The following is a 72,089-nucleotide window of genomic DNA, read 5'->3' as shown; positions in this document are numbered from 1 at the left end:
CAGCACCATTTCCATTTGATAGTAATTAGGCTAGCATATTATACAGATGAACTTTGTCTTGGTAAAACAAGTTCATTTGTTCAATGAAAATATATGCAAGGATTAGGTAATTAATAGACATTAATAGACCTTTTTACCTTCGCCTCCTCTGTGAACCACTTTTCAGATCAGCTTGGCTCCGCATCCTTTAGCCTGATGTCCCACTTAGCCTGTTTATCAAGTTACTGTACCATTGTGCAGCATTTAACACTCACCTCTTGCACTAGGGAAGAAAGCTGACAGAGGGTACAGAGCCACCACTGCCACCATATAAGTATGAAAAAAGAGGTATTTGTAAGTAAAACACTGTTTATTTCACTGAAAGGAAGACATCAGCAAGGAGATCATTGTTGGCTTCACTGACTGAAAAAAAATCAGTATTTGGGAATTGTGGTTAATTATGAAAAACATAATTATTCAGGCATTAATAAGGAAAAATAATGAATGTAAATTATGGATTTGTATGTCCCACAATAGAAGTGGGTGCTTTTTGGAGAGTTTTTTTTTCAGGATGAGGTGATCAAAGTGATCAGGCTCCTGTCCAGGTGTAACCTTGACAAGGCCAATAATTTCCATGCAAGGGCAGCAGACACATTTTGGAGAGATGAAATCAATAATCTTAGTAATATAGCTTCTGTGCTATGACTTTACACATTTACAAGGTTGGACTTTCACTCAGTTGCATATTTAGTAAATGTAAAATTTCAGCACAGTGGTCCATAGCTTTTAAGACAAGGCTTGAGCACTTCTGGTGTTAAATTTGGGACACTTATTAGAACCCTTCCTGAGGTTGCAATGGAAAATGTTTGGGAGATTGTACCATGTTTAGAATGTTGAATCAGACTTAGGCCTGCATTTTACCATATTTTGCATAAAGCAAGTCAAGAGTCTAGACACTTTTTTAGAAGCAGCACAAACAACGCAGCAGGGGCTTGACAGCAGCACCACCCTCTCCTAGTATTATGGTTATGTAATTATTATATTTAACTTTTTTTCTTTTTTTTGATAAACATGTGTTGTGTTAGCAATTGTTTGATATACACAAGAGCAGAGCATTTTTGTATTTTTTTAAGGAAAAATCAAAGGGTTAAACAATAAATAAAATTTTTACAGCCTTCTTTGCTCATATTTACCAAGGGTGCCAATATTAGTGTGGGGGGTGGGGCACTGTAGGTTTCCCTTGTTAAAGTGTAAGCTGTGTGTAGGATTGTCACCTAAGTGTAACTATAGCAAAACTGAAAATGTATCCACCCCTGGCATACAAATAAAAAGCAAAGTACCTGGAGTAGAGCCCTGTAGTATTTTAGCTGCCCCACCAGAGTTAAGGGCCAGCATTATATTACAGTCCCTAACAGCAATGGCAACTTCTCAATCAGTAGACTTGGCTCAGTACCCAATGTCAGATAGTTTATTACACAATTTTACATTTTCTTAATAAAATTCTGCTGTGCATGCTATCTTGCTATTCCATGTGAATACAAATGTTATTCAAAGATAAAACACTGCATAGAACTAAAAATGACCCTTTTGGTCTTTTTTGCCACTTAAGATGGGAAGTTTTGAAAAAACATAAGTAACCTGCATGAAGCATTAAATGGGTTAAAAATATTTATTCTTCTTGTAGTCATTGATGCCCATGGATGGACAGAAATGTTGAAATTTGATTGTGTTGGTAACCTAAAATGAGGCATGGTGCACTAAAAACCTATAGACCTGTGTTAACAGGGAAGAGCTACTTTGAACTCAGACAAGGCACTTCTTGTGTTGGAAAGAGGATCATATGGGAAGAGTGAGAGAACATCATATACGGACAATATGCGAGGCACGGCACTTACCACCCAATTCTACATTCCAAAAGTAACAAAACAATATGGAGAACTTCACAGCCTATACATAATTAGCAAACTAGTTTACTATATACAATGAGACCTCAAAATATGCAGAGAAATTAAACAGGCTGAAATGCATATGATTAATGTAAGTTACAAATGCATGGGGGATTCAGAAAAATACACTATTTGCTTTTGCCCTTTTGCTCAACCCCATCTATTTCCTGTGCAGTAGATGTATTTGGCCAAACACAACCCCTGGCATGTGATATTCGAACCACCGGTCAGCTCCAACGCTAGTGCAGAAAACCCTCCCAATGCTTTCGATGGGAGCCCATTCCGCCCATTCCGGAGGCAGAGAGTTGCAGTTTCTACGAAAGGTGTTTATTTTTTAATACCGCATATCTGCTTACATTTTCTTTGTTTGGCGATGCTGCCCTTTTAAAAAGAAGTGGAGCTATGTGCAAAAAAATCAATAGAACAGTCATTTAAAAATGCAGTGATTGTTCTCTTAAGTTTATTTTTACAATAGAAACAAAATATACTTTTACTGAATGCAACACTGCCTTCCTGTTTACTATAGTGTATTCACTGCTCAAAGAAAAATATTCTCTTTAATGTAAACTCTTTAAATTTGCTTTGTCTTTAAATATAAAATATAGAACCAAAAGCATTAAAATGCAATTGTTTATACACTTGCTGCTAGCTTTCATGTGTAAGGAGTATGGGTGATAAGGAGAATTAGTTAAATGTACCGTAAAATAGCACATGCAGAAAATAAAGCCTAAGCTGTATGGTGTCTGCTCTATTGTCTAATTACGGTTTCATTATTATCTTTTTTTTATAGGTCCTTGGTTGTGAAGGTGACATTCTGCCTTATCATATCCCCTCCAAATGTCCTGGCTCCTTCCCACTCTGCTGAGGTGTAACTTCCCTTGAAACAGCAATGCCCTCCCCTATTATTAAATGTCACTAACATAAAATTTCTTCTCCTGGCATAGAGAACAAGGAACGACGCATTTATTGCCAAGTAAGCAGTAACTCATTTCTCACATTTCACTCCTATAAAACAACAAATCAAATTAAACAAATTAAATTGTGATTTAACTCAATACAAACAGCCATTATAGTATTTGCTACAGTATCAGGTCACAATCCCAAAACAGACAATGTACCGTATTGGCTGGAAAACTGGTTACCCTTGATCATGCCTGCACAGTTACATTTTGCATTTGGAAAGAAAAAAAATATTTAAAGCAAGTTACTTATACAATTCTAGGTATGGGATCCACATTTTTTAATTTAACTGAGTAAGGCATTGAGAAGAAAAATGTATTTTTATACACACATTTACTTGTGGTGACTTTTAAGTCTTTAGAACAGTGACAAAATGTCCATGGGGCAGGCATTTGAGCAAAGCCCCTATGATTTCTTGTGCTACTGGAAACGGTTCTGACATCAACTCAGGGCACAAGCTCTGACATTGCCCCAGGCACCAAGATCCCAAATTATGCATCTGCTGTAGTAATATGTAATACAATCCCACCCAGCACACATTGTGAGCACCTTAAAAAGAGGACCAAGGAGACAAGATTACAGTCGAGAAAGGGAGTCTTGGAAGGCATGTTTAATGCTTTTGGGCAACCTGCACTTACATCAGTATCAGCAGCAGAATGGGACGTAAAATGGGCCTTGAAACTTATGGGGCCAGCAGCCCATAGGTCACACACTCAAGGTAGCATGGACCATCAGCCTAGCTAGTTATTGGGTACCGGTGCACTGGGCCTGATCATTGCGCATTAAATTGTGTCTCCTGCTGTCCAAACATGATGTCTGTACAACGAGCCATCAGATGGTCCACCATTATTGAAGAGAGGGGCAAGGAAGGAGTATGCCTGTGAGTGGTTGGGAGGTTTTGGCAGTATAGCAGTCATATTTGAGAGTATTTTTATGTGCTGAATATGAAATACGGTTGTCACGATATTTATGCTAAAACCAATAAGATCTCTATTCATAGCAAAAGAACTGTTAGCCCAAAGGTACAATTATCAGATAACAGTTGCTTTTGACTACTGCATTTATGCTGCAATGGTTGAAATGTCTTTGTCAGAGTTTTTTTTTGCTGCAGGTCATACTGTTGTAATCTGATTGTTCTAGGGGATGTTTGTCTCTTGGAACACAGAAGACTAAAATTGGCAGCAAAAAAAATAAATGAAAATTCATGTACACAAACCACAAATCTGGAACAAAGTATACTTTTTGGTGCAATAAACTATTTTCAGTGAACACCTGGCATACATACTTAGCATAGGTATACCTGGCATACATGATCTGCTTGCTTATGCAAACATAATGCAAGCAATTTCCCTGAAATAATATAAAAACCTTTTTTGGTCATGATTTAAAATTAAAGTAGATCGATATATATGCCTGGCACAGGGCAGTCCCCCCAGCTGCACCCCAAGTCATACATTTAATAAAGACTCGCTCCTTGTGTCCTCTGTTTTGAGAACAAGGACGTGACATTATAACCCAGCACTATACTTCTGAAAGACTTGCCGTGCAGAGGAAGAGTGCTATGGAGGCTGAGATCTCTGTTTTCCTGTATTGAGTAAGGAGAGTACCAGGAACCCAATCACCGAATAGGACCATCTGCCCCTGGAACTGCCGTAGAGGGGCTGCAGCACTTTGGAGCTGCCACCATAGGCCATATGCATTAAATGAATACAACCAATAATATTACTATGATACAAGGTCGCTCATCATCTGACAGGACATTACCAGCTAGAGGTCTGTCTGCTGCAACATGACTCTATGTAGATAACGAAGGCAGAAAAGAACCAGTTACCCATACCGTCTGCTCTTTTTGATTTACTTTGTACATATTGATAACTTAGGATGGATACCAAAAGCATTTTTCAATTCCTTTACTGTGTTTGCCTGTACCATTTCTGTTTGATATCTATTCCAGGTATCTACTATCTTTTCTGTGAAGCTGAATTCTCCCATGTTACCCCCTCAGTCTTCTGCTCTATAACTTTAATTCATCCTCCCACGTTCTTGTATTCCACTTTTATATGTGAATGTTTCTGACATGCCTCCTCTTTCTTTTCATTCTTCTAGGGTGTACATGTCAAGGTTTTTAAATATTTCCTGTGAAACATTTTGGTGGTATGAATTCACTCTAAATGAATTGTCTTTTTGGAGGCATAGTCTCCAAAACTAAACACAGTATTCAGAAATGAGGTCTCACCCATCTATGAAGGTCTGGTTAATACATCATTTTTTCCTTCTAACTATTCCCTTACCTGGGAACTCTCCAGGTTTGGCCCGGACAACTCCGGGAGAAGCACCGCCTCTGACACGCCTCCTTCCCTGCCCATTTTCCCTTTAAATGGGGGTGTTTCCCGCAGCTGGAACGCCCACTGACACATCCTGCAATGGAAGGCTCCAGGTAGCTGAAGCCCAAAAGTTCCCCGCTATGCCTATCCTACACAACCTGGCATCTTACTGGTTTTCCCTGCTGCTTCACTACACTGCCCGCTTAGCTTTACTGCATTTGAAATATCTACCAAGCCCCCCTCATCTGATGCAGTTGTCAGCAAACTACAATTAAGTCTAATATGATGATTTCTTTTGTCCCAAATGTTATTTTACACTAAGCCGCATTAGAATGTAATCCATTCCTCTAGTTCCTTTTGTCATTTGATTTAAACCTCCTGGGGTATCAACAAATCTTTGTGTCTTGCAGATTTACATTATGCAGAATTTTTTATTTTTGCTAACCATGCACTGTAGGTTCATCTAAGATCGCAGCTAAACCTTCATTTATGATACAGCTAGCAATGAATGCAGGTTCCTTAATTTGCAAAATACTACTTTGACTTTAAATAAATCCATGGGCTAAAAGGTCATTATTCTTAGGGATAAAACACAAGTTGAAGTGATTCTCAGCTTCATCCCACACAGATTTTTTTTTACACATTGAATGACCTCTGGCTCACAAAGGCTCTATGGCGCTGAGACTTTCTGAATCCTGTAAAGCTAGAATTGATGACATCACTGGAGGGTGTAAAGAGGGGGCATTTTTCTATCTAAACATAATACAATGTAAACACTTTCAGCATGTTTAAATACGCCATTCATTATCTGAAAATGTTAGGACTTAGAACAAAGCTACATTTTAGGGAGATAAATTATACCTCTCAGGCTACGATTGGGTAGGGTTCACTTTCTAACATAGCCTCAGAAATCAGCTTGTGTTACTGAATTATGCCGGGGAATGTGATTTCAGAAGAGCAAGAAGACTGATAGTGGCAAAGCAGATAAATGAAGCCGGTACTTAATATCAATTTTGTTTTCCTGATTTTGTGCTAAAGCACGGCAAAGTAAGCTCTCTGTTTGAGCCTTGTGTCTTATGCAGGACAGGGTATGCTTTGAGAGCTGCTCTTTCTTGTGTTCTCTGTGATCTAGATAAATGGTTCATCCTGGAGGTTATGGTTACAGCGTTCTCAAAGGGACCATGGGACTCAATGAGAGCATTGTCCCAACAGAAAGTCAGAGAGACCTGCAACGGGGATTGTGCTGCTAAGGTCGTTCAAATGTCACCTGTATTTTAGGAAAGGCTTATGTACCAATGATGGTATTTGTATTAGTGCATCTAAAATTAACACATGGGGCCCTAGGATACACAAGTGCTAACCTAGTTACATTTTTATTAAATATAAATAATGGTGACTAGTAGTAAAGCATGTGTGTTGTTTTGGAAGTCACTGCAAAAACGTAATGTTGTTCAATTGAGATAAAATAAAAAGATTTAATAAAAGTTAGACTGTGGCAATCATAGACGAATAACCTGCACAAATTTAGCTCAAAAAGAGGGGCCCATTGGATGCATGTTAGGTCAAATGGGACGAGTGGGGAGCCTAACTGTAAAAATGCTGAACATCTAATATTTTATGTTTAGAAATCCAGTCACTGTTAAACAAACTAATGCTCAAGATTATTCCCTGTTAGAAGAAGAAACAACAGGTCTGGGTGGAGCAGGGACATAGCCAAAGACTAGCAATGATGGTAAATGGAGCATGGGCAGAATCGAGTATGTGGCAGTTGCTGCAGGGGGAGTTTTGCACCTTCGCCTGTTCAGGTTTGCCCTCCTCAGCCCTAGAACAGGCGTTCTCCCACATCAGCAGGCCTAGTCTTATACGCCACTTCTATTACTGATACATTTCGTGGCATGCAATTCAAGTATCTTCCTTTTCTCCTTCAGTGTTCAGGAATTCACACTGTTCACAAACGAGATGAGTGTCACAGAGAATCCAGACCCCCCTCTGCTGCTAACCCTCCTCTTTGCAGCTCATCAACACTGATAAAAAGCCATTGATCCAGAACACCAATCAAAGCTGTGAGGGCTCCTCCTTAATTTGTTCACTTAATTGCGTTTCCAAGTGATCTTCATTAAACATTACAGGGTCTGCTAAGACCTATTGATTAACACAGAAAGGGGATAATTCAGTTTGCATTATACCACACTAGAAATCTCTAGTTTTATCCATCAACTCCTGGCAGAGAAAGGGGTGATGAAGGCAGAGCACATAGTAAAGAATGTATAAATATGCATAGGTAATTCTTATGTACAGTTAGTTAATATAAAAAGAATATAATGAGATCATTTAAAAATGGAAAATGTTGATAGGGAATATATTGTAGAGAATATGGATTTCTAGGCATATGATTTTCAGATAAACAAAAGTTTTCAGTACATGGAATCTAAAATGTCGATAGGGTGGTGTGGGGGGCAAAGGTCCAATTCATGCAAGAGGTGCTGTGACCCTTTTGTATGTGTTTTTTTAAAATATATATATATATAGCAACCTACACAGCTAGCACAAGGGCTCACTCACTCCACAATATTATGGGTTTTTTTCAGAGAATGCTCTATGGCTATGGGTTTTCCTATATTTCTACTTATTATTATTATGTATTGATTTACATAGAACCAGCATATTCTATAGTGTTGTACGATGGGTAAACAGGACACAACAAGTAGCACATAGCAAAAGATGTTAGCACGTAAAGAACGGCATGCTCAAACAAGCTTGCAATCTACCTGTTTTACTACCTTTTTGTATTTTACATTTTTATTTATAATACATTTTCATTTGTATTGTGTATATATATATATATATATATATATTTATATAGTTTATTTAATAGTTTATTTAATATTATTAAATGAATGATCAGTATTGGCACCTGCATTGCTAATCGGTCTGATTAATCAGTTCTCCAGCTACTACCAAGCACTGGTTCCCGTGATTCTCAGCTAGATTCTGTACAGGTAAGAGATAGATAATGATCATGGGAGTTGTAGTAACAGCCCCCGATGCTATCCTTTGAGTGGTCTTGAGTATTCTTTGCCTGTCTCTGTGAAATGTTTCTCAGATTCTGTTAGTTCTTTGATGGGAAATTGGTTTGCAATTATAGTATTAGGTATCTTGAGTGGCCACTCCTAGTTTAAGATAAGTTTTCTTTCCAAGTGATGGATAAAATATTTTCAGTCCTGCAGCCAAGGAAAAATCAAAGTATTTCATTCCCTGTACTGTATTAATATGAAAACAGAACTATATCATATAAAAATATACATACTAGCTGATGTGCCCGTTATTAAAACTTTCATCCCATTTTTAATTTCAGTTCTTCCCCTGCTCTGCTGTGTCAGAGAGCCTCCCCTCACAAAGCTGCAACATCTTTTATATATATATATATATATATATATATATATATATGAACCCTGTATAAAGTGGGTATAGAGGCAAAAGGTGATCAATGTTGACCTTATTTGCATGCACCTACCCAGAATCCTTTGTGGTTGTGGCAGCACCATGAGATTTCTGAGCGAAAAAACAAGCCTTCTGGCTTGTCTGGTGTCTGTAGATGAGTGCTTAAAAATGATTCTACTATATATATATATATATATATATATATATATATATATATATATATACACACATAATACACGCAAAGCAAAAATTAATGTAGTGGTACAATCATTGGTGGATGGCTGAATCAGTTTCCCAAAGGAACTTTCATCAATATAATACATAGCTTGTCTGTGAATAAAATAGGTAGGTGTATGTGTGTGCGTGTGTGCGTGCACAGACACACATGCATACACATACACCCACACACACTTTGGTTATTTATCGCATTGTTAAACCTTATGGTTATTTTTGCTGTACACAGCGTTACGTGTTAGCATTTCTTTGTCATATATATAAAGATATCATAAAGTACAGCATAACCTGTCCATCATGTGTATCAACACCTACACAACTATGCCGCTTTTAGCCTTTGAAGGATTGTAGATAATAAGAAAGGTTTAGAGCAGGTCACAGGTCCAACTGCCCAAGGCTTCTTACATTCCTAAACCAAGAGGAAGTATGGAACTTTTACACTGCCTCCAGGACAGACGTGGTTAACAAAAGAAGGCTGAGTGAGCATTAGGCCTGCATAACCCAAGTAGGGTCGCCATGGAGACGCCTCACACCTGACTGAAGCAGGTGGTAGAGTTGCAATGACAGATACCCCCAAGGGGAAAAAAAACGAACAAAACATTTATTTGCAAGAAAATAAATATATATTGTGCTAGAGCTCTGTGTAAAACTGGTACCCTCCAGGTTATATTAATGTTACCAGCGTGAAAGGACATGAACCTCATCTCTCTCCGGGCTTCAGATTCACGGCTCCCCTGTCTATTTCACTGTGTCACGACGACAGTTAACAAAGTGCATAAGTTAGCGTAACAAGCATCTAAATTTAAAAATCTATTACATGAATCAGGTTGTAAAAAAAAACATTTGGTGAGAGCATTACATGGCTGAGTGCTTTCATTTTATTATAGGCTGTCGACATAATGCTAAGCAGGATGAAGAGTTTATTTGCCGTGCTTCCCTGCATACATTTGGTAAATGAGTCATCCGTGCATAGCTTTGGTAAATCAATGAGATTTTTCTCACTGGGATAGAAATAACAAACAGCGCTTTACTACGTGTTCATAAAAAATAATTCAATTAAAACATTTTGAAAGATTCCCTGATGACCCATCTGCCATAAGGCTGAGAATATATTATATATAAACCTGATAAGTTAATATCGTACGAGCAACACAAGACGCAAAATCAGTTGAACTACTCAATTTTGGTGGCGCGTATTTATTCCTAAAGTTATATGTGAAGGTAAAGCAGGCCTACGAAAACAAAGGACATTTTACCTGAAAATACGGGTTGAATTTTCAGATATTTCGGACGAGTTACATTGTACAAGATGTTCCTTTGAAATAAGTGAGACAGGCCTATAAAAATGGCCACAGTTTTTTTGAAAATGAGAAATATAAAGTGTGACTTCATTTAAAATAATGTATAACCAACACTTGTTGTTCTGTATTTTACAACCAAATGTATAAACCGACCGTTGTTTTTAATAAGTGGAAACGTATGTTGTGTCATTGTATCTACGGTAGATAAGAACAAAAAACTAAACCTGTGTTTAAAAACGACATCAAAAATGTGCTTCCATCTGCACGTGTTTTTTACCCTTTCACTCCCACTGAATGGCAGAAATGTGCATTCCCCTGGGGAGGGTTGGCAAGCAGGCAGGGGAAGGAGGCTATTGCCCCCAAGGCTGCTCTGTTTTAAAGATTTTGGTCCATTGCCTAAACCTTTTCCTTCTGTATTTGCTATCCCACATATTACCACCAGGGAGTCCAGCTCGTGACTGGATCTTTTCTACACTTCCACTTTTGGTTAATGTTTGTAGAATAATGCCCACTAAGCATATTATCTGTTGTTTTTGGCACTATATTGCGGAATGGGGCAATATACTACTGGGTGGGACACTTTAATAGCTACCACTCAGCTGCACTTGCCCCAGCAGCGAATGACGCCATTTGTCTTGGACTTACTCTTGTAGCTTACATTAGAGTACCTTATGAGGCTAGAAGGAACATATTCCCTCCGCTGTAATGAGGATTAGCCATTTTCTTTGGTTTGGGGTATATCGGAGGGGGCATAAAAATAAAGAGAAAGTGCTTCCATTGCCCCACTTTCAAACCCTCTGCTGACAAATTATCCCCCTTTAATTTTAACCTAATTGATTTAAATCAGTTTATACGATGACTGATTTTCCAAGCCTGAAATTCTCATCCTGTTCTCGTTTACTCTGCTCACAATTTTTTACATTGTAGATGTGTTACTAATCTAAAATTCCAATTCTTTGCTCTGTTCAGTATGTTCCAGAATACAATTGCGCACATTTTAGCCTGTACATCGCGAATTGCTCTTTGCCCTGAGAATCTATATCGCAATGCAGTTCACTGCGCCTGTTTCTTTGCAATGTTCGGCATTCTAATTAGATCACTCTGCGGAGTGCATCACAAGCACGAAATTACACTATTTGCCCCATGATCTTACTGTATTTAACTCTCAATAGTTTTCACCCCCCCACGGATGACTTCATGCTTATTACATCTTGATTGGGGATGTCTCGGAACTGTAAATTCAGGCTGCTTTACTCTTTAACCTCCTGACTGATGTTTCACCCTCTCTTTTTTGCTAGCAATGCCTAAAATCCCTTCTTAACAATACAACTCCTTAATGTACTTAGACAGTTTTATGGGACAGGAACACTCTTTTCTAATGTATGCATACCTATCGTACCTTGATCATAATGCCTTTATGATGGCTATACTTCTACAAATTCACAATTCATAAGTACATCTGTTAGAGCTATATACACATATGATACATAAATGTGCGCCACCCCACTACACACCACCTCATCGTATTGTTCCATCACATTCCAAACATTAACATTTTTTCTACCCCAAACAAGGCAAAGATAACAAAAAAAACACGTTGTAAATAGGCACGTGCTAGTGTTTGGGCTGAAACAATCTGGATTTGCAGTTGTTGTTTCTGAATTTACTACAAAGTATTCCAGAATCCTGGCCATACCTGGGAATGTTCTAAATGCGCTGACCCTGAGACAATTAAAGCAATCGTGCCACTATTTCCAAATTTATTTTACAGTAAAATAAAAAAAACACCCTTGTAGACTATGATGGTGCTATATTAATCAATAAATGATAATAGTAATTGTTTAAAATAGGCTATTTATATGTCTTAGAAAAACAACTATGTGTATATCATAGAAGCAATGATCTTAACGTTCTTTTCTCAAGATCAGCATGTTTATTCCTTTCCACTAAGTTACCTCTCCCCTATCGTTAAGTCGATAATTGGTGTTCAAGCTACTTTTTCAAGCATATGGTTAAGGAGATAACTTCAGAACGGTAAATTGCCTACATATGGTAATATTACTGGAGCTCACAGCTTCCCAAGGGTAAAGTAGCCCCTTACTGGCAAACTGCAAATGCTCAGGAGAGTCAATCATGTCATGATGAGGAAGAGTTCATAATTCGTCTTTCTGTGCAAATAACAACCAAGAGAAATATGGCACTTGATCCCAGACCGAGCCAAAGCCAGCTTGCAAAGCTAGTGTTTCAATACAAGACCTTCCGAGACCTACAGAGAAAACCCTAGAGACACAGGGCCAAACCTAAAATATGAAAACTTCATATTAAATATCAGATGAAATATCCAGAGCTGGTTCTGGGCAGCATACAACCCTAGGTAAGAGGAGGTACCCCAATTCCAGTAAAAAAAACCATTACGATGTCAGAGTCTTGAGCAACACTGCAAACAAACATTACTCATGTTAAAATAAATAAGTAGAAAACATGAACTATGGCAAATAATACATAAACTACATTGGCAGTCCTTGCATGTTATGTATGTGTTTGTGATGTGCGAGCACAGACTTGCACTGACGCTGTCTAATCTGAGGATAAATGCCGGATTAGGCAGGGCTGTGTGGGACAGGGAGAAGCATGCGGTACTCCTTTTTGTGGTTGAAGAATAGTGAAATATATTAAAAAGTAATAAACCTATCATAGTACAGGGAGGATGTAGAACAGCAACAGAAATATCATTTCAGCTGTATATTTACAACCGCCAATATAAATACTCAGGGAGAGATTTTCGGGTTATGATAAGGAATGAGAACATTTACATCAATTTATGTTTAGCGATGGCTTAGAATCTAGAAGAAAAAAAGAAGTCAGAAAAGAAGTGCTTGTGTTGGTCGGTTGTGGTTTAGAGCGTCTTGAAGATTCAACGGTCTGTTCAAATGCATTCAGAGTATTCAAAATGGGCCGAGTGTGCGCAGGGTTTACTGGTTTATATATAGTAGGCTCGATTATTTTGCTGGTACGACCTTAACCAGATGTGCCTCCTTAAACAGATAGACCTTGATACTGAAGGAGAGCAGAGTCTGATCCTGCAAATTAAGAAAGACCACTGACCACAGCAGGATCTTGTGTAAGGTTACTCAAGAGCTGGAGGGCAGGGAAACATGGACAGCTGAAACCTAAAATTAAAAAATATATGAAGGGATAGAGATTTGCAAGGATGCACTGCAGTAATTTGAAGTATTATATTAAATGATGGTGACCTTTAGGTCCACCACTCCTCTCTTCAGAAATAAAATTGGACAAGTAACTGGTGGATGCCGCATCATAAGCCCAAAAGGGCCCTATAGCTATTCTTCAATATCTGGAACATATACAGGGACTATCCGAGGCTGGGAATGTTCAGAGTAGAAAAACAATATTACCTACTGTGTTTTAGCCAGAAGGGTGGGTTAGTAGATATATATACGTTACATCGTCTGTATTGAGATTCTTAGTTCTTCATTGGTTTGATATGCCTTCTTGGAAACAAAGTTACAGTCGTGGCAAGATACGTGATATGCACTGGTTACTACGTCCAACAAAATTTGGAGGGTTTAGTATAAAGATTGAACAGTGGATACATGATTTACAGCCGTTGAGTTTAAGGCTGTAACTGTATAATAGAGTCTATTTTTAGTTTCGAAGGTGGATATACACTGGATTTAATTGTGGGGGGGGCAATTACACATTATGTAGCAGCTGTTAAATGTACAACGCAGGCATCTAGTTCTTGTTCTACTAAACACAGTCAACATATTTCTTCTAACTGTTCTATGCTCCGTTTGCTCTGGATACAGAGTGCTGACACTGCAGTCCGCAAATGTTAGAGATATTTGCAGTGTGTAGAGTGAATACAATAATATTACCCGTTATAATGTATATACTGTTTACCGAATGCAATGTTATTTTCAGATATAGTGCAGTAGATTCAGTATTCAGTAGTGGTTGGTGTATACTGTCAACCGGGTCCGGGTGTACTGAACATAAACAAAGCATGTACAGTTGTATTGCTGTAAGTCCATCAAGATGTATTGTGCAGATGATACATTGTGCAGGAAATAGTTTAGTAATGGGTGCAGTATGCAGATTGTGGTTGAAGGGTGTGCTGTGTTTGTGTAGTGGTTGGCACTGCATCCCGAGGAAATTGAATCTCTGTCGGTTGTTTCCATGTTTGTGTTTTCTGCTGCCGAGCTGTAAGAAGCTTTCTGCGAACATGAGATGATTGTGTGCAATTTAATCCTGAGCTTCCCGACACAATTAACCACTTCGCTACTATTTATTGCCATAAAACTCATTAGAAAAACAGGTGCTTTTTAATGAGATTAATCTCCCAATCCCTGTTAATTTACCCCAAGCAATAGAATGCTATTTACACGTTCTGTACTGTTTTTCATCCTGGGACATTGAATGATGCATTGTATGTGAACATTCCGAGAAGAAAACAAACAGAACAATATATTTGTTTGATCTAAGCATTTGTTTAGAGGGTCGGAAGCTTAGATGTTTTGTAAGGAGGCTTTACTTAACTGAGAGGGTAGTGAATAAGTGGAGCAGCTTCCTAGCAGAAGTGGTAGAGGTGAATACAGCGAGGGAATTTAAACATGCATAGGATAGGCATAAAGCTATCCTCAATCTAAAACGGACAGATTAGAGTGAAAGATGGGCCAAAGATGGTTCTTATCTGCCGTAAATTGCTGGGGAAAATACACTGATCATTCATGTTTTTTTCAAAAGTTTAATTAACACAAACACACTATCTATCTTTCTATCTATCTATCTATCTATCTATCTAACTAACTATCTATCTAACTATCTATCTATATTATCTGGGAACTGGCTAAACCACATTAGTGGGACGTACCTGAGAGCTTTTAACTTTTCCTGTATTGAATAGATTTTATGTAAAACATATACATTTGTATTATCCCAGTGTTTTCAGAAATAAAATCCCTCCTGGAGAGTGTGGATTCCACTTGTACATTTATCGTAGTTTCTTTCTTTCTTTCTTTCTTTCTTTCTTTTAAATAAAAAGCATCTACAACCCAGGCAGAGTAAACACGTAACATCTGTTTTCTCTTTTGTGCATTGTGATAAAATGTGTATCTTTTGCAGCCTTAATCCTAATGAGATTTGCTGTACAACAATCAATGTTTTCTGGCTCAAGCAAAATGAGACTGTTGCCAGCAGCATGGTGTTTTGGGTATTGCTGTCAAATGTGATGTGTATGGGGCAGCAGCAAGATGGAAAATAGTATCATCCCAACATATTTTTTGTAACAGGCAAACAGAGGGAGGATGATTGGATTACAGGAATCTCACCTATATTGCTTCTGGGATTCCAAAACGGGCCCAGGATCCTTGCTGATCTGGGGTGAGAATCGGAATCTGTTGTAAAGTCACCTAGGTTTGAAACCTTTAGAGACAAAGGAATTAATTTACTTTTAGGTGAGTTGAAACATAACTCACCAACATCACTGTGTATGATGGAGGGATCATCCCTTGAGCTTCTCCTACCTGAGAAACGGAGATGGCCTGCCACAGTAAGCCCCAGCCAAGGATCCTACTCTTTTGGTGGATCGATCAATCTATCCGTCTCATTTAAATTTAGGTGTTCATGACTGATTCAATACTCATTAGTAAGGTGTGGAAATAAAACCAGGTTGTGTGTGTGTGTAAGTGAAAGTTTGTGAATTTTGAAACTCGCATTTTCAGCTTTGGGAATCACAAAATAGCTTTCATATGCACTGCTTACAATATACTAAATTTGTCAAGACAATTGCAAACAGAACTTAGCAATTTCTTCCCCAGTACAAATTCCTCTTGTCTCATCAGCCTGAAGAAACACAGAGCAGAGGCGGACAAAAAGAGCGACGGAATGGTACAGAGCGTCACACACCTGTCTGTTTATCCTTATTATTTTCTTCCAGAGCAATCAGAGGAGGTGAGAAATGTTGGACAAAGAGCCAAGAGTGACAGAGTGTGGGAGAGGCAGCCAGAGCAATTCTGCTTCCAATTCTCTCCTCAAACATTAATGTTTTCTGATACATTTCATCTTTTTAAAAGCAGCCAAGAACCGGCTCCCCTCATCTCCTCCGGTCTCATCACTCCCTAGAGTGGAATTTGGGGGGCTGTTGCTGAGTGAGTACGTGGGGAAATGTTTCTGTGATGAGTGAACACAGTATGCCTGAATGTCACGCACAAAACTGCTAACCTGGGACTGGCAGAAGGTAAATCAATCCCCATCTGTATACTTATGTCATTACATCAGGCTTTGAGATAGTTGGTAGTTCTGGCAAAGAAAAATGAACATGAATGAACTGATGTCCATTTAAATTTCTATGGTTGTCCCAGAAGAAACACGAGCGTAATCAGGACAATGTACACTGCTTTTTTAATATTTTTTATATATAAACTGCTAGAATTTAATGGAAATGCATGTGCCTTTATACAGCAATGAAGTGCATGCTCTGCGGTCATAAACGTTAAGTTGAACTAACAATGTAACTCTTATACTATAGAAAGGTGGCATATTCCTATGCCACCCTATGCTGGGTAGGTGTAGGATGGAAAGTCCAGGGGGCGGTAGGTGATAACAGGTATCACCCTATTGGAGGATCACGATCTCTCTAGTACCACCGTTGGTTAGAAGGGAGAGATCACTGATCTCCCCAGCTGATCCACTAACACTAAGGAGGACTTGCCAAGTGCGTAAAAAGGACATTATATCCTGGGTCTCATTAACATGGCATTACTAATATAACTACTGTTCCAATCTGTTGTAACCTTACAGATACAGCTAGTTCACAATGGGGTTTATCCACTAAAGCGAGAGTTGCCAGGAGAGTTTTCAGGAGAGTTGTGGTTTACCTCTCTCATTTTACTATTCCTTCTAAAGGGCCAGCATTAGCAAGAGGAGAGTTTGAAAGATCTCAGTGATTTAACTATACAGTATACAGGGTCAGACAGGCTCTTCCTGCCTCAGGAGCTCACTGGAGAGGAACCTTCAAAATGTAAAGTGAAGTCAAGTTGCTTTCCTGCAAACTCTTTAGTGAATAGACCACAATGTGTAAGTATATGGGAAACCACACTCGCTAATAACAGTGGTCAAAACAAAAATCCAGGAATTCAGTTTAACCCTGTATCTGACCACCCATTCCAACGTGTGTTATGGTGTAGTGGCAGTGTAGAGGTTGTAGTCCAGCACAGTAAAAGTGAACATAGTGCTATTCAATACACAACCACTAGAATGAATACATCATTGCACTGCTCGTATCATTACATGATAAGGCCTCTCTTATACCACAGAGCTGTCAGGGTTAATTCACTACCCGTACCCTGGGCTTTGGCACTGCAGGGGTTACACTGTCTGCTGTTATTTTAGTCTTTGACAGGCGGTGGGATTCAGTGCGGTTCTGGCCCCAATCTGATTTCACATTGCATCTGCCAGCAGCTGGAAATGATTAAACTCTGGAATTAAACTGCAGAATTCAGTACGGGGCAAGACAGCACATGCAGCCTTAAATAAAACACGGATTACTCCAGACGAACATGGTAAATGTCAGGTGTGTGACATAATGTCCACTCAATGGCCAGTTGGGGTATATTTCTTAACAACCAAATGGAGAAATCATCACTTCCTTTGGTTCGGCACTTATGGCCCCCTTGCTCTAATGCGCTATCGTACATAAGAATGGAGAACTGGACACTGAACTGATGATCCCTCTATGAAGTTTATTTCTATGACAGCATGCAAGCGCGTGCAAAAGAGGGATGCCGGAGACTACATTTGCCAAGGGGTTGTAGAAACCCAATGGCAAGCCAGGTTTCCATCAAGGGTATCTGTTATACATCAGCAATTTCTATAGACATCCTCATTTAGAATGCATCACTCCTTAGCAAATAAAAGCAAATATTAACTTTACATCTTGCTTTATTAAGGTATAATAAACAATAATTGCAGCTAGGATATTCTATTAGAAATATCTGATATGTAATTAACAGAAGGTCATGAATACAGTCAAAATTGATATTACAGTTTGGGCCATCTCTCTAGTAGTGGTTCATAAGCTCCAACACAAGTAACTGCTCTACTTCGATAAAAATTAAAATTATGTCACGGGGGAGCAGGGTTTACCGTGGATTGATAAATTGGGAGAATCTTTGGTCTGAAACCTGTTGAGCCTGCCTCATTCTGACAAGAATCCACAGAACAACCAATTCTGAAGGACCATTTTTGGGGCCCATTTTTACTTAGTCCTTAAAGTGTTGAGGTCATTAAGATATGGGCTGTTTTATGGCCTCTCTAGCTTATATATGAGGATCTCCCATTAAGTCACCCAGTCTGGAGGAAATATATTCCTTTAGAATTGGAGTTTGTCTTGCACTTGGCTCCAAGACTGTAGCTGTGGTTAAAATTAAACCCTAAAAAGCATATGTATATTCAAGAGAGCAATCCTGTCGCTAATTCTTAAGTCAGGCCTCGCTGGGATGGCAACTGTAGTGACAGCACCTCCAATCCTATAAGTTTATGATCTCCACTATATTAGTTATTACCTTCCTCACTTTTCTGGGGCCCTGGTGTATTTCTTGGCCAGATCCAACGTCTTCTCATAAAATCCACTTCTTAAAATTGTATATTAATTTGGAGTTTTAAAGCTTTTCACTTTTGTCATTTCTGTGACCCATTTCCCTGTAGACTTTGAACAGCATATGCCATACATACCGCACTGTGCCTAGTGAGGACACGCAAAGCCCAGCTTCATATATGGAAACTTGAGCACCAGACTTGAGATTGCTAATGGAGCATTATAAAGGAATGCATACAGTATATACATTTTATAAATGTTTTTGTGCGGTAATATAAATCTTGTAAAGGATCAGAACATTCGCCAGATTTAAACAAAGATGGGGGGGGCAATTTTTGGTGACCACTTTGGTTTTCCTTGGAAAGCATTTTCATTATAATTACATTGTTGTGTTATTTCCCATAAATGCTTTGATCTGCTACCATTTATTTAGAGTCCCTGCCCTTTCCCTAGTAACTAACCTAGCAATGGACACCTTTGGCTAGTGACACAATGCAGACGTAAATACAATGGAATTACAGGTACAGATTAGTAATTCTATGAACATAACCTACAGAGGAAGATAGTTCTGCTCCAAAGCATTTAGAATCTAATGGGATAAGAGCCAAGTGTTAGATATAATAGGTGTAAAGTTAAATGTTGTGAAGGAGTATACCATAGTATTCGTGTTTAAATACATGGTCCCAATAGATTAGCCGTGATTCTCTGTATGCGAGGGAGTTTTGACGTTTGCTCACATTTCTCCCAGTGTTTCAAATCCCTGCCAACATCTTTTATCTTATTTATATCCCTTTGGACATTAAGTACAATATCTTAGCATTTCTGAAGCATCAATCGTAGACGATAATCCTATTTTGTTTGTTTTTGGCTTCGAGTCAAACTACAAACCTAGACATTTTGGCAGCAGCATTTTTATGTGAAAAACACCAAACTGGATACAAACTAAATTTGAATCAAAGAAAACACTTGTCAAGTATAGGACTGGAGGATTTAACTCTGCAAGATATAGGAAACCTGCACACTCCATAGGCAGAAGATACTCATAGCGCTATCACATCATTAATTGAGTAGATCCAACTGGCTCTGGTGTTGGAGCCAATGTGCGCTAAAGGACATAGGTCAGAGCTTTGCTTTTTTTAAATGGATCCCAATACTCTTTTATTACTGGAATTAGCAGATATTCAGTGGATAGATCCTGAACAGCAATTATGAATAATACAGTGTACATGACATCTTCTCTGATGTGAATCTGTAATACTGTATGTACTGCCCTGCTGTATATAGAATGTATAACATGGAAGGGAATCAGTTACTTAGCTATACATCTCACACGCCGCAAGGCAGCATTTATTTGCTTATGTTAATTATGTCAGCAATATGTTAAACGTATATGTGTATTACACATTCCCTAGCAAAGGAACCAGGGCATCATCTATGGCCAATTGGATTGTAATGTTGCCAAAAATATTGTACAGACTATCCTGCTGCAACACATTAGCTGACAAAATATCATGCCTTTCCCCAATCTTCACCTTTAAGTGAACAATATGGTCCCCAAAATTGGATTTTTATTGATTTTTTAAATCATATTTGAGTCCAGTTTGCATGGATTACAATGCATTTCGTGAGTGCAAATTAATGCATGAATTCTTTAGTTACTGGAGTTACAAAATGGAAATACGACTGGTGTGGATCATTAGACAGCTCTGCATGGATAATTTATTACATTTAATCATTTACCTTTAATAATGAGCAGGGGGTAGACACCTCCCAGAATCCTCTGCTGCTAAACACTATGGCCCCCATGTAGATATGTGTTATAAGGCTATTTTCTATATATTTTCACTGTATATGTTTAGAATTGCTATTTTATAAATTTTTCACTCTGGATTCCAAATGCATGTTTATTGTCCCCCTACATGTGTCTAAGCAGAAGTTAGCACGGGTGTAATAAGTTTCTCTGTGTTTGCCAGCGCTGTCGCAGTATTTTCCATACTTCCAGCAGGAAGAACTGTTTAGTTAAGCTGATTGCCTATATAAAGTCCACCCCATGCCCCCACCCATCCACGTAGGCTGCAAATGCTAGTAATTGACCTAGAAAACGTGGTAAGGGGATTTGGGTTCTGGCTGTACTGTGGGAGGAAGCATCTTGTGGTTTGCTTTTAATTACAGTGATCGCCCAGCTTCCTCACATACAACTTGATAGCTAGGAAATTAGAGAACACAGGTCAAAAATATAAAATGTGTCCTTACTGAAATACATAATTGCTGGATGTATTAGTAGTGTAATAAAAATATTATGTTCCCTAGCCATATAATAAATGAATATGGAATATGTACTTAGAAACTTGTTACGTCTCCTTCTTTGGACACATAGGGTTATAGGGGAACTATCATTTTACCAAAACGTGTTTGTAATGTTGTGTTCAGATCCAAATAAACAACATGCATGCATTAGAAACAAACTTTATGTATACAGCACTAGGAGCAGCATCCTTCATTTTCTGTTCTTGGGATTTGCATGATTAGTACTCCTCTTTTGTGCTATCTGAATGGTTCTGGCAGTCTTAGAAGGTGAAATGGCTTATGATCATTCAGGGCAAGGAAATGCAGGTTTGACGTTAAGCTCATCTTTTTTACTTAATTTTTTTCTGGACTTTTAACTACATATTTCAAATAATGCCACTGATTGAAAAAGAAAAGCACAAGCTATAGGTAGTTTTAATAAACCAAGTAAACGATTCCATACTGTAGTATATTGCAGGCCAAATGTCCATATATTTATAACAGATATAACCAGGGTTTCAGTTGTAAGACGATTCTGACCTACGGCATATTGTATGTAGACAGTGAAACAGAAGACGGGAGTGGGACTGTCAAATATAGAATTGGATGATACAGGTACTGCAGTAGTTTAGCTGTCATTACTCACTCTTTTGTATGGTCCTGTCCACCATGAATTGTTGCTTCAGAACTGAAGCAGTTTTGAAGGGCCTTTTTTTGCTGGGTAAGATTAAACTTCATGTCCACAGGCAGATGGAGGACAAAGCAGCAGCTGAAAAAAGAAAGTAGGTCAATTGTGGACACGGTGTGAAAATGTCTTTTAGAGATGACCATCTGCATTACCTTGTGAACCTTCATCCCTTAGAATCTACCAAACCACACTCACAGCCTGAGCACTCTAACTCTTCTGTACTGTCTGGTGACTTTTACCATTATCGCCTATGTCCAGCCTACCTATTATCTAGTGGCCTATCTAACCATGCATGTTTTCCTCCTTACAACACAGATTTTGTCTTCTACCCTATCTGGAAATTCTACTTTCAATTTTCCTCAAACTGTAGGACAGGAACTTTGTCATCTTACGTATGTCATACTATGTCCTGTACATTGTTTTCTCAATTAATCAATGCCACATATTCACAGTCCCCTAATCTCATAAAAGTGATATTCTGTTTTGTAATCGTCCAAGATATTTTGGAATTATGCATAAACTTACACTGCCCAAAAGCAGAAATCTAATATAATGAAATAATTGAGCACCGACTAAGGTCTAAATCCTTTACCTTAGCTAGTGAATGTTCTCCAAATTGCTCACATTCCTCTATTCCCCTCAATATCCCATTCTAACCTCTTCTTTCATGTTAACTGTGAACCCCCCCCCCCCCGTGTCAGCCATCTCTGTTTCCTGGGGATATGAGGAACAGAGATTAGGCCACCTCCTCCTATCCCAGCTGGGTCTTTTATCTGTCTTAATAAAGAGAATGTATCTTATTGCCCCCTCCCCTGTTCTTTTCACATCTGGAACTGCTCTATTATATTATTGGGAAATGAATTCTACGGGTGTTGTTGTCTGTTTGAATGCTAGAATTATCTTGTCTGCTCAGATCGAGTAGTTACAGCCGATCAGTTAGTATTGGATTACATTAAAAACATTTTATTCAGGATTTGAATGCAATTAGATTTACAATTCTAAATTCTGATGCAGTTATCAAACAGTTATCAAAAAATAGTTTTTATTGTTTAGCTTTTTGATCTTTTCTTCAAAAAATACACAAAGATACTCTGCTCTCGTGTATATCAAACAATAGCACACACACATTGTGAAATATATGTGTAGCACAATTATTGGCACCCTTGTAGTCAATGTAACGTTATTGTAAGAGAGGGTCCCAAAGAGCAGAGTAGACCAATCGACTAGAGGGCTAGGGACTAGGATCGCAAAAGCAGAGGCATAGTCAGCAAGCCAGGTCAGTACCAGGAAAACAAAACAACTAGCCAAACCAGGGACCACAAAACTAGGTCAAACGAGCCGGGTCGGGACTAGAAGTGCATAAAAGACAGCCAAATCAGGATCCAAGGTGCGAGGTCAAGCAAGCCAGGTCACCAACCAAGCAAACAATAAAGGACTTGCGTTAAAATGGGCTGTGGATGCTGAAACAAGGCAATTCCAATCAGCTGGTATCATCTGAGGTCATAAAAACACATCAAAGGACATGACCGCATGCTTTATTCAGACTGCAGAGCGGGATTGCCGAAACGGAGTGTCTACGGAATGGGTTGCAGGATGGCGGGACAGGAGTGTTGCGGGACACAGTGTTGCGGTGCCAATTCCTTTTGCCAAGAATACAGCTATGAGTCTTCTCCTATAATGCCTGATGAGGTTGGAGAATACATGGCAAGGGATCTGAGACCATTACTCAATTTTTCTCATGAATTCATGTGCCGTACGTATATTTAAAATGTTTTTCTTTTTTGGGGATAAACCTGTGTTGTGTTTGCATTTGTTTGATATCCCCCTTTGCAGCTTTAACAGCTTCCACTCTTCTGGGTAGGCTTTCCACAAGATTTTGTAATGTTTCTGTGTTTCTGGAATTTTTGCCCATTCATCCAATGGAGCATTTGTGGGGTCAGGCAGTGATGTTGGACGAGAAGGCCTGGCTCACAATCTAATTTCCAGTTCATCCCAGAGGTATTTGATGGGGTTGAGGTCAGGGTTCTGTGCGAGTCAATCAAGTTCCATGTCTGTATGGACCAGTCATGCTGGAATAGAAAAGGGTCTTCCCCAAACACCTCCCACACTCTAAGATGATGTGCGGGAGGTGGGCAATCACCATAGTACCCAAAACATTCTTCTATATTCAGCAACTTTAAATGTTTATTTATAAATATGACATATTTTTTAATTGTATTTCAAACATTCACTAGGCCACAGACCTCCCACTTATACTCCTTCCTTCTACTGGACACAGGCTCTTCTCTCTTCTTCATTCTCCTCTAGTCTTCCAGGATACAGAGCTACACACATGCACGCACAGACACACACACACACACACACACACACAATCCCATTTCCGTTAGCAGACTGTCACCTAGAGCCAGGATAATAACATGACCCATGGAGGTGCAGCCAGTCAGGAAGCACAAAACCTTTGGAATGTGCTACAAACATATAGCTGTTTCTGAAATAATCTTAATAGGCTGCTTTCACATGCCTCTGCTGCCCCAACCTATTCCTTAACCTTTTATATACTCTTCTCGGTACTCACAAAGTCACAAAGTTAAGTGAAACACTTGGTTATATTATATTGTTTTATAAGTATTATTATTATTATCAAATAATACTATTATTGTAACTCATAGGAGACATAGGTCCTAGAACTATGGCACCTTGTTGCGGAAAATAGGTCCGCTCCCTGTAATATCAAATTCTATTTGTAAAGTCCAGGTAGAGCAAATACAGAAGTCTGTTCATGCAACAACCTTTAGTACATAGACATTAATATATAGTTGGTCCCCCCCTTTTTAGCTATAACAGCTTTCACTCTTCTGGCAAAGCTTTCCACAAGATTTTGGAGTGTTTGGGGGGGAATTTTGTGAGGTCAGACACTGACAGGAAGGCCTGGATCTCAATCTCTGTTTCTGTTAATTTTAAAGGTGTTTGATGGGGTTGAGGTCAGGGCTCTCTGTGGGCCAGTCAAGTTCTTCCACACCAAACTCATCCAACCATGACTTTATGGACCTTGCTTTGTGTACTGGCACAGTAATGCTGGAATAGAAAAGAGCCTTCCCCAAACTGTTCCCACAAAGTTGGAAGTATAGCATTGTCCAAAATGTCTTGGTATGCTAAACCATTAAGATTTCCCTTCACTGTAAGCCCAACCTCTGATAAACAGCCCCATACCATTAACCTCGCTCAGTGACTTTACGTGATCTTCCTCTTCGTTGCTGAGTTGCTGCTGTTCCTACTTCCTCTTTCCAATAAAACCACTTACAGTTTACCGTGGAGTATCTAGAACTGAACCGACTTGTCACTAAGGTGGCATCCTATCACAGTACCATGCTTGAATTCACTGAGCTCTTCAGAATGACCCCTTTTTTGTCACAAATGTTTGTAAATGCAGACTGCACGGCTAGGTGCTTCATTTTATACACCCGTGACAATGAGTCTGATCAAAATTCAATAAGTAAGAGGTGTGTCCCATTACCTTTGTCCATACAATGTATATTGTGTACCCATAATTGTTTATTTTGTTTGACAAGAGCCATTTCAAATGTTGTGAAGAACTAGAAGTTCCATCAACTTTCACTTTTAAAAGGAAAAATGGAATTGTTATATTTAACTGATGGTGCCGAATTCATTGGAAATAGTATGCATAAAATGGTTCTTTACAAATAGAGTCATAAACTTAAATAACACACTGTCATCTCCCATACATCTCATATTGCTTTGTTGTCATTCAGTAATTTCTGCTATTGACTACAATTAATGCAGCTCACTTAACAGTAACCATTTTTATTAGACTGTTATAATGGATTCCGGTCCTCTTGTTATCCAACCCCACCCAGAATGTCTGGCTCCTGAAAAGAAAGCAACCTTCTCCAAATATAGCTTGCTGAGGCTTCTTTTTGATAGTTCTCAGACAAAAGACTTAATAAGGTGCCTCCCGTCCAGACACACACATATTAAAGGTGGCGTCCCACCTCTTCTTCTCAGGACAACACATTGCTTAGTAAACAAATCACTGAAAACATAGAGGCTACACTACCTGTAAATAAATGTGTGTGTCAAATATTTCCTGCTCATATTTTGTCGGGGTACAATTAATTTTAACCTGTAGTCGAGTGACACAAAAATGAGGTACAGGTAGGTTGAAAGACCTTTCTGCCATTGCAGCAGAAAATGCTTTTATTGAAGAAAGGATATACCGGTAATTAAAGGCAGATCTACTTATTTGTTTGGTTCACATGCTCCACCACTCAGCTAAAATTTAGGTATACTTAGTGATGTATTTTGGTTGGGGGCTTCCCCAGGCCTGACCCAGGTCAGCTTTACACCCGGCCACCACAACCATCGTGGCATCATATTTTGAATTCAGTAGCATGGCTGGTAGGGATACTTATGCTGGCTAAGTACAGACCTCTATTGCGTAACTGGCCGGCTACAAGGTTGATCTGTTATATCCCCAACAAACCCATTGAGCATCGCACACCTTATTCCCCAAACAGGGATATCTGTGGAACAGGACTGATCCTTGCGACTAGACACCTTTACAAAACATCCTTACATCAGTGTTTGTGTCTCCTTCCTAACTGGCACTATAAACAGAAATTAATGGCTACTATTAAATTGTGGCACGCTACCACATACCATATGTGTTTCATGCTATGATTGCCCAGAATGAAGTATAGCCACATGTCACTTAAACCTGGATTCCACTTCTGAGACCAACCCATTCCTTTCAACTGCTTTATTGCACACTTTAATCCCCTTTCACTTTTAGAATCAGACAGTCTCCTCCTTATGAACCCTATTCTTTCTAGTAGAGGGTTAATGAGCATGCACCTCCCTCCTTCCCTGCTAACCCTTAATCCCCTAATGCATCTTCCAGACGCTCCTCACTTTCAGATGTAGTCTGTAACAAGCAGCTCGTAAAATGTGTGGTAATTGAGGTGCCCCTTGCTGCGTTCTGGGGCTGAGATTTCTTTTTTAGGCCCCTCACGGGAGCAAAGAGATCATCAGCTAAATCTCACAGACCGCATTTTACAGAAGGGATCCTCACTCTGCGCATGTAACCTCTTCCATGCCAGACTAGTCGATGGGACACAAAAACTTAAAAACAGTACAAAAGAGTTAATTTCTAAATGCAATTATAATTTAGGGCTATGAGAAGATATGCCCGACGCTTGTAAGTTTGGGAGCGAGGGTCTCTCTTTACATTAAATATCAGGTTGTGTCTGTTCTACCCCTAAAAATTTGTCTTTGTGGAAATTGTTGACACTGCATAAAATAAGTAATAATATCAGTCAAAACACACAAAAAGTTTAGATATGCTTCCCAATGGAGAGTTTTTTTAACATCTTTTTTAGGTGCTATATCAGTGAATTATTTATCTTCTATTTGTTTAACGGTTGAACCATTTAGTATGATGCTTAGATGACACCAGTTAGTTTTACACCCATTCTCCATATCATAAAAATAAATATATGAAGGTAACTGTGTGTTCTAATGTTTGAAATCAGGCATGAGAAATATTTGTGACCGTTAGACAGAAACCAGGGGGAACTGCGATACCATAAAGAGAGAATAGCCTCACACTGTGAAAGGGATGGGATTCAGGGGGAGCCGTGTCTTTTGCAGTACATTCCCGTGTGGGTGGCGTGTTCCACCTCAGCATGTCCTTCTGCAGTTGCTGGCACGCTATCAGATACTGCGTCGGGGCTGCATGCCACACAATCTCCGCTTATCATACAAAGAATCGCATGACCCGCTCCATCAGCACCCTGCTCTGGCAGCACACACGGGGCTTTGTACACAGAGCTTCCACACACTTGTTCTAAGACTTGATCATTTAAACAAAAATATGCGTGGGAGCAGGTGATTGACAGCAATAACCACTTATTAAATAAAAAAATAAGAATGAAGCCACTAAAATATACAAATCTATATCATAACTAAATAATATCCAGTTTACATCAAAAGCTAGCCCTACCCTAGGAATACAGTGGGTGGTAGGGCTGCCATACCAGCTATAAGACAAATGGCTAGGCACCTAAAGTCACAGCTCAATGGCGCGTAAGGTACATTTTATTAATAAAGTACTGGCCAGGTTATTGCTTGTATAAAATTATTAGCTCTAAGTAAAATTTTTACAAGTCTGTCTGTAAAATACAGGCAAGCTGGAAAGTCTATCATCGCTTTGGGCCTTACAGAAGCCTTAGGACTTGATAGTTACACCCTAAAGCAAAATCATTCAGGCTAACTGTGTAGCGGATGACTAGCCATGAGCAGAAAGCTAAATACAGGGACTGTGCAAATAAGTTTACAGTTTGTTGGTGAAGGTAATCTCATTTTGCCCCTACTAGGGAAATAAAGCCTGCGCTGAGACCTGGTCATCAGCTGCCCCGGCAGGTGCTAGACCTTCAGCAGATCAGAAGAATTCTAACAGATTGGGACCTGAATAGGCCCAAGCCTTCAAAGCACATTTCTTCACAGGTTAAAAACCTACTGTATAGCGATGAAAAATAGGCCCAGAACCAGTGGTTTACCTGAAACAGGACTTCCCCAGGCAAGCAAATGGCCACTTTAAACCAAAAACATTTGCAAAAACCACATCATACATGGCAAGAGTTACTTAGATAAAGGTCTGCAAGTATATGTTTTTGTTCAACAGAGGCCCCCTTTAAGTCTGTTAAGATCACTCAAACAGTTAAAATAATTTTTTTCCCATCAGGTTGTCGGGTTGGTGTTGCCGGGTTCAACCAAAAGTAAATGCCAGCATGTGAAACGAGAGCTGTATTAGGCTAGGTTTCCATAATAACGCCAATTCAGCCACATGGCGTTTTTTTTGTGAAAAAACGCTGCGGCCAGATGTTACCTGTTCTTCAATAGGAAATCGCACAATGCCATATCCACTTGGCGTTTTTCTGTTTGGCGTTTTTTTCAGTCCTCTTTGGCGTTTTTCTGCTTTTTTGGGCTCTGTGGCAGTTTTTCCAAATCGCAGCATGTTGACACTCTGGCGTTTTTTGCAAGGAAATCTTGGCGTTTTTCTCCAATAGAAGTCTATGGGAGAGAAAAAACGCCATGAAAAAGCCATGTGGGTTTTGCCTTGGCGTTTTTTATGGCGTTTTTTTTCCACAGTTACAATGCAGAGGATGGACCCAGTATCTGTGTGTCCTACGAGAAATAGGCTGGAAACAAACAGCTTCACACAAAACAAAGTTCATATTGAATTTTACACCATTTGGAACAAACATGCCATTACAAACAAACATACGCGACACATCAACTGGACCCTGCGTGCCAAAAGCAACAGCAAACAATTTGCAACATCGTTTGGGGCCAATCTTCCTAGAGGAGCAGACATTCGGAATAAAGCATGCCTTACAAACCACAGAAAAGAGACAAAAGGGTCCGCCGGGGCGTCTTTAAGTAGAACTCTACCAAGAAATGACACCAGGAGGGGGCAAATACTTGCCATTTATCCTAATCCCTTTTAGCTGGGTGAAAATTCTAACGTGTAAAGCCTGGAAAAACTGCCTAAGGTCAAAAAAGCAATTTCCACAGAAAGGCTAAAACGCCAGAAAAAACTCCCGAAAAAACGCCAAAACGCAGGTAAATGCAGTGGCAGTTTTCTTGGCGTTTTTTCCTGGCGTTTTTCATCAAGAAAATAACGCAGGACAAAAAAGTGGAAACCTAGCCTTAAGCTGTTAATAATTAGGGTACCCCCAATAACTGCACAGACATGCTGGAAAAAAGCATATGCAATGACTTGGTTTCCAAGCACCCACATTTTCCTATGGAAGAAAAAAATGTAGTTTGTTGTATAATATTTTGTTCTGAAGCCCCACCAAAATGATTGAACCAAAAATCTAAGTCAACCTAGGTATAAAAAAAACACTCCAATCACTATAAACTAAATAGTGTGATAGGGTTAACTATTGTTCACTCTGAGAATACAATCCAAGAAGAGCTATAGTATTGGAAACATATTTCACCCATTCCCATGATTATCCCATTCATCTCAAAATAATGAACCAATAAAAAACATCCACTTCTGCAAAAGTAGATTACATACAAATATCCAAACACAGACATGCAGTTTACAGATCCATTTAAACTCCCATACACTCACAGCCTCATTTCCTGGGGTGACAGATAAAATATGTTCCAAGCCAAGAAAGTTTAATTCCAGATGAGGATGTTGGAAACGGAGATTGCTCTGCTCGGTTTGCAGGTGCCCCGTCGGAGGACATGAAAGGCTCAGGTGCACCTTTGAGCTCAGCTCGCGAACAGCTAGAAATCTTAATCCAGAGCAGTTTGTTTTACTGCTGTCCCGGTTCATAGAGATCCCTGTCATTCTTCTTCTGCATACTAAATAGCTATTGCTGAGACACTGGGCCAGAGTTAGCCACAATACTTAATACTTTTACCTGAACAGTGTATCCTCCACAGGGCAGCATGGACACATTATGGCCTCATCTGTAGATAAATCCAAATATTCACTCTTTATCAACCCTAATTGTAGGTTATGACACAGTATTTACCGTATTTGCTCGATTATAAGACAAGGATTTTTTCAGAGCAAATGCTCTGAAAAATACCCCTCGTCTTATAATCGGGGTCGTCTTATAATCAGACCTCAAATAGGTCTGACTATGAGACGACTAAGATCTAGATCCCCCGCAGCTGCAGGGGACCTGGATCCTCCTGTCTCCCCCCCCCACCCCACTTACCGGTACTTCTGAGTCCCCGGTGTGTAGCTGGGGCAGCGTGTAGATGTCTACGCGATTCGTGTAGACAACTTCCGCTGCAGCCGGAAGGAGGTGTGGCTAGCAGCGGGGGTTGCCTGCGTCCATCGCTCAGACCTTCCCCGGCTGTCAGAAATCAGAGTTCCTCGCACCGGTGCCAGTGCCGCAAACTCTGATCTCTACACGCGACCCAGGCTACATGACAGGGAAGTCAGAAGCACCGGTAAGTTGGGGGGGGAGAATGTTAAATGGGGGGCATAAGGCATTTCTGGAGGCAGAGTGCTCTGGGAAATGCCTTTTAACACCCTTAATGTCATTTTGCCTCCAGAAATGCCTTTTTAACCCTCTATACGCCACTCTGCCTCCTGAATGCCTTAAACCTCCCTATATGCCACTCTTCCCCATAATATGCCTTTTAACCCTCTAAATGCCAGAGTGGCATATAGGGGTATAATGCATTTCTGGAGGCAGAGTGGCACATAGGGGGTCAAAAGGCATGTCATGGGGCACAGTGGCATTTAGAGGGTTAAAAGGCATATCATGGTGCACAGTGGCATATAGGGGGTATAAGGCATTTCTGGGGCAGATGTGCATAACTGGGGTAAGGAAATAAAACCAAAATATTTTTCTCAATCATAGCTTTTATTAAAAAAAAATAGTTTAGATGAATTAACATTTACTGGTAAAACTTTTTTCCTATAGGGTCGTCTTATATTCGGGCCTTTTCTTTTTTTTTCCTAAATTAATATTCAGATTTCGGGGGGTCGTCTTATAATCGAGCAAATACGGTATAGTATCTATAGTTGAATTAGATGTATTAAAGCTGGTATTTCAGCAATCATGAAACTCTAATTTGGGGTGATAAGGTGCAATCATGTCAGTATTGAATATTATATGCATGTCCCAAGCTGGGTGATCAAGAGAGTCTGACCATTTAAAAAACTTTAGAGATACCAGGCCTGCACATGGGTTCCAAAACATCCATAAAGTTACAATGTTTTCAAAGGCCTCAGCAAATAATTTTTCCACAAGGGTGAAAAAAATAGACATATGGCTTAAAATAAATATTTTTAGTCTGATCACATAAAATAGCCATTTAATAAAACACTGGTTATCGTTAATTATGGAGGAGTGTAGGAGATCATGGAAGTGCTTAGCAACGTTCACAAGTTCTCTTCTCTTATTTTATGGACCCCAAAGGGAAATCAGCATTGATTATTTACTACCAATATTGTGGATTAGATATTTCCAGGTAATCTGGTTTATAGAGGTGAAACTAAATGCGATGTGTCAACACAGGAACATTAAGATATCATCTATACATCTGCTATTGAACATTACGTTTTTTTCTGGTCTACCTTGGCTGTGTAAACAATTCCATGAACCTTCTACCTTTCTGCTCATAACTCACATATTCTATAACTAAACGCATACTGTTTAAAGTTCAGGCTTGTGGCATCGTACAGGTGGAAGAACAGTTAGTGTGAATGAACTCTTTTTCTAGTTTTGCATTTCTGAATCAATATTTGGAGGCTCGAGACATTGGAAACCGCTCATAAACTTACACAAGATGGGAAACTCCAGCCAAGTACCCCCGGCCATATACACTCTTCGATCTCCTTATCGATCTTGCTTCACAGCTGATTAATTCAATTAAGCCAATGTCTCTGCTGTTAATTGATTTCTGTTACAGCACTTCTTGGGAGATCTTCAGTTTAAAGTTAATTAGTCTTATTTATATTCTGAACAAATCCCTGTTCTTTTACAGTTTCATCTGTTCTAAAACGGTTTACTTAAAGATTTCTGTCCAGGGTGCAATTGAGCAAGTTAACAGAGTGGATGTATTAAGAAAGGGGACCTACTTATTATTTCTCTTATAACACTGGAGGGAGAGTTTTACTCTGGTTAACCCTAATGTATCACCACGTTGCACAATGCATGTAAATGCTGTGGCATGAACTGTATATAGATAGTCATAAACACATATCTTTAGTACCAAAAGTCTGTGGCAAATCAGAATAAGGTGAAGTGACTGTAAAAAGTATATATAAAAAAACTATATACATTATGCTATTTAAAAGCCTTTATATAAAGTTATTCTATCAGATGTAGAATGAGTGTTAAGAGTTATTGGAATATGATGGTGTTTTATAAATATTTAATGATGTATGATGGAGGAAAAAAAAAAAGACTTGGGTGATTTGATCCACTTTGAACCAAAGTATATAATGGTTCAATCAGCAGGAAGATTCCATTAATTCTATGGTTATAAGACCATTTTAAAAACACGTAACCAGAAGCAAAATTTCTATGCAACACCAAACTGCGCAAGGACTTCTGCAACAGGTGCAAAACAGATTTAATTTGTTAATAAAAAGCACCTCACAAAAAATGGGTATTACCATATTGGTCCAAGAAAAGCTCGTATGGTCATGCGTGAACACGGAGGTGCCTTCATGGGTTTCAGAATAAAGACTCCCAGCTCCAGAATAAACTTCTCCCATTGATGCACCTTCATGTCACTAATTGAAAGCTTCAAGCAGCCAGTCAGGGGCAAGAAATGTTGGATTGTGGAGGAGGAAGGCAGCATTTGCAACATGGCTTCAAGTTAATTCTGTCAAATGATTGCATGTACTCACATAATACTTTAATATGGATTCTTCTATAGTGGGAACATTATTACCAAGCAGGGTGGGGGGGTGCCTACAAGGGCTTAAGTAGACGGTATAATGTCCACGGCCCAATTTGATTGTACACACCATTTTATAGTGTATTGATACAGGAGGCGCTTACTATGTATGTAACATTGGAAATGTTATTGAATTACATGTTATGCATGAAATAAGCTTAATGATCCAGTTTAGCTCTCTGTGAAGCCCTGCATTTAATCTGCAAATCTGGTCAGTTTAAGACAAAGGCCCTCAACAGAAACCATTCACTCCTGAGAATTAGCATGGTATGATCAATTAGAGCAGGTTCAATGTCGACTGGATGCTTCAGAAGTCGAGTAAGGAATAAAATTCAGGAAAGGTTTTTTAAAAAAAAAAACCAGAGACTAAAAGGCGGCACAGAAAACATCTAAGTAGTAGTAGGTATACGAGTGGAACGGCTTGATAAAGGTATAGCGTGTGCAAACTGAAATAGAGACCTAAAGAGTCAAGTAAGTAACACATTTGCTGAAACACACTTTCAGTAAACATTTTTTGACAAGAAAAAAAAAAATCAGATTTCCATAGGAAAAAAACTTTATTTAACAATATATCAGGATTCCAACATTTCTCCAGAGAACTGGAGTTCCAGGCAATAAACATGGTCATGAGGTGAAGTTTAAACTGCAGAGCTGTAGCGTAAATGTATTCAACAGGACACAAAAACGGTCGGAAATAAGTCTCAGGTGAACCATGAGAATTCGATAAAAAAAAGGAATGATAAGCAAACAAATGTGGTAGAATGTGGTGTATCGGTAAAATGTAATGTGCGCACGGAAATCTCTTCCCTAAAAGGTGATGGAATTTAACCCTGCCTCTTGTGCCAGGGAGTATGAGAGTCCTGACACAGAGGCCTCGGACATGAAATGGCGTGCATAGCGGGTTGGAGCTTGAAAGCCCCGTCCGAGAATTCAGGGTCTACAAGGCACAGTCCAAAAACTGGAGGATTAAAAGAAAGAACCCCCCCCCCCACAAAAATGTAACTGTGTTCCGTTTTGTCGCTGCAAAGTTGTAAGGACAACCTTTTCACCCTGCTTTGAACTCTTATGACCATATGCACACACAGTTAAAGTCGAATATATTTATATAAAAATAAAAAAAAATAGAACATGGGAAAAGCAACGGGTTATGAAGTAAGACCTACGTCACCACGCCCTATCAGACACAATTTATCATTTTTAAATCATTTTTTTTCCAAGCAGACCTCTGCCACAGAAGGGGAATTATTTAATCCATGATATGTGACAATCAGCATTTCATTATATTTAACATAAATTATTGCCATTTTAACATTTCGCCCCTTCCTGGTCTTAGGGCCTGAACAGACAAGGCTTTAAGTTAAAGATACCTAAAATTGTCCTATAATAAATGTATCTGTGCCCACAGAAAATGCATATGTAAAGGTGGATTTTCAGCTTCATACCTCATTCATGGCTCGTTCATTCCATAAATGCCACAAACCGAGTGAGATTTTGGACCAAACCAATTATGGCCCAAGGAATGAAGCTGAAGACACCTTTGGAGCTCCATCATAGCTGCTGACCAGGAACATGCTGTGTGTCTACGTTGGCTACACCAAGTCAAAAGACTTGAGACTTTTATGGATCTGTACGACAGCTTTGGGGTATAAAAGATGCTCGTTTATCATGATGCATTAGACGTTCGGACTAGTTAAAGTGGAGATCCTGTAATGAAGCCCTGCAGGTATTCTGTACTGAAGCCTGCTTCATATTCCGTGAATACACATTTTAAGGGTGTAATATGTGCTGCTTTATGAATAGATATGCAAGGGGTTCATATTTTAGAGAAAAATCTATTTTTTATAGTAAGAAAAAAAAATGAAAATAAATTTGAAGTTTATACAAAAACAGCTTTACAGTAATCCTTTCAAGAAAAACACATTATTTACAAAAAATATCAAAGTTAATTTCTTAAGGTAAGGAAGGAAAATTATTTTATCATTTCAAAACATAAAAGGTGCTAACAAAATTAAGTTTAAAGTCCACCTTTCTTCACATATGTACATGGTGCTCAGGGCTTGAAACAAGAGTGCTCAAGACAATGTTAATGAAGTAAATAAAAAAAAAAAATTAAAAGTGTGTAGTTCAAAATAATAAAGTAAGCCTCCAAAATGTGAAGCTATGAAGAAAACGCAGGTTTAGGGTCTTGAAGACCAGGAGAATATTCAACATTATTTCAACTGATCTCAAAAAAAAATAAAAAAATAGTTTCCCTGTTTATACTGAATTATCTTGAACACCGATTACTCCCCTAGGTGCAGTAACCTAGAAAAACAACCTGCCGAAAAAGACAAAATAAAAAATATCAGTTTGCTGCTTAGTATTTAAAGGAATAAGTATCTAAAACGTTAAAAGTGTAACTAAAATGCTGAGCATTTGAACAAGTTTTTTTTTGTTCTAAAAACATGTTGCACCTTTGACCTGCTCTGAAATCCAGATCCTTCGGTTATTTAAGAAACAAAAATAAGTGCACCAAACAGTGCTTGATGCAAACATGGAGCATGAAGGGTGGAACGCATGGTGCTTTGAAATTCTATTTTAAGGCCTTTTTCCTTGTCACTAGAGACGAGGTGTCTCACGGCCCCTCTATGGCAGACAGACAGCTGCTACCCCGGAGTACACAAGCCCTTAATCTGTCTCTACAGAAAGGACACCAGAAACCACTCTGCATAGAATGTAAAATGGGAAACGGGAGCTACCCAATGTGTAGACGGGGACAATGCTACAAGACAGGTGAGTATAGGTGATAACTGGACACTTTAGTCTGTCCTCGGTCACTACATGTGCCCTTCAAACCAAAATAAACTGGTGTTCTTGCCCTTGTTGGATGAACTGGTTAATGTAGCTCGTGGTCATGTGCGGAATTCGCAAATAGGTGAGCGCTCTAAGCTTGGGTAATGCATATAATATATATATGGATGGGCTCTGCCGAATCTGCATAAATACTGTGGAAATTAGATACATGCTTCTACTAAATAGCTGTGCGTGAGCAGCCTTCTGTGCGGGTAGATTTTATGTTTGGAATGAAAAGCATTTGGTTTAACGTGTGTGAAGGAGAGATGGCTTCCAAAACGGTGCGTGTGAGCACGCAAGAACACGCGACAGCAAAGAGCGGAGCGTGTACGAGGTGCACCAGGGTATATAAAGCCGTGCTAGATAACCTTCAAGAGCTGCCAAGGAGAGAAAGAATTACAAATAATGGAAGATTAAGGTGGGATAGACATGAGTGCGTGTACGCGTGCGGAGGTAACAACGTGAAGTATAGAAACCCTGGGCCACGAACGTGAAAGATTGTGTCAGTTATAAAAATAACTAAATAGGCTTGAGGGGTTATTACAAGTTGGGGTATGTACACAACAAAACGGGGGGCAGGTAGGAACGAATGGTACGTTATGTATAAGTGATTCTGGGGCAGCTTTTTAAAAGCTTATGTACGACCCTGTAGTGTTTGTGAATTGTTCTGTATAGTGATATCTCCCTGCCCTGAACATCACAACGACAAACAGGAAGAAAACCAAACGCAGTGTTGTAAGACCCAGTCACTGTAACCAAAACACTGAGGGGCTCGCGTTCCATGTAGAACAGCTTGCCGATCTCTCACATACTTGCATGAAAATGCCAATGCAGTAACCAGCAGATAAAAGGCTCCATAATACATGGCATTGGTTGCAGTGACCTGGACTCGCTTGTGCCGGCCTTTGTCCCTGTAAAAAGCAGATCTCACCTCGTCATCATACTAAAGTCATGCAGACGAGGAGTGTCCAGTGGTCACCGTTCATGAAGAATGCAAATGTTTTGGGGTGAACACCAGTGTATTTTTATATCACGGACACCGAGTGACCAGCTGAGGATCTTGCTGCTCTTTTTTCATGGTCACACTGGATATGTAATCGCACCGTGTGACAAACACCATACAGATCCCTGAGTCAATGCAAGGTTGTGTGACAAGCACTGAGATTACGCTCATGTGATACTTTGTTCAAACCTTGGTTTATCTACCTCTGTCTTAATTTGGCTATTTGGACTACTAAAGTGGCAGGTGGACACTCAATGGAAGCATAACTGCAGAACAGATTTTACAGCTCCAGACATGAGGCTCCACCAGAATTTGATGTCCCCGCGTTAAAGGCTCACACGTTCTGCATTCAAAACCAAGGCATGAGCAAAACACCAGAGGACAGCAACCTCGGCCACATTTCTATCCAGAAGCTCTGCTGGGATTACAGCAGAGAACATTGCATATGAAGGTCACACTGGTCAACAATACTCAACATATTGCTTCTCCGCGTGTCTGTTCGCTTCCAAATTACTGTATCCAACGCCATATATGTCTGAAGACACAATAACCCGAGTGGGGCACAGCTCGTTGCTTTAAGTCTAATCTATGGAGAGAGTTTGTGCTAGATTATGTCACGGCAGCCAGCAGCACTCAGGGAATTGAGTCAAACAGATTAGGTCCTTTTTCCGGCATGTCAGACCAGGTATTTGTCCAAATACAGTCATATTAAAAGGAGTGTGCAATTAAGTGCATATAAGAGCACAGGTAGCATGTGTGGTGTGTATACCAGTGCACAGGTAGTGTCTGTGTATGCAGTACAGTTTGGATATACTTAGCGCTCACTCTAGTTGTTAGCCAGTACAGAAGGAACACAGATACTAAATGTCCTGTAACAGAGTCACCCTTGGGCTTACAAGTCACACCACCCTGAAAACAAAACACAGAATGCAAAGGCTGTGTATGCCAGGGTGCCGGGCAGGGCTGCAGCTCCTTCTGTGCCCTAAAACCATCACGATTAGGATAAGGTATCTGACGAGGTACGGAGTACAATCTGCTCAAAACCAGGACACTGAGGCAGACACGCAGCTGAATTCAAGCCAAACCCTTTGACAACACCATGCAGGGTACTGTAAATCAATGCATGATGAAGTCACAGCAGTAAAATTGATGTCCCCGCAAGAAAAGATCGGTAGAGTCCCAGCCGCTCTGCTGATTTCCAAGTCAGTAAAGGGTTAAACACTGGAGGTGTGCAAAGTACAGACAGAAACAGTCCCTAACCAACCTCATCGGAGAGGATAAGGAGCAGAACAAAAGGGGGCAAACTATAAAAATACCTTACATGGGAAAGTTAGTCTTATTGCTCCGTCTCACAGAGTCCATTAATGCAAAGTGACCTTTGGCCTGTGCTCCTGGCGCTGGATTGGCTATCCCCACAGATCGGGAGAAAGATATTTGTTGGTCCTCCTCAGACCTTGTAGTAAATATTCGCAGGGCTTTGCGGGGGCATTTCTTGCACAATGTACACAGGGTGCCCATAGTCACCGCTCACCTTCTCATAATGCGGGCAGTAGTTGTTCTCTGTAGTCCGCAGTGGGATTATTATGTCACTGGGCTCTGAGCCTGCGTTGCCGCTGCACTTGGGGCTAGCCAGCGTGCTAAGGGAGAGCGCAGCCGCCCGTTGCTGCGTATGCTTGCGGTGGCGTTTCCGGATCTTGATAAGTAAGACAATTAGGAAAATGATAATAAGGATGAAGATGACACAACCAGCTCCAATCGCAGCAAACACGGCAATCTTAGAGTTGAAGAAACTGTCAACACCTCCAGTATTTTCTGCATTGGTACCTTTAAAAGAAAAAAAAGAAAATGCATACGTTAACATCCAGCTCAATTAGACTGTAAGCTCTCAAGAACAGGGCCCTCTTTCTCCTTTTGTACCAGTTTGTTCTTGTTTGCAATCTTATTTTATTCTCTTTCATGCTGGCTCTAATTTGCTTTCTATTAATTGTTCCTGTTTGGTATGAAACAATTCATCTATATACACATCTATAGGCAGAGCAGGCTTTATTAACTTAAAAAACTACGATCTTAAGTGATAAAGAGCAATAATCACCAGTATCACACGTTTAACCCCTGAAGTTCCTGTGCCAAAAAACAAGCATTTCCATTCTATGACCCGAGCACAAGTCGTATTATTATTGTTGCTCCTGTGGAGTGAGCGCTAGCGGCTGATCTTGCTGTATTCATGAGCCAGTGTTCTACTTAACAGGATTATTTCATTTATTATGCTTTAGCCCCTTTGATGGGAAAGGCCATATGCCCCTAGAAATTATGTAGCGGTAATTCACATTTCCCAGTTCATTAAGAGAATATCACTAATTATTATGGGCTTTCTCAATAGAATTTTAACGCCACATGTTACAGAGTGAAAGGTTTATGTGATTCCAATGATGAGCAAGCCCTGTAATTGCCCAGCTTGCCGTGGCATCCTCTTAACAAATAAATGTCCCATGGAATATGCTATTAAACAGATAAGGCATGAGGTTTTACAAAGGGTATGTGGTCTGGAACTGTCTCAGAGATAAGATAGGGGAGAACTCAATCTTCTAGCAATTATTTGTGCTTTGACCATCTCTTTGAAAAGCTGATGACAAATGTTAGCACTGCATTGCAAACTCACCTGGCCTGGCAGGGGCTTCTCCCTCTACCACATGGATCCAGGGTCCAAGAGTTGCCATTTTTCCCGTGTTATCTGCCTCTTTACTGGGCCTGCTAGTCGTAAGATGTTCCGGTAAAGCAGCGTTTGGATCTGCACAAACACAGAAAAAAGATGACGATTGGTGATCCAATATCTAATTGTAAGCTCATATGTTGTGCATACGGTGTGGTATTTGGCATTTTACCAGCATTTTAATCTATCATACATAAGGCAATTGTTGTTCTTAACATTTTCCTTGATCTCAATTTTTACTAGAGGGGAGGGTATGCCGGGGGCCCTCAGCTGATCTACATTAAGGACTGGTGAGCTACCCAACACATCAAATCCAGGCTGTTCACTCAAAAGCGCAGCTACCGGCACAAAATAAATACATTGATGACTTTAGACGGATCTGAAGACTCTGGAGCTCCCAGTTACTCACCTTGCCCAACCTTCATGATAATCTTCATGGATCTTGATTGACAGACACCCCCTTCCCGGTTTTCAAGGCCCTGGAGAGTCCCATTTGATGTTGCTAAAATAGAAAGGAAAATACACAAGTTAATGACATTGAGAACAGCAGATCTATGGAAAGGCAACAAAATGAAACTGTTACACATTTAAGTCCCACAACTTAAAGCCAGAAGCACAGCGCAGCGTTCTCCCTCTGTGCTCTTGTTCTGATATAGTAGGGAATGACATCTATATTTCTGACACACTGGTTTTCTACGATTTGTAGTCTCTTGACTTTCCTAACAGTGACCACCTATGGACCACAGAACACTGAATGATGAAAGGGCTTCCTTGGTTGAGTTACATAATGAAATAGTCTGTTAGTTATGAATTGTATTTGAAGGACAAGAGACCGCTTCCCTGTGATGAGCCTTCTCACACTCTCCCAGTGCCTGCGGGACGGGACAATCACAGATAATTGGCAAAAAACGTACACTGATCAAAACATACCAAACGTTTGCAAAATGCCTCAACGTACAAACGTTTGAACTCATCTTCCCCATGGTTGCATACTTTTCAGCTAGTGGGAAGGGTGTAGAAGAAAGCCATCTCTGGTGGCCTAATACGGCCTCCCTTTCCTTAGCCTTAGACACTGTGGTCCGAGCCCAAGATCTGACATAATACCGCAGGGCCATTACTACCGTTACAGGCTAGCAAAGGAATGGAGAAATATCTGAAGTGCAAAACTTCTTGGGCCAATGGGACCCCTACTGGTGCATCAAAAGCTGAGTGGGCTGTTATATCATTAGTATGGCTCTTTAGTGAAGTCCAGCGTGCCCATGAGGACATCATTCATTTTTACATTTTTAAATCGAGTCAATACGCAAGTTGCTTGCCAACAACTACATCCCTCAGAGTTTCACTTTCTGTAATATATAAATATATGGCAATTGATTTTTAAGCTAGGAATCTAGCTCCGTTAAAGAGTACCCGTCATTTCTGTTTGGCTTTTATTTCAGGGGGCCGGGTCTGTTCTTAATCAGAGACTGTATAGAGCGCCACACACATTCACTGAGTTCTAACATTCTTCTAGCCGTTTATACTCCGGCTCCTCTCCCCACAAAAACGTCAGAGTCTCATGCTGTACCATCTTTTTCAGCTTGGCATCATACATGGTAACAATGTTGCTGTGCACACCCCACAGACCCCAGGCTGAGCACTGCAAGGGTATGAAGCAGTGAAGGGTTAATCTTTCCTTCTCCTTCCAGTCGCTGCAGGATTCCCTCGCACAGGAAATTAAACCTCTGTCCCAGACTGGGAAGGGGAATCCTGGTGATTGGTAAAAAGAAATAGGATTTAAAAAAAATAAAAATGCAAAAAACCGAGAGGGGGGTCAGGGGATTATCTGGGGCAGGAGCAGATTAGGCAAAGGGGCTCCCAAAACCCAATGCTTTTTCCATTAAGAAGGCCGGTCCTTCTGTACGCGGCTGCAAAACCTTCATGCGTCAAAAAGTTTGAACTTTAAAACGTTAGACATGCACCCAAAAACACACCGCCATTACGGCCTCTACGCCGCCAACTGAGGCCTACAGAGGGAGTTGCACAAAAATTCTAAACGAAGGGACTAGAAGGAACAATGTTATCTCTCTCTTTATAAAGAGAAAAAAATAAAATGTAACTTTAAAAAAAAATAAAAAACTGTAAAGCAAAACAAGCAAGCAGAGTCAGCACTCTAAATTAGTAAATTAGTAACCCTACAGATCTCATCTGGATGTCTAGAAGTTGGGTTTCCACGAGGTCCAGAGAGCTCGGGGGATTTGGGGATTTTTGCCTGGATTGGTAGACGACGGGTTTAGGGAATGTTGGATGGGCAGCCCAAGCCGGTTTCTGGCTTAGTTAATCGTTCTCTAGTCACGCGTGGCAGTCCTGCACTGAAATAGCTTATAAACAGGCGGGCAAAATGGAGTCCCAAATATGGACAGGAAAATGTGAGCGAGCGCTTGGTAACGCTTAGCCTGCTGTGACCTGAAACACAATGTGAGGTCCGCATATAGAGAGGGCACAGAATACAAGGTAGGAGTTTTACGGAGAACGTCTAGAAAAGATGGGTGGGGAGGACAAAGCTCTAAGGTTATGGAAAGAAAGTCTGATTTGTAACAGTAACTAACAGATTAGTTTCAGCCTTTCAGGAGAACTTAACCAGAACGCAACTATAAATATATTACAACTGCCGATTAAAAACCCAAATATAACAAAACATGAAGAACGAATGAATGTTGTTTATGGCGCACTGTGATACAGTGAGTGCATATTAACCCATGTTTTGCCATTAAGTGCGGCTCAAAGCGACGTGTGCCATGTCAAAGTCCTGAGGGTTTAGACACCATCCCTAAGGGCTTTGTGCCCCAGCTGCGGACCACAACCGAATGCTCCTGGGGGCCGGCAATGAGCACACTTTGTATCTGAATACAGAAGGGGTGCGTCGACAAGGTAGATGGGAATAAGGGTTACATATGTAGGTCTGCGCATGCACCTGTAGTTAAGTATTACACATCTCGGGTTGGAGAATTAGCATTTACAAAGGACGCCTTCACGTGTTCAGTAAAGCACGGCGATACTTCAGCTCATGTGTGGTCCAGATATGCACTATTCCTCCGGCCCAACCAAGCAAGCCCCATGGGCCAGACCAGAACACACCAGGCAAACACCAAAGGTCAGTTTAAATCTAGCCAAGAAAGGCCGGATGGGAGTTTCAAGCCCTGCCAAAAAATTAAAGGCCTGAAAAATGACAAGAGCAGTAAAAGTACAAGGTGGGTGAGGCACCGGGGATAGCCGGGCGGTAAGACAGCAGAGGGCTCCGAAAAAACACAAACCCAACATCAGAGGCTTTAGAAGAGGTGTCCTCAGTAAGAATGACTTGTTGGTGGACGGCTGCCACCTGCCAGAGCACTTCCATATGTGCAGCGCTGCGAGAGATCATTCCAAAGACACGCGGTGCCTCAAACTTAATACGCAGCAGACTGGTACCGGACGCCATGCATGGAGGAAGAAATGCCACAGAAAAAAAAAAAAGGATATGGAAGGGAAGGATGTTTGAGGAAAAAGTGAATAAGCGCGTTGCATTAGCTCACATTTATCACATTATGTTATGGCATGTGTAGAGCATGTAACTATTAACAGCCTGCTGGAGCCGGGAGTAGAAAGCTCTCTGCGCTGCCATTTCATGCTCTATGAGCTTTGAATCCCTGAGGTAAGACGCTGGCGTGGCTGGGTCAGTGAACACAAGCAGAAATGCATCACTCGCTCCATCTGGCCCAATTCACGTGCCGGCCATCTCCAGAACCAGGCCACAACGTGTCCCTTGGGGACATGGCTGACTTCTCCCTCCTCAGCGGCCCTTTCACTCCTCCAATGCCAGAGGATGGGAACGCTTTACCCGCTTTCCAATGCTCTGTGGATTAAAGGCTTTTCACCGGCACCATAAGAAATAAACAGGCTGAGAAGACAATACACAAGCCAGGAGACAGCCATATTTAGTCACTTTGGGACCTTGCCAACTTCTCTTATACGAGCTCTACCAGGCAAATGCAGATTTGCCTCATTAAAGGAGAGAGAAAAAAAAAAAAAAGTAGTTGGTGTTGGAAATTTGGCTTAACTTTGCCGGCATAAACATAGGGGGAAGAGAAGCACATTTAAAAAAATGTTTAAATCAAATTAAAAAAACTATTCTAAAAGTGAACAAACTTTGTATCCTAGAACACAGACTGATGTTAGAGATAGCGATGTCCTTCTTTCAAGCAGTAAAAAAGCTGAGGAATAGATGCTGAAATGAAGATTTGCTTAGGGCAGGTGCTAAACAAAGAAAATGCAATAGAATTATGTATTTTATTTACAAATTATTGAAGCCCCTTGTAAAATCAGGCCCTTCTAAAGACTTCATGATGTGTTGTGCTCTTGATCACATTTGATGAAAAGTACTGTGGCAGTCATGTGTGTCATACTACTTCACCGATGGCAAATACTCTGGCGATAAAGGGGTTAATGAACGTGACCTTCATAAGCGCAAGACCCAATTCTGAGCACTGCAGCCCATAAGGCGGCTTATTCACTACAAACACCCTGAGATAACAAGAGTTATTTCTGCTGAATGCATCCACCTTTCATACTGTTCCCACAGTAAGAAATAAAATAATTTCTAGCGTGGGAGGCGGGGGGGAAGGGTTTACATTTATTAAAGTGCCCTGGGCAGCAATAAACCTTAGTATGACCCTCGCTGCAGAAACCCTTTGACTTAACAGGCCACAAGCCCCACTAAAGGGACTGCTTGTGATGTGCTCAGCACTGCTGTGTTTGCAGTTTTAACACAATGAGAAAACATGAAAGCGCTTTTGGTGATTCAAAATATGATGTTTAGGAAAAATGCTCAATTTGTCTGTGCGCGCGGTTTCTATAATGTCCCTTATTAAAATATCATTCATTTTATTAACATGAGGCGACATGCCATGAAAAGAAAAGTTTGCTGTGATATCAGCCCTACTGGATTTACCTATAACCCCTTCACAATACATGTACGGGCTTACAATGCATTGTTCTGAATGGGTTTAAGCGCAAACCGTTGTCATTAAGGGGATAAATACCAACTTATCACATACTTGAATAAATACTGATAAAATTGCTAGTCGCCAACTTAGGATCCGAAAAACTTACATGTAATGTAATAGTCCTGGTGTCTCCTGAACTCGAGGCCCATGTAGTTGGGGCTGAATTCTTGGAACTTGATGGTGAAGCGGAACTCTTTGTCCGGCTGATTGCAGGTCACCAGGACGTTGGGATCCATGACGGTGCTGCAGGATTCCGCCTGGTCTTTCCGCACCATATACAGCTTGTAATACTCATAAGGCTGAGATGGCTCCCCTTTGGGGCAGATTATGTCCAGACGATCACCAATTTCTGGGTAAATGACTAGGCCTTTTCCAGCTACAAACCTGGAAGTGAAAGAGACCAGAAACACAAATTAACTTCCCCCTTATTCCAAGTGTTATCCATCTATTATAGTGAACTATCCCAAGGAAATAAGAAAAGGTTTGAGAATATAAAGAAGAATGATTAATCCATGAATAAGAGGGCGGAAAGTAAAAACAAGGACACGAGGTGCCTGCAACAAGGAAGTTGGAACCACTTAGCCTAGAAACTGGGAAAGATGTAGGGAGCTTGCAATAGGGTTTGGTATTTGGATAGCACTCAAGATTAACAAAACCTGTGGGTCTGAGACAGGGGCGTTGGCATATCGCAGGATTCTGGTATCTCCCAGGAAAGAAGCCATTTTCACGCCCTCTGTACTCCTCCAGCACCTGTGAGGTCTAGAAATGTGTGATGAAGAGTTCCAGAAGGAAGGAGGCAGCAAAGCACACCAAAGCAAATTGTTGACCTTGGCTGTGCATATTTCACTTAGGACCGATATAACCGCTCTTCTGAAATCCAAGACCCAGCAGATGAGTCTTTGTGAACCAGGAGTTTGCAGGCGAGTATTTCGGCTCACTGGTTTACTGCTGGGTGATGAAGGGCCAACCCTGGTGAGCTTCTCATGAGAGAATGGCTGGCCTCACAATCTTCATGGCCAGCTCAGTTCTTGCAGGAAATGCTCATCAGGTTTGGCCCTCATAACGCGCAGAATATACTTAACTCACTGGCAATCTATGAATTAATGAACACATCTCATAGGGCATACATAGTGCGAGGTGAAACCCAATAGAGAGAGTAAGCAGTCTATGTACAGAAGGAGTTAAACCTGGAAAACAAGTTTAAAGTAGAAGGAGAAAAAAGGAGGCGAAGGGTGTACTAGAAGTAATTCAGACAACAAGTCCTGTGGGCGCAGACAAGTACATGACTCACCGTGCATGTCTGTACCCTGCAGGCTCCGCTCATGCAGAAGCCAGCAGTCCAGTCCTTTCAACAGCAGATTGGTTTCCTAAAGATTCCACCGCGTTCCACAAACACGCCACGTCATAAGTAATAAAACATATCCAGAACTGGACCAACAGCCTTGGCAATTAAAAAACTTGTCAGATGTACCACACTCCCAAGTGCGGCAAAGCAGCACACAACAAACAGGGATTGTGTCGATAGCGGAGATGTCTATCTAGAACACAAACTAAAAAAAAGGACCTTTTTTGCTGGAATGGGCCACAGGGAAAGGATTTACCACCTAAACAGGATATTTCCTACCACTAAAACTCAACCCGTACTAGACTTTTGCACACTTTATAGATATTAAAACCAACACGGTAACCCTTTAATCACCACCTGTAAAGAAAGTTGCCTTTGCCACCCACTCCCTGTAATACAGGATCGTTCTGTGTTGGGGGACAGAGCTTGCGGTTCCATGCTGCGGTACAGGAAGTCTCTACGACACTCTGGTTCACAGCAGAACTGCACAGAAAGGGCCTATAAGGAAAATTAAACTATAGTCAAGCTGCTGAACGTCAATGGGCATTACCATCAGGTTGAAGACAACATCTAGCACCTGTTACAGACAGAGGTCTGGATAATCCAGTACAACCAGAAGAATGAAGACTAATGCAGGAGGGTAACAATTATATTGATACTGCAACCGAGAACACACAAAGGGTTACATACGACAACCCAAAAAGAGAGAGCACATTTGCCCAGCGGGTTGAATCCCTATAGATATTGCTGCCTGCGGCAGCGTAGTATGCAAGATTAAATTATTCTCTGGGGAAGTTGCATGCATAACACTAGTAATAAGCATGCTAAGGCAAGAAAGTCCATAAATCATAACGACAAGAAAGTCCATACATCATACCCTGTCTGGAGATGTATGAAGCTGCAACTTTTATGACAGCGTCCCAAAAAAAAATACAATTAAAAAAAAAGTCCCTAAAAGCTAGTAAGCTAATGTTGGACTTACACTAACGCTCTAGGAAGAGAAGCAGTTAAATGTCTAGTTTGGCAGGCAGTATAGGTCTTCACATAAGATATATTTCAGCACATATACATATATATTGCCGTTTCCAGGGAAAGGGATAAAGCCTCGACAGGGCGTCCTCAGCAGATTCAGACACATAACACAAAGGCTGTCTCACAGGAGTCCGTGAGCCCCGCACATTCCTCTCTCCCTGGTTCCTTGGGAGAGCTATCAGGTGGCAGGCCCCAATTTTCTTATTGTTCAGGGAGGTGTTTTCTGATGGGAAAGGTGAAGAGGGGATTTGTGAGGTCTGAAAAATGATCCCTTGGAGTTGGGTAAACAAGAAATGCTTTGTTGCTGGACCGGATTCACAAGCAGTGTGATAAATGTGTGTGTTGACATGCATGGACCTGCGAAACAAATACGCCATTACATTTCACCGATGGTGTCCATAAGGAAGACGCACTTCTTGGAAGCCCAACACCTATACTGCATTTGGTCCAAAGTTTCTCATACATTCAAAACTAAGTGCACCTGCCTCAATACACCGCAGCAAGGTCTACCAAATTTCACAGCAGCTTTTTTAGTGGCATTCTTAAACTGGCATATCCACCGTGGAAAGCGTCTGGGGGATAAATTGCGAGGAGGACTAAGCTACAGGAACTATTCCCTAACAAGTTCATGAATATTAAAGCAGAAAATTAGCATATCCTTAGGGGTCTTGGCTCCATTGGGGGTGGGAAAAAAAAATCTGTTGTGTGTGTGCTGGGAGGGAGAGAACAAGGATCCCCCCCAGCCTCCGCCTGACAAATCCCCTTTTACGTCCCGGCTCGGCTTTTGTTTTAGGATTTCCACGATTGTGCTGGGGTCTCTAAAGCCGTGTTATCTCATTACGTTCCACGGCTCTCAATGCCAGCCATTTGCATATGAGAGAGTCTAAACAAGCCCCCCTTTTCAAATCCCTGCAACTACCCTTATCCTCATGAAGTGGAGAAGTTAAAGATCAAAGCTGTGTAATGCAGCTTACATTCCTAGCCCATTCAGCCGCATAAAGACTGGCACAGAGGGGGTGGGACAACCAAGCCAGTTGGCAACAGGGCAAGAAACGATGAACAAAAGCAACTATAGCTCAAAGAAGTACTAGTGATGGATCCTTTGTCCCCATCCACCTGAAACAGGTTGGGGGAAAACCACATTTTAAGAAATAAGTGACATTTGACAGGCACGGTCAGAATAGGTCACACTCGTTCCAGGAAGAAAATGTGATGGACATTATGATGAAGCAGTAACCTCATGGGGTTCCTGAGTTTTGTTTACTTCGACATGCATCCAACATCAGGTTGCAGAGTGGAGGACCAGGTGTTTGTCTTGGTCACAAAGCTCCAACGAGGCGCACGTTTCTAGGTAGCAGGCTAAATTTTCTCTAGAGGAGTGAGGAGGGTTTACTCAGAGAGGCTGATTAACGAAGCATCCTCACAGGCGAGGCAAGACATGTCTGCCGATGCACGCTCTGCCCAAGCCACTTAATGCCTTCCTGAAAAGCTCTGCACCCAAAGCTCCATAACGCACAAAGGGTTTTATAGAGAATCGTTAACAAAACGGTTTCATGGGATTTGTAAGGACAGGACGCAGCCTGTTACGGTTTCATTGGCCCATGAAAGGGTGCATCAAGCAATTCCAAGCTTCCATCAAGCAAAAGAGTAAAAACCCTTTAATACACACAGTAATTCCATAATACAAGGATGTCCAACATGACATAATCCAAAAAAAAAAAAAAAAAAAATGCTTTGAGGCTATATCATACAAGAACATCCCACTCACGTTTAAGGTTAAAAACAAAAAGTAGGCTAGTATTTTCTAATACACGGTAACCTGCAGCTCCTGACATGCAGAAGCAGAATTACAGCCAACATATACTCGTAGAGCTGGGAATGCAAAGATAATGCGCATTTTTAAACCTATGAAAACCATTAAAGTTGCAAAAGTAGACATTGGTTAAAAAAAAACAAAAACTCAGCAGCGTCTCCCTAACAAGCAAAATCATTGGCCTCTAATAAAGAGCCTGCCGACCGCTATAAGTGCGCTTTCGTATTGTACAAGGATAAGAGCGTGTGTTTCTGCCAAGTGTTTATACAACCTAGTTACTCGTGTTTGTGTGAGAGCAATCCCCGGCAGCCGGCCAAGCAGTGATCTCCCTAAACTAGCTACCTGTAACCACAAAAGGCCCAACTTGCAGCACCAGGGCTTTGAAGCTGAAAAAAACTAACTTGCATCAAGAAGCACGGCATGAAACATCTGAGTGCAAACTGACAAGCTAAACATTAAAACAATGCTATAGTGTACCGTGTATCCTTGTGTCATACAAGAGAAGAGTTAACAGAACTCCATACACTGTTATACATTGTACTGTAAGGCTTGGTAGCCCAACATTACAGTAAGTGCTGAATGTATATTATTTAGAGAGTCATCGACATTAGTTTTCTAGCCCCTTGATCAGGTTAACGATCCATAAAAGGATCCAGTAGTTAAGAGGTAACACTAGCAGCGTAAGCTCTCAAGATCTGATAGACGGCCACCTTTCAGCAGATGAGGAATCCTATAAGTAATCGCTAGATGTGTACCTTTTGCCTATCACCGCACTGAAGGGAATTATCAACCTAATGAGGACAGGAACAGAGGCCGGAAATATACAATAAAGGCAAAAAAAGGACAAAAAACAAACTCAACCACTCTGTGCTGTGGAATTTTTAAAATATCCACCCATAATCTAAACACCACAACGTGCTATGATTTACGCTAAATACCTTTCATGAACAAGTCGGGCAAAATCCCTTTAAAACAATAAACTAGGAAACAGAGCGAGGTCTAGAAGCGATAAAGAGTCTCTGTATCAGCGAACAACACTGATCATTGTCAAGGGGCGTGCTGCTATGATACAAGACTTCTCTATAGAAACAGATCTCTCCTCCGGCTTCTAACATTACTCTCCGATTCTAGAGCAGCCGCTTACGGCTACGGGATCTTTTATGTTAAGAGGTACAAAACTAGGGCTGAAAGCATCTTTACTGTGAGAACCAAACCCCGTCCCTGCTAATTAAAAAAGACCCCACCCAGGGGCCATGATGAGGGAGAGCGAACGAGCCTATATACTTGAGACAAGTATAGCTCTTTTGTCAGAGGTTAAAGGGCGACTCTTAATGGACTGTCCAAGACAAGGGACAGGCAGAGCTCTCTTTGTGCCCCTGCACTCTGTGCTTATTCACAGGGCTCCCCCTTCACAGACACACTTAAGCTCTCTTCTCTTTCACACACCGGTCTCTATTGATATGCTTCTTTACACACCCACATTCTGGTTTCTAAATGGATTTACAAGATGCACCAGTGAGGCAGAAACTGGTTTCCATGGTAACCTTTGCTCCCTTTTCACCCTGCTATGCCACCCTAACCCCCCCCCCTTTCTGGCTGCATGGCCTCTCACCTCAGAGAAAAGGAGGGGATGAAATATTGTAAAGCCATCGACTGTGCCTCACTATTAACCACAAGAGGGTTCAGGTAACCAGGACAGCAAGATGCGTTCATCGCTAGGAGTTACCAGAACAATCTGCAAACCTGTAGATAAAACAAAGCAGGCAACGACACGAGGCCCCACGGACACAGCCCTAGTTAACAGAGGCCTTAGGGCCCAGAGATGAGTCTCTCATGGCTATCTACACGGATTGCACTACACGGATACACACAGCTCATATGCTTGTTTATGAGAGACATTAACGGACTGGAGGAGACACTCTTTGGAAGAGCAGTCCACGGTGCTTTGTGGTCCGTGCATGGTGGTCCGGTATGGCAATGAGCGTGTTAAGAGTCCCAGAGCTACTCTTTCTATCAGGAACTCCTATGAGCTCCAGACAACAGACTCTAGGTTCATTGTCTTCTTTCCAGTCCCAATTAAAAGTCCAGCCTGTCAGTCATTCTGTCCTGGGGTTTTGTTCCTTTGCTGTCATTTCCTGTCAAGAACTTTCTCTTTCTACCCCAAACCCCCCATAGACCACTTCTCCCTCCCCTTGCCCACCTCCTCCGGCATCATCTGAAAACAAAGAATGCTGCAATCCTTCCTCTTACCTCATTCCCTGTATGGGGGCCGAATTCCCACAGAGTGGGACTACATGGGACTGAAGCGATTACAATTCTTCTAAACCTTTCCCTAAGTTACAGTCACACCAGTTTCGACGGACAAAATAGATGATGCACATTGGTATTAAACCCATGGGTTCACCTACAAAACCGGTATCGGGCCTGTGGGGGCAGCTGGCACTGAATAAGCTGCTTTTGACATTGAAGTAGCACCATTTGGCTTTCCCAGGAATCCAGTGCATTACTATTATGAATTAACAGTAATAACGATTATGGTGGCTTACGTAAGAAGCCAAGGAGGTTACAAGCAGTTCTAGCGCAACCCTTGCGGTTTAATGATCATGGAAACCATCAGACATAATATTACGAAGGCTTAATTGAATGCAAATTCAAAAAAGCCCTTCTGTCTGATACGGTTTGTTGAGGAAAGAATTCCAGTTCGATGTCTTTTTAACGTGTGATTCATAAGCAAGTCTTCTGTAGTGTTAGCACATACCAAGTTCCCACAGCAAAGCGCTGACCATGTAAGCAGGTGTGCAACCGCGCCCTGAAACCTTACCTTGCCAGATGAAATAACACTCGGCAGGTGCCTTGTACTAACAGCGAAGCGTTGTGCGAGTCCGTATTTAAATTTTCACATAGAGTTTTCACCTCTATACGCACGCAGCTTCATTTACCTATCCTATCATTTTCAGATGGGTCGGAGAGCAGAGAGCAAGGCTCCTTGGATACGTGCAGCTTTATGAAAAGCACTGCACATTAGGCGCATATGTGAAGATCATAATATTTTTATGTCCAGTCCGCTGAAGGCACACAAGAATTACCACGGCCAGCGTGTGCAGAAAGAATTGTAGAACTATAAGCTACTTATGTAGTAAACCATACGTCAATAAACAGCTGCAATTACTTACATTGCGGACAATAACCTTCGGCTAGCCATCTAGACTGAAGTCGTAACCAGGTGGGTTTTACGAGCTTGTTGGTATTTCTCTACCGTAGTCATTTGTGGGATCCCAGGAAAAATATTTCAGTGTAGCAATATAAAAAAATGCAGTCTCTCCACAAGGCGTTAACCTGTTTGCCCCGTATGTAACATACGCAACAGGGCTTTTTCCCTTGGCTTCTACTCGCTTCTAGCCGGCCGTAGTGACAGACATCCAAGAGGTGGCTGGCCACGGAGCGCAATGACAGCCGCCTGGCACACAAGGGCCCTGATATGAATCAGAGAACTGGTTTGGCTGATGTGCCCACGTGGAACACCTTCCAGCCCGTCACACACTATGTAGACAGACAAGTCACTTCTTTACTGATTAGGCACCCAATCCTCAGGCTGGCTACAGAAAGCTAACCTGTAACATAACGTGTAAAGGTGCGTGTGCAGTATACACATACAAACACAGGTTAACGTGTTCATGCAGTACGAACTATCGAGAACACTCATACCAAGGTAGATTATCTTACACATTGTGCCAGGTGTTTAACCCCTTCTGTGCAGATGGTGCTTTGTAAACCCACACAGGCCCCCTCGCACACCTCCTCTCCAACAATAAGGGGATTAAAAAAAAAAAAAAATACCCACAAATGAATGCAGATCCCACCCCTCTCTTCAAGCTTTCCTTCCTAATTCCTGCCATCTTAATTATACCCTCGCCTCCTGTCCCCCTAAAGGAATTCCAGGCAGCCTCGGGCTCCCTCTGTATAATTTGCATCCAATTACTGCAGGTTTCTATTCAGAAACTCATTGAGAGTGAGAGGGTTCTGAACAAGAGTGGCAGGGGGAGGGAGCAGGGCATTATCCACCCCTCCAGTACCCTTCCAATTTCTTTATTCCAGGAAGATGGATAAAATGCAGGGACCATGACAAATTTCACAAAGCCCCCAACTTCACTAGTGAGGCTTAAAAAAAAAATTGGAAAAAAATAAATAAAAAGGAGAACAAGAGTTGATTTTATGAAAAGAGTCGAGGAAAGGATGCGATTCATTCTAGGCAGCTAAGCTTTAGGATGGGGGAAGGCACTTGCTTCTGAGGGGTGCAGGTTAAAGCAATAACCTAAAATGGGTCACAATAATCAGCGGCGTGTTGGGTGGGGTGCGCGCTTACACTGTTTTTCCCACAGTTTACAAATAAACCAGTTCCAATTACATTGTAACTTATCCTGGTTTGCATTAATGCCAGTGGCTGGCTTCCAATTACAGGTATGGAATAATAATGTCAGTCATCTCCAGTGCTCAGCCTGTAAGGACGAGATGCTTGAGCCCGTAGCACAGAAACGACATCAGAATACCCGATGAGGCCATCTATGGCCGACGAGACTATTGTAGGATCAGGCTGGCAGGGAGTGTTACAGCAATGTGGGCTTTCATCTGCTGAGGCATGTGATGAAGAAAGGATGACAGATGACAATGCGTGTGACCAGGGCAGAGCATAGGGTCAGCATCACAGGGCCTTTAGAGCTGAACTTTCCACTTGGCAGAATAGGAGAAGGACACCATCTTTGCCACATCCCCCACAATCACGTAAGGCCTAGAAACTAATAGGGAAAGCCTGAGAAAAAGCCTGAGCCCCCCCCCCCCAACCAAATGTACTGAAACCCAGCAAATTTAAAACAAAACCTATTGAGCAGAATAATTAGTAAATACAAATTCTGACTACACAGCATTTAAAAAATATGAAGATTGAGAACAGAAATTGGGGGAGCGGAAAGTATCCTGGAGGGCAGTTCTCAGCTCACTCTATCAGGCTGCCGTCAGGACAGAGGCTCATCGAATCCCCAAACCTGAAAAGCCGGATTACTCTACCACGGTCGCTCTGTCTTCTACTCGTTTTTTGGAAGGTGGAGTTAAGCCATGACTTCCATGACTTTCGGTGTCCCACAGAATACTTAAAAGGCTAGCTAGAATTCAGGTCACAAGGCACACTGTTGTCACAAACAAATATGTACAGCCAACAGAGACCATCTGGTGGTAGAGGGGTTAAAAAGCCACATTTGGCCCTCCTGCTCACAGTTTGCCACTTCAGTCCTTTTCATGGCAGCAGTTTCATCAACAGATCTTCTGCCATTATGAAACGAGAGCAGGCATCTCCAATCCAATTAGTGTCTGTCTATTGTGAGCTGGGAAGGCAGCACCGAACGGGAACATGAGGGAAAAAGGCATAGGACCGACGTGCCATGAGATAATGGGATGAGGCTGCACAGACAGGCCCGGCAAGCGACTCGTATTCTACTATAGCGGGGATTTCAAAACACAAACTATCAAGTCTCCTGCTGCTGTGGAGGGGAAGGGAACCGGAGGGACTAAAGAGAATAAAAGTCATGCAGAGAGAGCGCTCTAATTCACTACCACCTTTATAAAGTACATCACTGGAGATATTTGCATCATAAAGCCAATCCAGACGCACTGAATTTTTAACCTTCCCTTTTATCGTTCAAGGTCCTTTCATGTCTCCCAGCCTGAGGTAAGCAGACCAAAAAGCAGCTCTGGGAACGCAAGGGCTTTTCTTCTCACACACAGAGCAAAACCGTAAACTTACCCCTTTAGATTATTTATAATTATATATCACATAAAAACTTATACCAAATATAACATTTCTACACGGAGCCCATTGGGGGTTTGCTACTTCGCAGGAGAGGGAGCTCTGAAGTTCCTAATGAGGAAACGTGAAACAAAAACCCAACACAAGAGACTAGAGCTCTGCTGGGAAAATGATGTAAACGCTACTATTTTGACATTGTATGTTTATAAAATTGTAAAAGCTTCACAGAAAGCTACTCAAAAAAAACAAACTGACATCTACATACAAAAAACGGAGCTAGGAGCCTCTGAGACACTTAAAGCTCCATTGATGAAATTATATAAGATGCTTAAGTATACTGCTATGTCCCCTATAGAACACGTCCACACAGCGTGTCACTGTTATAGCAACAGCGCACGGTGCAATGTCTATCAACATGTTTATTGAATGAAGCATGCTGAAATCATTAGCAACAAGTCTTCAAGAGTCCCAAGGAAGAGATAAACTGCACACTGTGTTTAATTTGGTAAATGGCAGGCATGCCTACTGCACAGCCTGCACTCCAGGTGAACAAACAAATCTTGTGCAACACTTGTTGGAATATGATGTCCCCTTAAAAGCTTTTACATGTGTTAAGGGCCCCATTGACTACCCAACCCCCACAAAAAAAACAAAAAAACAAAAAAAAAAAACTGCTGTAATCTAGATCTAGACAAACAGTGGCATGGAGCCTGGATCCCGAAGGTCATATCTCCACACTCATCAGGTCAATACGATATGCTACCTTAAAATAAAATACATGTTTTGGTACTGCGTGGCTTACACGATCATGATAATGATGTAAACCCAGCAAAGCTTCAAACTTTTCACACTGCCCCAAACATTCTATGCTATCTCATCCATGTTTTCTGATCCGAGTAAAATCAGCCATCATCATTGTGACGGAATTTGCAGGATTACTCCTTGGAAGCGAAAGCCAATTGGTTCAGACGAATGAGATAGCGACACAAGAATGGAGGCATATTTAGTACAGAAAAGCATTTGTGTGCACTTTATGATGCCAAGAGCTGCATAGGAGACAGGTCTGGCTCAAAAAGTTAGATTTGGTTAAAGCGGATAAGTTAGCCTTATTGTGGAGCTACTTCACAGAAGCAACATAACCTTGGGAGTTCTTCTGTAGTCTTCTGTAAATCCACCCCTAAGTGAACAAGTTGCCCATAGCATTCTAAGGTCAAAGGGGTGAGCCGCCTCCCATATCACTTGCATGAGAGAAAATGATCAACTCTAAATGTAGTCTTGCTGGCTCATTAGTAGTTTGAGTGCAGCCATCAGGGTCAACATTCCACCAACCCACCCCAACAAACACATTCCAGCCCTTTGATCCCTGAAATGGGTGGAGGGTTCTGGGGATTCCTCCTCACTCAGCACCTCCCATCTGTGACTTCTCACAAGGGGGTAGCTCCAAGGTCAGAGTGTAAAAAGTTGGCTTCAAAAAGACTAAGACTAAATAGAAATGATCAGGTTTCAAACATGATCAGGGGACATTGTACCCTCCACTCGGCATTTTTGGGCAAGAAATGTAGCCTTTACACACCATACTATCAAAATACATACAAAGTAGAAATCTGTTAACACTCTTTCTAGTAGTTTGCACCTCTCATTACGCAGAAGCCGAAAGATAGTTGCCGCCAGTTTAATGGATTAGTAGCTACAGAAGAGAAGCAGCTGTATTCCCATGCTCAGGAAATAACCGGTTTGCTACCTAATGACTCCACGTGCACAAGACAAGTTCAAAAGGAGAATTTTAAATAAACATAGGATGTAGAGACCTTACTTCACAGTCTACGGAAAAATGGGAGGGATTCCTGACCTAATGAAAGGTCTTAAGAGTTGGGGACTTCACAAAGGAAAATGTCTCTGTTCGTCCATCTGAGAATTTTGAAGGCATTGTTCCTCTGGAATAAGTTTGATACAGTTCATGGATGTATAAACTGTAAAGAAGACCGTGTTTTGGTGTAAAGGCATTGTGCCAATTGATACCAGCCATAATTTGCCGCAAAAGGCAATGTGCCCAGATTACACACATCCTAACCAACGAGTGGAAACTACAGGAGCCATGTGACCCATCAAGTGGTATGACTGCCATTTCTATCCTCACATCACCCCCCTTTTTTTCCATATCTAATTATGGATGTAGTGTCCCACAGAATCATAACAATTTCAGGCTAAACCCCACATATTATATATTATAAATTTCAGTAAAACCACATAACACACAAACATTTGCTGCTGGTCTCATCTTTGCATATTATCGTAGACATAGTATAGATTATATTCACATCCTAGCGAGAACTGCAGCAGGTACCAAATGGCAATTCTGAGAGCACATTTGGGTCTTCTGTTAAAAGGTTCCTGTCTACGATGCAAAAGAGAACAGGAAAAAAAACCCCTCAGCTGTTGAGAGTCAAGCAACAGCAAGCAAAGGAACAAAGGACTAAAGGCAGAAGTGAGAAAGGAGAGCAGGCTCAGCAGGCCAGATTCCACACAGCAGCCCAGCTGGGATAGATTACCAGACACATAAAAGGAGGCCAAGAAAGAGTCCTGGGAAGACCAAACACTCCCAGATCCAGAGGGAGACTTACTTTATAACTGGACCACAGCATGGCCAAAACTACACCAGCGGAAAGCATAGGGGGACCAGGAGAGGGGCCCGGCGATGGCTAAAGCTTAAAGGGAGACTTTAAGAAAGGAGATATAGTCGAATTTCTAGCCAAAAGGAACAAATTGTAAATGCAGGGGAAATTGTGATCTTTTCTAAACCCAACCCCACATGCGTTAGTCTTTCAAATAGGTGTTTAATCTGGTTACCTACACAAGTGCATTTTGATTTTGTTATAAGTTAAGATAGTATATTAGGGTTAAAGAATACATATGGGAATTATTCATACTTTATTCAGTTTATTGTCTATTAATTGGGGAGAGTTTTTTTACAATTAAAATGGAGTTGGAGAGTTTAACCCCTTAAGGACAATGGGCAGTCCCTAAACCCATTGAAAACAATGCATTTTTACAGGCTTTGTCCTGCAAGCACATGTTTTACATTAATATATTTGCTATCACCGATCTTGGGTCACAGCCTGTAAAGTACTGCACCAAAATCTTGGTGTCATTTGGGAATGAAGCCTTTAGAATTTTCATGAACCTTTCGCAAGCTCTAAGGAGTAACTGCAAGCGAAATATCCATATGAAAATGAAGCACAGCATTCTGGGTTTTGTAGTCAAAGACCACATCAGAAATCTCTCAGAAGACCTAGAAACCTCCTGTTAAGAGCACAAGGAAAAGAAAATAAAGAATTCCTGGCATCGTTTGACTGTGCAATATGTCCTCGGTTCCAACTCAACAGAGATCAATTGTTGCAAGAGGAAAAAAAGGGGCGAGCAGTCATAAAAATAAATAAAAAAATAAAAAAAAATAAAATGAGAGCTTGAGCAAATTGAGAAGTGTAATGAGTGGGGAGAGAGAAGAGCTCATGGCTGGGTGGGGGTGGGTAATGAGTATAACAGACAGAGTTAGCCCGTTAGGGAACATGAAAGGAGCCCGTCTGTAACACCATCGTAACATGCTGTCACTTCCCTGGATCCTCTCCCAGGACTGGATGCTCTGTTTGAACAAGACGAATGGACCAGAGCTTATTACAAGCGTACTGAAGAGCATGAATGAATGCAGAAGAGCACAGCAAGCAAAATCCTGGTCCTCTCCATAGGAAAATGGGCATAACTCGTAGTGTGCCCTCTAGTGGTCAGAAAGCGCAAGACATTCAGTGACCGGAGAAACACGAACAGAGGGAAAGCTGCGAGACTGTGAAATGAGACAAGTTACGAATCCACAGCTCTCTAATGTCAGGAACTCGGAAAAACTATTTTCATCCATGGAAACCAAAGGTTACTAGAGAGGTAGCAACGTGCTAAAAAGTGCAGCACTAAAAAGAAAGCTCTTAATAGACTGTCGGCATGAGCAAATACTGAAAATATTTCTCAGATTAGTGAAAAGCCTTGAGGCAGCATTTTATAAAAATGTATCGCCTTAGAGCTCTATAGATAACCTGTTTCCATAAGGTCAATAGACTCATGGGAACCTTGTAAGAAATACCTATGTTTCCTATTAAATAGCTGCAAGGTTCCAAAAATGTATTTATTTTTATATATATATATATATATATATATATATATATATATATATATATACATATATATATATACACACACACACACATATATATACACACACACACACAAACGTTTGGGGTGACTTATAAATGTCCTTGTTTGTGAAAGAAAACGCAGCGCAGACGTTAATGTTATAAATGACTATTGTAGCTGGAAACGGCTGAATTTTAATGGAATATCTTCATAGGAGTACAGAGGCCTCTTATCAGCAATCATCACTCCAATGGAACGTCGCTAATTCAAGTTTACGTTTAAAGGGCTAATTGATCGTTAGAAAACACATGGAACAGAAGGGAGCATCTCGGTCACCATGTAAGGAAACTAATTGAGAGCGCAGGGAAAGACACCTTCTGAAGGCATACTAGGAGCCGAATACACAGAAAAGGTACTTAATGTCTGTTTTAAATAGTTTAAAAGGGGGACATCAGGCCTGCTGGAATAGGAAAGAAGCCAAGGGGGGGGGGGGCCTAAAAATATCCCAGGACATTTACACTGGAATTGCCCGGCCTGGCTCCCCAGCAGAGCGAGCCCGGACATCAGACACCTGTGACTGTGTTCACGGGGCAGAGTTTGTTATGACACATAGAATGCGTCGCCGTGTTGCGAGCCATCATTCAGTAGCCGGGCCTAGGACCCCGTCAGATGGTGCGTGTCACGTTGAGCTTTCCCGACACATGTCCTATTGCTTTGTATTAATTATGTTTAGTCACTGCATGGCCAAGATCAGATTACAGACGTTAGAAACAGAATGCATACGGCCTGAAACATTTGTCCAAACGCTAATCTTCTGTTTGCACACAGCAAAAATCAGAAGGAATGATTAGGCCATAGGTTCCAATATTCAAAAGCTGTGCTAGTGAGCTCGCAATCCAATGCAAAAAGCACTGCCACAAACGCCAAACAAGTTAATACAGAACCGACACAAGCAACTGGCACAGAGTTATACCACGACGTGTCCGAAAACATACAACCGAACTACACAAAAACCAATAACAGAACGGTCATTACTTTAAGTCAGGCAAGCGGCGGTGAACGGGTTAAAAGATGAAAGCCCAAGAACCATTGTTCCTTGAAGAGCGAGAGTCTTCCAGCCAGTTGCCTCCCTTCCTGACATAAGGGTGGCTTCAAGCGTCTTTTCCGGTCAGGTTTTGGAGCCGCAATTGTTTGCTACATTATGACCGCTTCAAACATTTGGGAGTGTGAATTTGTCACTTAACCCCTTCATGACAAAGCCTGTACATGTACGGGCTCACAATGCAGTAATTCATTTTTAATGGGTTTAAGGACAACCCATTGTCCTTAAAGGGTTAAAAGAGTGTTTAGTACGATCAAAAATGAGTTTCTTACCAACTGTCCAAATACTCATTCTCACCGACTGTAAGAGGCACCAGAACACCTACTGGAAATGTGCTTTCCAGTCATTCACAACTTAATGCTCGTCCTAATCACACGCTAAACTGCAGGCTTTATTTTTAAGTGCCTCACCGGTTTTGGTAGAAGAAACTACTGCAGACGACAACTCCTGTGACGCTCAACCAGCCAAGAGCCGGCATCAGCGGAAAAACTGCGCCCATCTACCGAAGACCCAAACTCCAGGAGAATCAGCGGCGACTAAACACACAGAGGTTTCTAATGCTGCTTTGTTGGGTGGCGACACAAATGAAAAATGTTTTACTGGAGGTCAATATAAAAGCCGTACTCCCCAAAAACATTCACACAAATCACGGAATGAGAATTCGAAAAACCCAACTGGCCAACAAACTTTGTAAACAGGAAAATAGCGCAACAAAGCACACCTGTCAAGTCACACAACTCAGATTCCCCCGCGTTAACACAACCAGGCAGAGGATAAAGAAACACTTGTTTTCAGGGGGATAAAACATGCAAGAGAAACACGCGCTTCTCATGGAACGAGAAAAGTATGTATTTTTTTTTATTGTTACTCCGTTAAAGAACGGCGTCAACGGGCGGCCAGCGAACAGGGATTGGTCCTTTTCAGAGATAACTTTTAATGGGCCTGCAAGACTTCTCCAGAAATTAAATAGTGTGTATGAGATGCGCAACACACACGCAACACACACTACACGGGGATCCAATGTGTTTGGCAGAGGTTAACGAGGAGCCCATAAAGAGGCACCGCCATGTAAACAAGATGGCCAATTGCACCGTAGCCACCATACACACAAAACAGAAACCCTAACAGCGTTTTCGCACAAATGTATGTACGCAACGAGTTCCTCGATTGTGGGGGATGGGGGCTGCTGTACAGAACGCATAAACGTGAAGATTAAGAGGTCATTTTCAGCTCAGATCATCAGATCAGTTTCCACTCTCAAGCAGGGGATTTTCCCTGACATCTGCAGAGACTTGGGGAGGATTAAACCCAGAAGCAGCTCTAGAAGGAACGTGGAGCAAGGGGAGGAAAAACAACACAACAGCACACGAGGCACCGTCCGGAGACCAGCGGCCGTAGGCTGGGGCATCGCCTGTGCACGGAACACCTGTAGCTGAAATACAGAATATAGATTTCTTTCAGGACCTGTAAGCAACCGAGGAGTTTGTTGATATATTTTACAAGAACAAGACTTTCAGCTCCTACGTTTATAATGCACAAGGGTGTATTCACTAACACTTCACGTCTCCCGAAATCAATACGCATTACGGAGCCAACCACAGAAAGATTAAACTCCTGGGTTACTGGATGTACAGCTGAATGTCAGAAGGCTGTAGTTCAAAAGGGTTAAATACAACCTACATTAGATTAAAACCGAGGCTTGCTATTAATTTGTAGATTTATTCAAAAGAATCTTTTCTTTATAAAAAATAAATAAAATAACTGCATTTAGGTATATAGCCCTTTTAAGGAGCACCGGTCAAAGTTTGGGTTTCTACCTAATTAATGGGTAATCGTCGCGATTCCCTCTCCAAATCATTAAACATTATGTTTAGGTCTGCATAAGGTCTCCATGGGGGCGATATAAAGGAGGAATGTTATTCATCAACAGAACTTTTCTTGTTACTTAATTATTAGCAGTAACTCCTTGCCCTTTCGGTGGCCACCATGCTCGGGTGGACGTCTTTGATCATCATGGATAGAGTCAGAAGGGAGATGATCCTCCGCAGTGAAGGCAGACTACATGTGGGAAATTGCTTTGAGTGTTTAGGTTCTTAAAAGCAGCGTCCAACATCTAGAGGAGATGAAATATAGGAATATGAAATAGAGAAGAGGCGGCAGGTAAAGCATGCATTGCGGGTTCCAGCCAGAAGTATAGAATAGCGCTGGGGCATCAACTAGCAGGAAGCATGACCCCCCCCCCCCCCCCGGGCAAATGTGGCGTAAGGGGTGGTGGTTTTTTGGCTCCGGCTCTACGATCTTCTGCTCGCTATGAAGTGACTATCATCTGCTGTTACTTGCTAATGTCTGTAAAACACCTAAAGAATTCTATATGAAACAAATCAAATGTTTTAGGAAGTTACATCCGCCAAGATATACTTGGTACTTGTCAGTATCTGAAAATATAAAATTATATATATAATTTGCGTAAATGAACCTTGTTGAAAGCAGATGTGCCGAAGGGTTAAGCGAAGAGGCCTTCAGCCTAAAGCAGCCTAAACGGGATGTTAGAGAAAGCGGAGATGGCTTTCTTAAAATGGCATCCAATCTCTACCTGCTAATCGATTCCAGCTTCTAGCTAAGACATCAAATCTTGTTACGGAGCCGCGCTGACGTCAATACCGGCCAACACAAATAAAATGAAACGAAACACAAACATGAACTCAAAACTCTGGGTCCACTAATGCACAGGATCCATCTAACCCTTTCTGGTTTCTCCATGATGACCGGGGGGGACTTGTCCAACATACAGTATATGTGTACAACACACACACACACACACACACACACACACGTATGATTACCCCGCTATAGGGCTGGAGAACATAAAACCTTTTACTAATTCTTTGCGAAGATGATGAAAATACAATAAAGTGATGAGATGTCCCAGTTTTGTGCAGGCAGATTAAACATGTAATCCCCAGCAAGGCTCGACGATGAGGTTTTAACCGGGTTAGCGGGGACAGCACGACATCCACAACTATTAAATTACCACGGACCTTCTTACTCGGGCAACTGGAGCCGAGAAATGAAAGACCCAGCAATGCGGGAATCCACAATAGATTCATTTTCAGAGGCTGAAACAAAAAAGGACTCAAACGACTGAAATGTTGGTATTTAAAACTACACTGAATAATTGGGAACGGCCACAACGGATAATCCACCATTCTTGGAGTTCTCTAAAGACGGGTTTATGGAACGTTACAAATTTAGTTGGCAAAATCAATCACGTGTTGTAATCGAACACTGAATGACTTAACCCCGCAAAGAACGGTGAGCTTCCCGACAGACAAGAGGCTCGTAGATTTCTGGATGAGAGCGGGAATTCAGTTACAGCAGTAACCCTAGCAAAGTGTTCTGGTCCTCTAACTGCAGAACCTCATACTTTACATTCTTGATGGGACCGTATAATACGGCAAACTTTACGATACACCGGCACGTAACGTACTCAGACCCGGGCTCGTGTCATGACTCTGAAAAGGCAAAACAATACCTCAGAAGTACTTTAACACCGTTTTCTCGGGAAAAAGAATCACTTAAAAAGAATTAAAATGTAAAACATTAACAAAAGAAAAGTGTTTAGGAGATGCAGGGTTCAAGCAGAGCATCAGGAAAGTTCATTATCTGCCATGGTGCAGCTTGCTGCGTCCCAACACTAATTAAGACGTTTACAACCCCACGCTTTGTTTTATTGTTTTCTTTTTGGCAGAAGCGCGGACTTCCTAATGGACTTTGCAGAAGCTATTCAGGGCTCCTTTCTAGCCGGTGTCCAGAACGTCAGGTGAGGAATCTCTAGTAGGGGCAGAATAATGGCGGAAGAGCGGCGCTCCGGGACGTCTGCCCTCAGACACGCGCGGTTACAACGCCAACGACGGGGAATCGCAACAAGAGCAGTCTGATCGCTCACAACCCCCCCCAAGAATCCAATACTCCCATTCAATGACAGGCCCCGCCGCACACCCCGGCATTCTCTACACGCCACGTACAGCTGTTAATATACAGCAAGCGTTTTAGGGAACAATCCGTCAGATCTAATTAGTGGAGAGGATTAGATTTCTCGCTGATGAACGATGAGTGTTTTGAGCTCAACTCGCGAGTAAAGAGCGGCGCGCCTGCCTCAAAACGCAGAGCTACATCGCGGAGATCCTGCACGCCTTCTGCGCCGCTACATAAATAAAATAATAATTGAAGGGGTGTTTCCGTCCCCCCCGAAATCCCATCACAAAAAGAAAGCGGGGGGGGGGGGGGAGACATGTTTGTTCTATTGGAGGTATAACCGACATAGCTGCGAGGCGGGGCGATCCCGGCTGCATAAACGATTCCAGATAAGAGATTGCCGGCGGACTGAGCATTAAAAGCTAACGGGACGGCAGTGTTTGGACTCGCGCTCCGCCGCTGATAACACTGTTATTTTCCAGAGATAAATGGCTGTTTAAATCTCGCTATCGCGTAAGGTTAACTAGGGTGAAGCAGTCCAACAAGAGCCGTCCGCGGCACAGAATCTGTTAACGCTGCTGTAGACAGAGAGATTTGGGGAAGATTACATTTTGTCTGCACAATGTAAATAAGGTATGCGCAAATATAGACAGTCTGAGCTACGGGACGGATCGTCTCGGACACGGGACGCACGATTGCTGAAAACGTATAAAGTAAGGGAGGGAGGGAGGCGCGCGGACGGGGAATACGGAAATATATGAGAAGTTACACAAAGTATTTGTCACTGCAAACAATAGAAATGCATGTTTTTTGTTTTTCCTTTTAGTGTATAAAATGTTACACCAAAGCACAAAAAAAGCTGAATTTAAGAGCCTGGCAAATATATAAACGAGGAATAAATAGAAAGTTAGGAGGCATCATGAAAAGTGTAAACCCTGTGGCTCACTGACTCCCGGGGCCGCTCGGACCGATCAGACGCAAGAATCACGACGAATAATACTTTCCATACGGATGAGATTTCTGGCAGGATGATGAACGTTGCGGGTGCCGCACATTCCTGACGGATCCAACTGCCACCGGACCAGCACCGGCTCTCCAAAGGGACCGCAACTATTGTGATCCAGTATACACGGGACAGAAGAAACGCACACTATAGCGAGCATCGAGTCTGCATAGCAGAACTTCACACAATATCTGGGCGTATAATATGCTTGCAGTATCTTCCGGGGTGCCTTATTGCATTACGCCTCTCAAGAGAAGCGAACATTACAGAGTGACAGGCTGAATATTAATCTGTCAGCAGCCCGGAGCGCTGTATAATTTAGCTGCAATACATGGCACGTGAAGGCGCGCATCGACACAGAATAAACCTGTATGGTGGATGAGATCCAGGTGCCGCCGCGTGAGATACGGGAGGGTGGAAACGGTTATCAGAGGAACGATCCACTCGTGTCTCGATCCATCTGCCCCCCACCGCTAACGCGGCACAATGTATATCCCGGGAGACTATCGTCTTCTGTACCACAACCGAGGAAAAACAACCAGAACAGCAGAAACGTCGCCGCTCCGCAGACCGCGAGCGCACCGCGTATCAAAGCGGCTCTGTTCTGTTCATCGTCAGCCGGTCGCTTCCCGGAGAAGCCAGCGCACCCAAACCAAAGAAAACGCTCACAGCCGCTACCCTGCCAAGAAGAAATCACGGGAAATGCAAACAGCTAAAATAAAATTATGTATTCTATAAAAACTAACGACTTTTCATACTTTCTCTTATGTCACCGGGTACAATAAGTGACCTCTCGAGACAAAAAAAAAAATTGTAAATCAAACAAAAAAAATAAAAAAAAATAAAAAAATGAAACCCCACCAAAAAAATTCAGGTCACATCGGGGGGGGGGGAGCATAGCAGAGAAAAATAAAACAAGGTTTTTACACCCGATCCGGACATCTCATTTAGAACGCAACTAAATAATTACAAAATATTTGACCAATTGAAAGCAGGTGTTTGGCACAAAGTACCTAAATAAATAAAATATTTAAAAGCCTTATAAAACCTGCTATAAATGCCGCTGGGAAGAAAGTCATTTACAAGTCGTTTCTGTACTCGGCCTTCAGGAAAGTGTCTAAACCGACGGTGAACTCGTGTTTTTTTTTTTTTTTTTTATATGCATCAATCCATCTCCCTGAACGGATTTCTTACTAACAGAAAGCGTTCTGCATTTCCACGCAGCGTCTTCAGCGAGAAAGAAGCGAAAGGCATCGCCGTCTCGTAACGCTGACGCACATATGTTTCCAAGCACATCGACGTTACGCCGGCAGACGATTAAGCGGCAGCTCGGGGCCGGATATTGGTTAAGTAGTGGCCATTTTGGGAGCGCAAAGCAACGCGACCAGATACGCTTCAGAACCCAACCATCGGAAAAACACAGTGTGGAATCCGGCAGCGAGAAGCCGCACACGTTCCTACCCTAAACTATCGCAAATATCGATCGATTATACGGCTCCAGCGCATGCGGAGCTTCCAAAACGCCCTATAAAAGAAACTCATTTAATTCGATCTAATGAAACTTAACTTCTGTTATTACATTTGTTATTAATAAACATCGATAACCTACAGTGCCACAAAAATCCAGGGAGATCAAAATAAATAAATAAAACCACTCGTCCAACTAGAGGGCCGATTTCTTTGTTTCATTATTTTTTTACCCCCCCGAGGCCGGATCTGCCCTTCATGGATGAAGAAGAAATTAGGTCAGTTTCAGCAGCGGCAAGAAAAAAAATTCCATCGCAAACTGTTTTCCGCCTACTGAGACGTGGAGTCTTGCTGAATTCTCCAACGGCAGCGATCGTGCCGGAGTCTCAGCTGTGATTTATTATATTCATAGACGCCGGCCACTAATACATTAAAGTAGAATTCCCGTTTTTATTGGGTGCTATCGCCTCTGAATATTTCCATAGCATGCGCGGCGTAGAATCCACAATTAGCCGGCTTTATAGATATTAACGCGATTATAAAGCACAGGAAAAGCAGCACTGATTGATTCTAGGCTCACAGGGTCCTCTCCTGCATCGGCACCAGCGTCTTAATTCACATTAAAGTTATTTTTGTAAATCGGCAATATTTATGTTAATTTTGACCTATTTTTTTAATAATTAGAATGATTATTATTATTTTTTTTACGCAAGTATTATATTTTTCGAAAATACATTTCACTCGACTCTTTCATGTGACACTTAGAAGGTTACGGGCCGAAATGCCAACGGAATCATCCAGCAACACGTACCAGGGTGTATATAGCAAACGCGCCGTTTCCGTGCCAAAAGCCCGCACCATCGCTTTCAAAATTATACAAAAACGTTCCCATTTCGTCCCCCTCGGAACGCTTGAAACCCCCGGCACTTCCAATCGACCGGTCAGAGTAAATGCACCAAGATGCCATCAGGAGCCATGAATCTGTTCCACAGCGCGGTGTGAAAAGGCTTTAACGTAACACACGTCGTGTTATTCCAGCCCTCAAACACCGCTGTGTATTTGCAGAGGGACCTTACGATATGTTACAGCTCCCTCTGGCAGGGAACAGGTTTATTTCCGACGAGCCACAAAGACCCTTTCAATACGAAGCCGGCGGCCGCGAGCAGTTAGTTCGGAGCCGGGGCCGCCGCTTAACAAGAAGCTTTATAGATATTCTTAAATACCTACGTGTAAAAGCGCCACGTAGGGGGGCAGCGCCACTACAAAACATGTCAGCGGACCCCCGAAACAAAACATTCACACCGCACATCACTCATTTCTCTCAAATACAGACCGTAAAGAAGAGGCTACAGACCAGACACGCAGGAGAGCAGCGCAGCCAGGCGAAGGTCAAGGGGGGAAAGTCACATGAAGGTGCATTCATCACTGTACACAATCTACACACAAACCCAACACGGTCTACGGGGGGGGGATATTAAACAATCCGAATAAAAATTACAATCAGGAACGGAGGTGAAAAAGATTCCTAACCCGGGCAGGAGCGGAAAATATTTATGGTTATAGAGACTGGCTGAGGTGTGTCTGGAAAGCATTGAGAGAAGAATGGACAATGGCTCTTCACTAAATCATCTCAAGGAGAGGAAAAGAACGGCATTGCCAGGGGAGTTTGGATGGTTTTGGGGAAAAGGTTGTTTCTCTGCTGTTACACATCAAGAAAACTTTTACACTTCCAAGAAACTTTCGGATATAATTCAGACATTGGGACCGGGCACAGCTTCCCCAACCACACTTATAAGAAGGCAGGAGGAGAACGGAGCTCACTTGTTGAGTGCCCAGACAATGCTGTAGACGCCATACCAGCACTGAACGGGTTAATAAAGGAACCCCTCATAATAAGAGCCGGTGCGGGTGAGATGGGGCTTCTCCAGAAGCCTATGACTATGAACCGATTCTGGATCCACATCACACATCTCACGTCCCCATACTCGGACCGGAACATTACGTCTTAATTGGAATAACATGACATCATCGAGCACTTGGCCATCTATATGTAAACACTTTTCAAAGCAAAAAATAACCAAATTAAACGCAAAAATGGCAGGATCTGAAAAGCGGTCTATTCCTTATAAATCTAGCGAGGATCGCAATGCATCGCTTTATGAACTCACGGGAATGATCTCCGGGGGTTAATTTGTGGCGGATACTAATGAGTCTGTCAAAGTAACTTATCCCCAAAACACCGAGCGCATTGACGATGCAGCCCCCCCCCCCCCGCACACTTCTCGGGAACAAATAAAAAGTTGCTCAGGGCCCCGAAGCCGCGAACCGGAGCCCGCACCTCATCACAGCGGCCGAGAATACATCGCAAGACACAGCGTGCCGTCCGCCGGACACCGCGCACGATCGGCCGCTGGCTGCAAACACCGTAACACCCAACGTGCCAACACAACAACGGGTTATCACGGGGACCTAACGAGATAGCATCGCGCCGGAGTACGCGAGCGCTACAGGCAAATTACACTAACATAAGCTGCCCACGGCCGACAATTACCCCCAGCAATGAACGAGCGCTATCAGACACCCCCCCCCCCCCCAGTCACGGTTAGCGATGCGGGGAAGGGCATTCCAACATCCCAGTTCCCATAACCCAATTTTAAATTCCCCACAACAAAGGCACCAGTGTGTGCCGGTAACCGAGCGGACTATACCCCCCAAACCCACCCACATTACGGGGAGGCGCACGGTCTAGCAGGGGATCAGGGGGTATGAATAATACCGGGGGCCACCTGGTAGAGGCCAGCAGCCCGTGCAGGGTGTAGAGGGTGGTAAGTACTGCAGGCACCGTGAGGCAGAGTAACAGAGAGTACTCGGAGTATCAGGACAGTGGAGGTAAGAGCAGAACTCAGGTAGAAGATACTGATGCCGGGGTGAGAGTACCGGCCCCGGGAGATGTGCAGCACCAGCCTTACCGAAGGTTCTGCGAGTTCCATGTCACCGGCTCCAGGCTCTTGCTGAGCACCGCGCACACCCGGCACAGAGCGAGCAGGAGCCCGAGCAGCTGCTGCACACCCTCCATCCGCACACCCGTCGGGTCACAGTAGGTCCAAAGTTATCCACCGGTGGAGGGGGTATCCGAACTTTTCCTGTCAAATATCCCGCCCAGAGTTGCCTCAGGTATCCGAGCTTTCCATGCCCCGGTTCCGCAGCAGTGTGTGGTATAGTATTCCCCTCGCTACCGGAGGTTCGTGACTCCACTGAACCCAGGGGCTCCTCACGCGTCCATGCCAAGCCCGATACCCATCCACACGTTCACGCTCCTAATACGGATCCCACATAGACAGTGTAGGGGCGCAGCCGTTCCGTGCCGCTGTGAGGTGAGCTCAGCGTTTACAAGTCTCCACGTTGACAGATGCGGGTTAGCATCCCGTGCAGCCGCCCCGCTCAGACTGAGGCACAGAGCACCCGCCGCTCGCAACAACCCCCGCCCCCGGGGCTGGGGCGTAGACGAACACACTCCTACCCAATCAAAGAGCACAATTAGGACTCCCGCACCTAATCCACGCCTACCCGACAAGAATGGGGCGTGGGACGATTTCAAGAGCGCCGTCTCTTAAAGAAGCCGAAACTACCTCTAGAGCAGGTCCGGCGATCTCCGTGTGCACGTTGGGTATTGTTTGCGTGAAACAGTCCGCAGCGCCAAGCACTTAATTCAACTTGCGGGTTTAGCCAACGAGGCGGGACAGACGCAGCAACAGTCGTTATTAAGATTCAATCTAACTAGGTGCGTGGATCAGCTCTCCCCAGTGGATCAGCTCCCCCCAATAAATCAGTTCTCCCCTGTGGATCAGCTACCCCAATAAATCAGTTCTCCCAAATGGATCAGCTCCCCCCCAATAAATCAGTTCTCCCCAGTGGATCAGCTCCCCCAATAAATCAGTTCTCCCCAGTTTTGTGATGAAGCCCCTCTGATATAGGTCTCAATCACAGATCGTCAGCCCCTTATCCACTGGCTAAAAGCCTCACCAACTAGTCTAAATCTTAGGGTGACCTTGTCACTCAATGTCCATTGAAGTGATCTTAAGACATGGCTCACCTGCAGAGACCCGGCTTCACGATCACAATGGACAGGTCATCTCTTGACCCTCGCCCATTACCTTAGGCTCACCATTCCCAGCACAATAAGAAAACTGCTTTCAGCTCTGTATAAACTTGTTAGTTTAGCTCCTTGTTATTCAACACCCTAAACAGACAGTCAGTGATCCCTCTCAGGTCTCCTCTCACCTTTCAGTTCCCAGGGAACCCGAATCCTCACGTTTTAGTAGAATAATCGGTGGCCAAAATAAGCCTTTTTTAACAATATATGTATATATATGTATATATATATATATATATATATATATATATATATATATATATATATATATATATATATATATATAGGGATTATATATGGGATCATAATGCATTAGAGGGAGTACTAATAAACAATTGCCTTAGAGAGATAGATTTAGGGATATACCTACTGGATTAACCCTTCCAAGCCACCTCCATTTAAACATATTCAGCAGAAACCTGCATTTTACCTCCCTATATACCGTATATATTTATATATATATACCGTATATATATGTGTAGAAGCATAGAGTTCTCTGGCTGCCTTGTTGATCGGGCGGAATGTGCAGCGACACGTTTCACACTAGGTGAGGTCTGAGTTTCACTGGTTAATAATGACATCTTTATAGGCATATTAAAAGCTTCCTTTATTTTTAGGTCATATTAGTGGGATTAAAAGATGCCCGTGTGATTGTTTTATGTCCCTGATTTATATGTTCAGATCCAGGTGGTTGGAATTTCTCGAGATTTTGTTTTGTGTGGGTTTTGTGAGAATGAAAGTATTTTTATTACAAACAGATTGAACGCTCCGTGTTTAACGTTCTGCATTTTCGTGTTTTTTTTAAAGTGGAATATTTGTATTTTTTTATTTTATTTTTTTATTTAAGACCTTCCTTGGCTCGTGGGAATTTATACTTCACGATCTAGATGGGGAAAAAAAATACGCCCAAAGATACAAAAATATAAAAGCAATTATATTTGCTAAAATGTAACGATATATTCTGAAATCACCAGTTGTAACAAAAACTGTAATCAAAGTCACTCGGGGGGATAAAGCAAATAAACTAGTTATTTCATTGTGAGGGCTAATTGAAAACAATTTGTAAGTAAAAGAGGTGACAGATCCACGCGGGATTTTGTCCGTGGAAAAGAGGCCCAAATATTTGGGTAGAAAATGTAAACGAAATTCGAGTTTAACGGTGTTTACTTGTCATTCAGTGAGTGAAGCGCAGGACAATACGTAACGTGTCCCCATTAGGCAGCTAATGCACTCCCAGCTTTCTAAGGAATGGGGAGAGGAGCAGTTAAGAATTTAAGAAAGTGCTAAAATCTTTGGATAAACAGATTAGCGAGCGGTTGTGATTTGTGAAGTCACCGCAGGCTGTGGGGAGGAATAAGGAGGGGTAATGGCTGCAGGCACTGACTGAGAAGGAAGGGGGGGGGGCATTCTGTGCT

At 41.8% G+C, this 72,089-nt stretch overlaps 1 protein-coding gene across 1 annotated transcript; it reads right to left on the bottom strand.

Annotated features, from left to right (window-relative positions):
* Nucleotides 1-38,524: 38,524 nt before the first annotated feature.
* On the bottom strand, nt 38,525-69,597 carry EFNB1 (ephrin B1). Its single transcript, XM_089492812.1, has 5 exons — nt 69,491-69,597; nt 44,915-45,192; nt 40,197-40,289; nt 39,737-39,865; nt 38,525-38,901 (listed from the first exon to the last, which is right to left on the bottom strand). Exons 1-5 carry the CDS (start codon nt 69,595-69,597, stop codon nt 38,525-38,527), a joined length of 984 nt encoding a protein of 327 aa, XP_089348938.1.
* Nucleotides 69,598-72,089: the final 2,492 nt, after the last annotated feature.

The sequence above is a fragment of the Sceloporus occidentalis genome, unplaced genomic scaffold (genome assembly GCF_023333645.1).
Source record: "Sceloporus occidentalis isolate IW3139 unplaced genomic scaffold, rSceOcc1.0.p SCAF_60, whole genome shotgun sequence".
Lineage (NCBI taxonomy): Eukaryota > Metazoa > Chordata > Lepidosauria > Squamata > Phrynosomatidae > Sceloporus > Sceloporus occidentalis.
Note: the sequence above shows the minus strand (reverse complement) of the source record. Positions and strands in the feature narration are given on the sequence as shown.

Bases quoted from the DNA above. Each gene is read 5' to 3' on its own strand.
- EFNB1 (XM_089492812.1), bottom strand. From the start codon at position 69,597: ATGGAGGGTGTGCAGCAGCTGCTCGGGCTCCTGCTCGCTCTGTGCCGG. The intron at 39,866-40,196 runs GTGAGTAACTGG...GTGTTTGTGCAG, and splicing joins TATCATGAAGGTTGGGCAAG to ATCCAAACGCTGCTTTACCG. The intron at 38,902-39,736 runs GTGAGTTTGCAA...TTTCTTTTAAAG, and splicing joins AGAAGCCCCTGCCAGGCCAG to GTACCAATGCAGAAAATACT.